Source organism: Cryptomeria japonica, chromosome 7 (assembly GCF_030272615.1).
Source record: "Cryptomeria japonica chromosome 7, Sugi_1.0, whole genome shotgun sequence".
NCBI classification, from domain to species: Eukaryota; Viridiplantae; Streptophyta; class Pinopsida; order Cupressales; family Cupressaceae; genus Cryptomeria; species Cryptomeria japonica.
Window position 1 is genome coordinate 458644684 of NC_081411.1, and position 72089 is coordinate 458716772.

The window sequence follows — 72089 nt, forward strand, 5'->3', positions numbered from 1 at the left end:
AGTATTTTGTTTAGGGGGATATATTTAGCTCAGGGGGAGAATGCTCAAGATGGAACCGACAGATAGAAACCATGATCATTTTTCATATTAGTGTTGCCATCAATGCTAAAGGGGGAGATTCTTGGCAATTGAAACTCAATTGGTTGGTTTCAATATGTTTTCATTGATGGCAACATGTTCTAGCTTCATATTTTGGTTTAGTAATGTACTGATAGACACTTCACCGACACCGACAGGCTGGAAGGATTTCTTTAGTTACTAGTAATATAGGCCGACATGGTTTATACCCAAGTTATTGGTATTGGAGGCCGTCATCATTTGGGAAGCTAGCATCGACAATTGTTTTTGATATTCATGTATTTATGTTATTGAGCCTACATATATATTCCTATTGTAATAATCACTGTAAGCAGACATAAGGCATGATGACTTGTAAAGGGTATATAGGTCAATTGATTAGATCATTTTGTATATATGAAAGGATATGAATATTTAAGAATGTAATGTAGATGCAAAATATATGAGATAAATCATGTATGTGAGGATATTTATGTAAGAGGGTATTTTAGTAAGGGTTTATGGTTTCAAACCAGAATAGGCAGAGCTTAACCGAAACTGTATTTAGGCATAGAATATGCTATCATTGTTGTAATACCCTAAAAATGGTCATCTAAACCATGGGCCCCTAATCTCGACAACATCACCAAGGTCCTAACCAAAGGCAATTAAATCAATCTTGAGCACATTATTAATTCTTCAAATCATCAAATATCACATGGCAAATCAGCTACTCAATATTAATTAAATATTTATTTAATTAATCAAATCATTTCCAATAATATCATTTTGATCAACTATCCCACTTTAATTTATTAAATACCCTTGCATATTTAATTAATTAATAAATTTGCCATTCAATCATGCAAAAAGGATTAATTTATTACAAAAGATGAATTAATTTATTACAAAGAGTTGAATCGAAAATAAAACAAAAAAGGAATTGAATTGAGAGAGAAATCAAACTTGAGATATTATTTCTTTTTCTAAATTTAGAACTTGAAATCAGAAAAGCAATTTAATTGAATTATTGAATTATTCTCTAAAATTGGAACTCAAAGCTTTTCATAAAAAGAAGTTCAGTTGCATTGAAAAGACCTTTTTCTTGAATAAATTAAAGAATTATCAATTTTTATCATATATGCATGGAATTAATTTATTATTATTTTCCAGTGCAACTTGGACTTCTAATTTGAATGCATTTCAATTAAACTATAATTGGAATCTATCTCAAGGTTAACTGAACATGATTTCTCAATTATTTCAATTAATCCTAAATTAAGCTTTTTCTCTTGTGATTCTCTATAAATTCAGTCTTTAGCTCTCATTCCAATTCGTCCCAGAGATTTTTGAGAACGCACTTGGAGATTATTATCATGCTAATTTTGCTCTGGAGTCATTGAAGATTATTGTTCTTTTTAGATTATTTGCATCCATTTTACATCCATTATTGCTTGCATCCATTGTTGCTTGAATTGATTATTTGCTTGAATTATTCATCCATCTTGCATCCATACAGCTTAATATCATATAGATTAAATCCTTCATCTTGGTGTAGTCTAGTCACTGGTATTGCTTATAAAAATCTGAGAACAATCTTATACTCGCATCTTTTAGAAGGTAATTAGTTGCTTTGCTATGGTTTATTACTTATTGATTATTGATTACTAACCATGAATATAATGACTTAATTGAAGTGTTGTGCTTGTAGCTACAAGTTCACTTTTTCACACACACATCTCTAGTGCCCACCGTGGGGCCCCAAGGCTACACTTTTTCGGCCTCCAAGATTGACCACTTTTTTTGTTATTTTCCAGATTTCAGATTTTTTCGGTTTTTTTTCGTCCGTACATCTCGTACGACAATTTTTAGAGGCTGAAACGACAAACTGTAGGTGTCACACGAATTGAAAATATTCTATCGTACGAGCAGATCCTGTGTCGTACGAGCAGAAATCCTCTATCGTACGAGCAGAGATCATCAACAATCTTCTTTCGTACAATACTGCATCCTGTCTCGTACGAGTCAAGTGTCTATCATACAATTTTGTATTTTCTGGTAAAAGAGGTAAATTTCATAATTTTTTCATTTCTGATTGATTATTCTGACGACTGACCCTAACTGTTTATCTATCTATCTCAGAGTTTTTCACAGCCTAACCATTTTTTTGTAGAACGCTTGTCAAAGAATATGCTTGTCGCACAAAGACAATATGACTATTGATTCGTTGTCTTTGCAGGTTGCCTAAGGAGAATCGACTAAACATCGTGTATTCTTTAAATTCATTTTTAGGAACCTAACTTGCTATCTGGTTAAAGAACAAATTTGTCTTTTGTGTTTTAGAAAAATCTGAGAGGTAGGAGAGTATGCTCTTGTCTTTTTCTAGACAATCAGAAATCCAGACCCTTGAAGCTTTTTCTTTGTTTGAGATTTGTATATCTTTAGCAGGCTTGCCCTCCCGAGGGGTTGAAAAACTCTTAAAGCCGTTACGACCGGTGTGAGGGGAACGACCTAAGTGGGAATGACTAGATGCCAAGTACTCCAACCCACTATAAAATAAACATGATTTGATGAAAATCAAGTCAATGATAGTGCTCGGGAATAGCTCTTCTCCGTACCTTCAGGTATATTAAACCTTGGTTTTCAAGGCTAGGAGACCTCTTAATTGAGTTTATACCTTGACGCGCCAAACGGATCCCTAACTAAATCCAATTTAAAATTAGAAGCTACTTGGTTCATCTCCAAAAGAGGGATAATCTTTGTGCAAAAGAGATAGTAACTCTCCCAAGATACTTGTCATTTCGTGCCCCCATTAGCATTTGGACTCAGATAATATGGCGTTGAGAATCCATTGTGTGAGACTCATCGACCGTATTCTGATTAGCTATTGGGTGTGTACCTGAGTCTACAAGCAAAGGTTTTCTTTCCTCACCAAATTCCTTAGGGTTTGCATGCTGTGATTGGAGTCACTATACATACTACTTGTTTTCTGTGTTTTCATCCTTGAAACAAAAAAAAACTGAAATACCAAAAATTGGTGAAGACCAGAAACAACTTAGTAAGTCAAAACTCTGTCCATGTCAGAAACTAGTCCATCCTAAGTCAAAACTCTGTCCCTGTCAGAAACTAGTCCATCCTAAGTCGAAACTCTGTCCATGTCAGAAACTAGTCCATCCTAAGTCAAAACTCTGTCCCTGTCAGAAACTAGTCCATCCTAAGTCGAAACTCTATCCGTGTCAGAAACTAGTCCATCCTAAGTCGAAACTCTGTCCGTGTCAGAAACTAGTCCATCCTAAGTCAAAACTCTATTCGTGTCAGAAACTAGTCCATCCTAAGTCGAAACTCTATCTGTGTCAGAAACTAGTCCATCCTAAGTCAGAACTCTGTCCGTGTCAGAAACTAGTCCATTTTAAGTCGGAAATATGTCCATGTCAGAAACTAGTTTATCTTGGTCAAAAATCAATCCATCTCAGAATTAGTCATACTCAATTATCATACTCAGCAACCAGAAAAACTCAAAATTTCTAGGCTCTGTCCTGTGAACAGTCATATGAGTCTGATAATCCATCATGCTGCACCAAATCCTATGTCATGTGAGTCTACTGATTTGTCATCCTATACCAGATTATCTGTCATACGAGTCTGAGTCATTTTTCGTCCTGCAGTGTATCTTGTCTCGTATGAGACAAAATTGTCTTCAGTCTTTTGTCATCCTGCACATGCCCATTTGTCGTACGGTACGAGGTAGCAACTCGTACAAAATAGAACTATTGTCATCCTGTAGCTGCTAAATTGTCATCTGGTCTAGAAAATCGTATCGTACGAGTCTTTGGTTTGTCAGAAAAGAATAGTCAAACTTGCCTAAAAATAGCTTACAACAAACATAATATTGGTTATCATTTTCCTAAGCATAAATAGATCAAGACACTGTACCTCTACCATTTACATTGCACGATTTGGTCGATCACCTTTTAGCTAGTTCAATCAACTACCTATCAAATTTTTAGTCACTTAGATAACATCTTATATAGGATAGATCATTCCTGAAACCAGACTGAATCTTACACTATGCTTAGAATCAACTTAGATAACGTCTTAGACAGGATAGATCATTCTTGAAATTAGACTAAATCTCAGTTGTTTCTCCTAAACAATACTCTAAACAGAACAACTAGCTCTAAAATTGATCTTGACCTCTACATCACAAATAACTCTAGGTCACACAAATCCATAAAGATGCCTATTCAAACTAGGAGTTCTCATAAGAAACAAGCCAAAGGCAAAGAACAAACCTTCACCTATCAAGATAATCCATTCTACATTAAGGATCCACTCACTGACATGCCATCGTCATCAGGCAAACCAATTTTTGATGAACCTAAATCTCCCACCATACATGAGACAGAATACAATGATGGAAACAAAAACGACCGTAATATTCCCAAAAATCATAACGACTCCTCATCATCAAGTGAGACTGATGAAGACACTGAACCTCTAGAAAAAGAAATCCTTGACTGTCAGATAGACAAAGACTTTAGAAAAATGATGAAAACTATCATGACCCGAGAGAAGGAAGACTATTTCTTAGAACTAGCAAAACAAGGTGCCAAACTTCCTATTGGATATGATGTCCAGACACTTGTTACTAAAAGGGAAGACTCACCTATACTCATGGTACACAAATAGTTACTAGCTTTGCGGATGGAGGTCACAGAACTAAAGAATAAGGACAAGTCTCCAAAACAATATTCTATAGAAATAATATGTCCCTTTCCATTTGACAAGAATCTACACATGCCTCCATTTCCTTCATGAGTAGAAATTCCAAAATTTGACAAATATGATGGTACCTCAGATCCTCAAGATCATATTAAGGAATTTAGTGCTGCTTGTATGGAGTTCAATGATCAAACATACCTCATGCATCTCTTCCCAAGGAGTTTAGGGGGTCAAGCAATGGAATGGTTCTCAAGTCTACCCAAAGGAATAAAAACATTTGAAGAACTAATCCAGCTATTTTTACAACAATACTCATACAACATTCGACATCCTATGACTATGATCAATCTTTGTAATACTCAACAGAAAACAGGGGAACCTCTTCTTACTTTTCTCCAATGCTGGAGAAAGATGTTCTCTAGGTACCCATGACCTATTCCAAACTCTGAGAAAATGGATATATTTGTCAATAACTTGGTCCCTGAACTGAAATATAGTGTACAAATGCAAGTACACCCATCATTTAAAAAAATGGTAGATAATGCCATTCGAATGGAAGATGTGCTCATAAATAAGGGAGATATCACACCTTGGAAAGAAACACAAATAGGATCTAGCTCTAAAGAGAAAAACAAGTATTGGAAATTTGCCAAAGACAACAACAAGAATTTTGTTAATGATGGAGTAGTAGACACTATCAAAACCAACTCAAAATCCACAATATTCAACTTGGCTAGTGGTACACAAGTACTTAAAGCTGCTGAAATTGCAGCAGAGAATCCGCCAAAGAAAACAAAGGAATGGTTCAAAGAAAAGCCTTGGCTTTCCAAACCTAAGCATGATTTTACTCCTCTTGAAGAATCATATGAATCCACTTTCAAAACTCTATTGGCAAACAACTTGATAACACTACCAAATAACTCCAGACCATATGATCTAGATGTCAAACCAAGATGGTGGAGAGAAAATGAATACTATGACTTCCATTGGAATAAGGGTCATAACATAAACAATTGCATGAAGCTAAAACATGAGATTCAAGATCTCATAGACGTTGGTAAAGTTGTTGTTGGGAATCATCCAACCAATGCTGATCATAAAGCATTTAAGGACCCTTTGCCTGCTTACAAACAAGGTGATTCCTCAAAGACCAAAGGAGGTGCCAAGGTAAATTATACTTATGCCAGCCAAGACAACGTTATCAACATGATTGAGCCTTCACACTCAGAATATTGCAATGTGATTATAGTTCAAAATAAACCAAATGAATCATGATATGAAAGAGCTCTGACCCGATCTCAAAAGAAAGTTACCCTCCAAGGAGCTAGTTCTTCCAACTCGGCTCAAGAAACATCAAATCCAATAGCCTTGCCAAACAAACAAAAGGAATTAACCTTGGACAAATTTAAAAGGTTAACATCATCATCATCCTCTGGATACAGCGCAATTGAATAGTTAAAAAGGACAAATGCTCAAATTTCAATTTTTGAATTGCTACAACTCTCATCTGCTCAATGGGAAATTCTAGACAAAGCATTGCTCACTACCAACGTTCCAAAAGATTTAGATATTGATCGGTTTCAGTCTATGGTGGTTCATCTGACTTCACCTCACTATTTGAACTTCTCTGAAGAAGATGAAAATTCATTAAATCATCCACATAACCATCCATTTCATATTGAAGCTATGATCCACAAACACAAAGTCAAATGTGTTTTGATAGATGGAGGCGCGGGGTTGAATATCTGTACTTATCATCTACTTACACAACTAGGATTCTCTAAAAATGTCATTGATCCAGGCAAGAAAATAACAATTAAAGCCTATGATGGGGAAGAGAGGACCTCCAAAGGTCTGGTATCATTACCAATCAGAGTGGGACCAGTAGAGAGAGAAGTCCTTTTCCATGTTCTTGATATTCCTTTGTCATACAATATTTTACTGGGCAGGTCGTGGATTCATGAAATGAAGGCAGTACCATCAATGTATCACCAATGCTTAAAGTTTCCCTATAACGGAGCTGAAGTCAGTATTCCTGCTGATACAAATGTCATCTGTAATGCATTGACAAAAGGTGCAGATACTTTTGTGCCTCATAATAGGGCAGCCTCTCCAAATGAAGATCCAGAAACATTGATGAAAGACTTAGAAAAGAGATTGAAGATTACAGATACCGGTGTATATGGTGAAAATGGATAACAATAATAACAATATTGAAAGGCTAAATGAATTCAACCACCAAACCCTAGCCTAACAATGAACAAAGATCCACCATAACATATGAAGATTACCTAAGACAATGCAAATAACTCAAAATCACAAAGATTATACCATCACATGTCCAATAGGGTTTTGATCTCCATTCTTCCTATCTCCATTGATCTTGCTTGATATATTTGCTCTCAGATTTTAATATGCACAAGAGCTCAACAAAGAACGGAATGTGGTTGCAAGTAGGATCGTAGTGTAGTCAATTGATCAAGTAGTTAGGGTTTGACAATGAAGAAAGCATCTCCTTAAATAGAAGACACAATAAGAAATGTAGGGTTAAGATTGAGAGGTGTAAAAAGAGAGGTCGGCTAGGATTAGATGGTAGGTAATGGAAATACCAAAATAATGAAAGAGGTAGGTAGTGTATGAATTAAGAGATGAATGACATGTGTCATGTGTAGAAAAAGCTAATGAATTAATTAAATAAATAAAGATTTATTTAATTAATAGAAGAAGTAGGACAATTAAATAAATAAAATATTTATTTAATTTAGGAAAGGGATAATTTAAATAAATAAATGTATTTATTTAAATGAGAAATAAGGCTAGAAGAGGATAAATGAATTAATTAAATAAATAAAGATTTATTTAATTAATAGAAGAATTAGGCTTAGATAATTAAATAAATAAAATATTTATTTAATTAGACATGACAATTTTGAGTGTCTACATTTTGCCCCTCTTTGAGACAATGCGGCTTGTCACGTTGTTTCAAAGAAGATAAGATGAACTGATACAGAGTTGCCCCAGAATGGGAATGATATGCCCCCTCGAGAGATTGAATGAAAATGTCTGAAAAGATTGCAGACAATCTCTCGATAAGAAAGATGGGATAGAATGGGTTGACCGAATAGAGTGACAAAGTCACGGGATGAGAAAGATTGACTCGGGAAATGAAGACGAGGGCTAGGCTAGGCTATAAGATAGACCACGGGCAAAAGACATCCTCATTGTCATCCACACCCTTAGAAGATCACAGTGCAGAGCGAGAAAAGAGCAGCAGCAGTCAGCAGCGATGGCTTTCATTCATAGATTAGACCGTGTTCGTCAATTCCAGCGACCAGCAGATGCAGGAGAGCCGGTAAGTACCCGAGAACCTCCTCGTACTTTCACGCATTTCAAGTTTTGTCATTAATGCATGCTAAGTAGCAATAAATGCGCTAGGAATAGGGTAGTTAAAAAAATGCAAAAACGCGCAACCGCATCTGTGTCAGTGCCAAGCGCGTCTGTGTCGGACAGGTGCGTCTGTGTCGGGTCCAGGCACGTCTGTGCCTGGAACCGCGTTTATGCTGAATGCGAACGCGTTTGAGAAATGTAGAGGCGTCTGTGCCCTGTAGGGGCGTTTATGTCATGTAGGGACATCTGTGTTCCCTGGCCGCGTTTGTGAATGGTATAGGCATGTTTGTGTTCAGAAAATGCGTCTGTGTTGCAGAAGCACGTTTGTGCAGTCTATAAGCGCGTTTAGGAGTTTAAAGCGCGTTTGTGTGTCAAAATGCATAGGTTGAGTCTTCTAGGTCAAATCGGCAGTTCTGTGATGAACATACGCTGTCGATTGGATAAGCTGCTGAGAGGATACACTCAAGCAGGTCCTCTAGGAAGATTAGGATAGATCAAGGCACTTTGTGATGAACAGGGAGCACCAAGATAGGCAGCACTTTGTGATGAACAGGGAGTGCGAATGTGAGTAACACTTTGTGATGAACAGGGAATGTCACACACGTAGTACTTTGTGATGAACAGGGAGCACTACTAGGATAGATAGCAACACTTTGTGATGAACAGTGAGTGTCACTAGGATAGGTAAGCGTATGCATTTATATAGCAAGTAGCATTTTGTGATAAACAGTGAATGCCACGATAACTGACCTGATTGATTGGTTGACTGCAGGAGTATTTGCCTATGTTGGAGTCACGGGAGAGATTCCCATCGACTCAGAGGTTGCGACCAGAGTTGTCGATTCAGAACATGATTTCTATTGAGGAGATGGGTCTCACACATGTGCTATATGTGCTCGAGTTTCGGGCAAACATGGGTTTGCTGACTGCACTGGCGGAGAGATGGCACTCCGAGACTTGCACGTTTCACTTGCCTATGGGTGAGATGACAGTGACGCATGAGGACGTCTACAGGATTCTGCATATTCCGATCGATGGAGAGTTGATTCCATATGATCGAGATGGTGACAGGGAGGCACTGAGACGAGTATTCCAGGATCCCGGGTTGGAGATGCGAGCAGGTCACGTGGCATGGGATACCATGACCGCTACAGGTTTAGCTTTACCAGCTGTTATCGGAGGAGTCATCAGTGGTTATTTGTGTCCGGACAGAGCCAAACGGGGATTGGCAGTTGGCTGGGGAGGGGCATTGGAGACGCTGATGATAGAGCACACCAGATATGCATGGGGGCCATGTGTCTTGGCACATTTGTACTATGAGCTACATCAGTTTGTGTACCACGAATCAGTGGGCTTGGGCTGCGGAGTGACTCTCCTACAGGTGTGGGCATATGAGCACCTTTCCATCACACAGCCTATTCACTTCAGGGGCAGAGGGCATGGACGGAGTTTCATGCATTTGTACGATATGATTACATCACAGCCTCGGATTGGTCGACTGGAGCATTGGAGGCGCGTCATAGATGACATTGACATGGTTATCTGGAGGCCGTACCTGGGGTGCGAGGAGTGGGATGACGACGCATTGGAGCTACCCTATGCATTCAGGAGTAGGTATCTGATTGGGTGGATGCCCTATATTCTAGAGAGGCAGCTTGTTGACAGGGTATGCAGACAGTTTGGCAGGATTCAGTGGATGCCACGAGGCTCGGGCATGTATGCCCCGAGGCTCAGGCATGTATGCCCGTACAGTCAGAGATCAGGTACAGTTCGGGCCGCTGTTATCATATGATCAGGCCGTGACATAGCTAGCAGAGATGATGCCATTACCATGGGACATGTGGCCGGAGGTAGAGGATGCAGGGATGGACGCAGAGTACTCTGCGTATTGGGCAGAGCATCCCTTTCTGAGATTGACAGATCCGGGAGAGCTGTTGGAGGGAGAGGTGGGAGGGGATGATGATGATGATGGTGGAGGAGATGGAGGCAGGGGCCGACGGAGGTGGAGGGGAGTGGTGGGGGAGAGGCGAGTAGCACCTCAGAGGGAGGGAGGACAGGAGAGAGCAGCTCAGGTGGTGAGGGGTCAAGGTGGATTGCCCCTACATGTACCAGCAGCACAGGGTCCTAGAGCACAGGGACCGAGATAGGTACAAGGACAGGGACAGGTACAGGTACAGGCACCTGCAGAGGAGGAGCCACAGGCAGAGGCTGAGGGTGGAGATCCTGAGGAGGATGAGCTGCTAGGGCTGAGAGAGATCTGCCAGGGCCAGGCAGACAAGATTGCAGATTTGGAGCGGGAGAGGGATCGCCTCAGGATCAGGCTCAGGGACACAGAGCGGGAGAGAGACCAGGCCATCCAGAGATATACTGAGGCCGAGACAGCTCTGAGGGCAGGGAGGCGGGCAGCAGAGGATGCAAGGGCAGGCTATGCATATGTGCTGCGAGCCGGAGAGGAGATCGCCTACTGGAGGGATCTGTACTATGGTGTCGTGCCAGCGGATCAGCGGGCGAGGAGCTTCCATAGATCGTCGCGCACAGCGACGGCTACGGGAGGGAGTCGTAGGAGGCAGGCATCCAGCGGTGGGGTCATGGGACCTCCATCACCACCACCAGATAAGCAGGGGGATCTTGGAGCGGGACCATCTAGAGCTCAGACTCCGTCGAGGCCAGGCGGCTCCAAGGGAGGGAGTTCATCATAGCCATAGAGGGCTCCCCTTTGTATCAGTATATGTACCATTTTTGTATTGTAGACACCTGCGGGTGATTTTGTAGCCATATGATTCTTTTGACATCATTGTATCATGACACTTTTGATTATATATATGAGAGATGATCCATTTTTGTGGCAGCTATATGCATGTGTACCTTATGTGATGAAATGTTCTTATGTGATACATGTTTTATGATATGGATGCTTATATGATGCAATGCAATATATTTTTGTTCTTTTATGTTGTATATGTAATGCATGATGTAAATGTGAATGTATGTAATGCAAATGAATATGATAATGCAAATGATAAATTGTGCTAACATGTGTTGTATGTAGGATGTGATGCAATTGTGATATCTATATGTATGTATGAAATGCTTATATGTGGTAATGTAGGTGCAACTACATGAAATGCAAATGTTTTTGGTGTGTCATTATACTCAGTCATGTGATAGCAGGCTACGCGGACTCGAGAAGGACAATGGAAGTCAATCAAGAAAGGGGGATGGAAGACAGAAGATATGAAAGTGAAAGAGCTTCTTGTGCATTATCATCATTGAGCTTATTATGGCAAGTAGGTTATGACAATCGAGGCATATGTTCGACCTAGAAAGTCATTGTACCTGTTTGCATGGAGATAAGACAGTCACAAACAAGGAATGCCCCAGTTCATACTAGACTCACAATGTCCTCATATCCTTGGACAAGTCATAGCATTACTAAGAGACAATCCACAGACAGCAAGAGAAAATGGGTGACGATACCCCATCCTCGCCTTTCTAGTCAAAGACATCCTGGAGATAGAATCTCTAGTCAAAGACATCCTGGAAAAGCTAAAAGACATGTCACCAAAAGATAAAATCAAAAGAAAACCAAGACTCGACACCAACATCCACTGTAGTCCTCAAGTTTAGTGTCTCTTGTCACTTGTATAAGTCTTATTTGATTGTGGTCACAATGTTTACTTTCACAAAAAGGATAGATAGCACTGAACCATATGTTGTCTGAGTCTGTTGAAAGATTTGATTTTGTTGAGGCCCATTGTTGCTGCTGTGTCTCATCTGAAACTGACTGAATCCATGAAACTGATACTTTATTGTGGAGAAGACGAAACTTTATTGCGGATCTGGCGATGCAGATGTTGCTTTATTGCGGATTGTGCGCGGATAGACTGAAGGAATCTGGAAGAAACTGTACTCCTTGAAACACGTGATGTTCTCAGTTCCACACCCATTACTAGACGTAGGATTGGCCATAGTCACAGATAGGATCTGATTTATTATGAATGGAAAGGGAGTGAAAAGGGAGGTTTATGGATGGCTAACCAATCTTAGGTAGATCAATAACAAGCCATGATGGGAATGGTTAAGTTTATTGTGAATGAATAGGTTGTGAGTGTGTGCAAAATGAAAGGATGAAAGAGAATCCTGAAGGATGGAGGAGCAAAGTCTCTACGCATGGCGCTGGTGACCCAGTTTTCACCATGGTACTTGCCCAGGGCGCCACCGAAGTGGTTTTCACCATTGGATGAAATTATTTCTCTTTACTTTTTTTTGGATTTTTCAATTTTTTTGTGTCACAAGGTGCCTGTTTGCCAGGTTTTCACCAAGTAATGATTTTTTTTGTTTTATAATTTTTTTTGTATTTTTGAATTAGGATGTTCCGAAGAGCTTATGTGTAGAACCTGCAAAGGTGCATGCTGTTGATAAGATCCTCCAAAGGTTCACCTTCTGTAGTTGAGAGCTGATATGCCCCAGATCCCTATACCGCTGTAATGATGTAAGGACCAAGCCAGTTTGGTTCGAACTTGCCCTTCTTATCTCTGTCTTGCTGATTCTTGGGGTTCTCTCTGAGTACTAAGTCACCTACCTCAAATGTGCGAGGCTTAACTTTGTGATTGTAACTGCGACTCATTCGTTGTTGGTAAGCCTTGAGATGATTAAAAGCAGCATGCCTTCGTTCCTCCAGCAGTTCTAGTTCTTGCAAGCGAGAGACCCTGTAGTCTTCATCATTGATTATGTTTCTCAAGGAGACCCGTAGAGAAGGTAGCTCGACCTTAATAGGCAACATGGCTTCAGCACCGTAGACAAGTGAGTAGGGTGTAGCTCCTGTAGGTGTGCGGACACTTGTGCGGTAGGCCCAGAGTGCAGGATTGAGTTGGATATGCCAGTTACGGCCAGCGTCGTCGACTGTCTTTTTAAGGATTTTGAGAATTGTTTTATTAGACGCCTCAGCTTGGCCATTACCTTGGGGGTAATATGGTGTGGAGAAACGGTGAGAGATATGGAAGCGGTCATAGAGTTCACGAACATCCTGATTTTTGAAAGGATGCCCGTTATCAGTAATAATGGAAGTAGGAATCCCATACCGGCAAATGATGTAGTTCAGGATGAAGGTAGTGATTTGTTTCCCAGTAACTTGTGTGAGAGGCACGGCTTCAATCCACTTTATAAAATACTCTGTGGCTGTGATAATGAATTTATGTCCATTGGAAGAAGGAGGGTGAATCTTGCCTATAAGATCGAGTCCCCACTGACAAAAGGGCCAAGGAGATGCAAGTGGTTGTAGTTCCTGCGCTGGTGCATGTATGAGGTCTCCATGAATTTGACACTGCTTACACTTCTTGACAAACTGATATGCATCTTTTTCCATAGTAGGCCAGTAGTATCCAGTCCTGATGAGTTTCTTGGCCAAGGTAGGACCACTAGTATGCGGACCACATATCCCTTCATGCACTTCTCGTAACGCAATCTGAGCTTCGTCACTCTCTAAACATCTAAGAAGGGTGCCATCTAGACCTCGTCGGTATAGGATATCTGCTAAAATGATGTATCGAGAGGATTGGCGAATGAAAGTGCGGCGTTGATTGTTCGATAGATCGGGAGGTAAGATATTGTCGCGAAGGTATGTGAATATGGAACCATATAACTGGGATTCAGGACCAACAACACATATCATTTCCGTAGGAGTGATCTCATATGACGGAATCAGCAGGTTGTCTACCAGGAACTCATAGCAGGTCTCATTTTGCGGCAGATCAATGAGCGAAGCAATTGTAGCCATGGCATCAGCAGCACGATTTTGTTCTCTTGGTATCTGCTCAAACTCTATCTTTGCAAAGTGCTGTTTCAGATCATCTACCAGTTGTTTGTAAGGCATTAGCTTTTCATCTTTTGTTTGATAATCATCAGTTGCTTGACGGATGACAAGTTGAGAATCCCCAAAAACACGAAGTTCTTGGATCTTCCATTGAACTGCAATTCTTAACCCAGTTGTTAATGCCTCGTATTCCGCTATATTGTTGGTGCAAGGAAATGATAAGCGGTATGACTTTGGTATAGAATCGCCTTGGGGAGTTATAAAGAGTATACCTGCTCCTGCCCCATGCTGTGTGTATGAGCCGTCAAAATATAATTGCCATGACTTTGACGGTGATATTGTTAGAATGGACTCATCTGGAAATTCTGACTGTAGAGGAGCATCATCTATCATGGGAGCATCTGCCAGTTGATCTGCAATTGCTTGTCCTTTTATAGCTTTTCTGTCCACGTATTCAATGTTGAATTCACTCAAAATCATTACCCACTTGGCCAGCCGCCCAGTAAGTGTAGCTTTGTTGAGAAGATATTTTAGTGGATCGATTCTGGCAATCAACTTAGTTTTGTGAGTGAGCATATAATGTCGTAATTTTTGTGAAGCAAAGACCACAGCGAGACATGCACGCTCGATTGGTGTGTAGTTTAGCTCATATCCCACCAATGTGCGACTGATATAGTAGACTGCTTTTTCCTTGCCGTCAGGTATTTGCTGTGCTAGGAGTGCCCCCAGTGCTGTCGAAGTAGCTAATATGTAAAGTAGCAATGGTTGATCTGGAATTGGTGGCATCAAAACTGGCGGGTTCAATAGATAATCTTTGAGCGTTTGAAAAGCTTGTTGACAGTTCTCATCCCATTTGAACTTGATGTTTTTGTGTAGCAGGTGCTAGAAAGCGTTACACTTATCTGCAAGTTGTGCTATGAATCTTCGTATGGACTGGAGTCTCCCTTGTAAAGATCAAAGTTGACTGATATTCTTGGGTGGCGGCATGTCCAAGATAGCCTTGACCTTCACTGGATCAGCTTCTATTCCTCTTTTAGACACAATGAATCCTAGGAGCTTCCCGGAGGTTACTCCAAAGACACATTTCTTTGGGTTTAATCTTACCTTGTATTTTTCTAGCCGATCAAAGACTACTGAAAGGATGTCCAAGTGTGTGTCTTTGTCTATTGATTTTCCCAAAAGATCATCAACATAATCTTCCACGGTTATGTGCATGAGATCATGAAAGATAGTGGTCATCGCTCGTTGATAAGTGGCGCCTGCATTTTTCAGCCCAAAGGGCATGACATTCCAACAGAAGGTTCCCCATGGACAAGTGAATGATGTTTTATGTTGATCTTTAGGTGCAATCCTGATTTGATTATATCCAGAAAATCCGTCCATTAAAGATAACATTTCATGACCTGCTGTGAGATCAACGATCAAGTCAATGTTTGGTAATGGGAAATCGTCCTTTGGACAAGCCTTGTTGATATCTCTGAAGTCTGTACATATTCGGATGCTGCGATCCGGTTTGCTAATAGGTACTAAATTGGAAATCCATTCGGGATAATCAATTGGGCGTATGAATCCGACATCCAATAATTTCTCTAGCTCTGCCTTGACTAGCAATGCCACTTGTGGATGCATTTTCCTTAATTTCTGCTTTACTGGTTTTGCCCCCGGTTTGACTGTTAAATGATGCATCACCAAATCCGAGTCCAGTCCAGGCATATCAGCATAAGACCATGCGAAGTTGATTTGTCGTTCCTTGAGGAAGCTTATGAATTTTGCTCTCTCGGCCTCTGTCAATGATTGAGCCAAAAATATGTTGTGTGGAACCTCTTCTGTACCAATATTTGTCTTTATAGTCTCCTCTACCAACATGGATGATTTTTCCTCATATGATGCTGGGAGAATGTCGAGCCTTCCATCTACGGGTGCCTCAGAGAGGTTTTCACCCTCAGATACGTCCTTTCTTTTTACTTTTTTGGAGTCAAATAGCGCCACAGTGTGGTTTTCGCCATAAGACCCTTGTTTTGTTTTTATTTTCACATTTTTGTGACTAGAAGGCCCGACACCCTCACCAAAGTATGCTATGTTGTTGAGCTCTATGGCATATCCTGCTTTGTGGTCTCCAGGGGGAAGATCATCTCGAATGCCAAGGTAGTCGATAATAGCTTCGTCATTTTGAAATGTATCAAATTGTGCCGGTCCTTCATGATCCCAGTCAATGAGTTGGGGGTGAACAAGGGGAAGATCATTAGTGTTTTCAGAGTTTGCTGGATGAAGAGTGAAGATGTGGTTATATTCAGGTATGTCAAGGTAATCGCCGAGGTCATCGATGGCACTCTCCTCATCAGTTTCGATCGTGAGCGAATCCAAATTGTCATCACTAGTAGAGCCTTCTGGGACAGGTGTCCTCATCCTATGTGATTTTGACCTAGGACCTTGAAACGAAGCTTGTGCGGGATCCTTATGGGTTGGTTCTTGACCAACTCTGAACTTTTTGTAAAATTCCTCCTCCTCTGTGGGTTCATCTGGCTCTCTGAATGTTTCAGTGAGCTCATAGTCACTGAAGGATTTGTCTGAACCCCATTCCCACTCATTGGAGTCTGTGGAATAGTAATCCTCTTGTTGAACTTCGACAGCTTTAATTCGCCATACCTCTTTTGTTCTTTTATTATGTAGTCTGGGATTCAGAAAACCAAGCCCCTTGGAACATTCCCTTCTTGTAGTTAGCTCAGGTTGTAAGGGCTCCATGACACCTTCTTTGCGTAGTCCGAGAGGGCTTTTTCCATCATACCCAAATCTTTGCAAAATTTTGAAGCCTTTGCCATAGTTCTCACAGGGTATAATAATCTGATCATGTGTGTCCTCTTCAACGTCCTTATAGAGCATTTTATATAAATTTTCTTCTTCTAGTTCACCCCATTTTTGAAAGATGGTAGGATCCCATTGGAGTATCATGATAGAGATTTGCTTGTTAGGATGTGGCCTCCCATATTCCTTGGGAGAGGTCATGACTTGTCGTAAAAACATTGTTTGATTCAAAGTGTATTCTCCCATGCCTTTGTCTTGAAACTTGGCTCTAAGTTCACCCTGTTTGGATGTCGAGGGCTTTAATGACTCAGGATCAATATATGCTGAAGAAGGAGTAGCCTCACGATTACTGGGGATGATAGTCTCAGTATGTGATCTCAAGTTATTACAATATATGAATGGATTTGGATCACCATTGACCGTTACCTCGACTCCATTGTGAGGAAACTTAATGCACTGATGGTATGTTGATGGGACTGCCCTCATTTCATGAATCCACAGACGTCCTAGCAATATGTTATATGTGAGATCTAGATCTAGGACTTGACAAACCACATCCTTTGTAACTGGCCCTATTCTTAGCGGTAAGGTGACTGTGCCCTTGGACGAGCGCTCTTCATCATCATAAGCCTTGATGGTGATTTGGTTTGTAGCATTCACAGCCTTGTCAGAATATCCCAATTGTCTTATGGTGCTTAATGTACAAATATTAAGACCTGCTCCTCCATCTATCAGGACTCGCTTTATTCGATGTTTATGTATGAAGGCTTCAATATGTAATGGTGCATTATGTGGCTGACTTACGGAGGCGTCATCGGCTTTTGTAAATGTGAGGGAGTGTGGAATGGATAGGTATCCCACCATGGCTTGAAACTGGTCCACGTTCAGATCAGTAGGGACGGCAGTATCTCTCAAGATTTTGTCAAGGATAGCTTTATGTGCAGGAGATATACGTAAGAGCTCAAGAATAGAGATAAGTGCAGGTGTCTTCCCTAGTTGTTCTACAAGGTCGTACTCAGGCTTGATTGATGAAAGATTGGTATTCTTAGTGGAGGCACCTGGCAATGTGATCTTATCTCGATGGGTTGTAACATGACATTCAGAGGTAGATTCAGACGAAGATCCCACACCTTTTAGGACAATTTTGGGTCTCTGAGAAGGATTCTCAGGATTTTTGTTTTTGATAGTAATGGTAGAGATATGATTGTCCATTGAGATGTGATTGATAGTAGAATCATAATTGTAAGGTGCTGTAGTGTAATTGGCTTGATCATCTGTGACTTTGCCTTTTCCTTTGTCATGTTTTGGGAATGGTTCCTTAAACATCTCATGCTCTTGATTAGATGAATGTCCCTCAATCTCTATATCTCCTCTGTCAATGAGATCTTGCACAATGTTTTTCAATCGATGGCAATTACCTGTCTTGTGACCCTTGCTCTTATGAAACTCACAAAATTCATCATCATTCCACCAATTTGGTTTGACCTTTGGTTCATATGGAGGAAAATCTGGAACTGTGATCACTTTGTTTGCTACAAGCTTTTTGAATGCTGATTCAAGTGGTTCCCCCAATGGAGTGTACTTCCTTCGTGGTCTAGAAGTTGTTTGAGTGTTCACCTGATTGTTGGTAGAACTTGATCCAGAAAAGATGAACTTTGGTCTCACTGTATTGGCATCAACAACGCCATCATTAACTGTGTTCTTATTCTTGTTCCAAAATTTTGGTTTGTCCTTTCCTTTGAAGTCCTCTTTGTTTTCTTTGAATAGTTTGATAACTCCTTGTTCAATTAAGACCTTTTCTGTTGCTAGGCCCTTTTCAATGACATCCTTGAATGTAGACAAACAAGCTTTTCTGAGATCATAGCCAATAGCCTTGTTAACATTTTGTGTGAACATCTCCACCATTTGTTTTTGCGGGATTTCACAAGAGCATCTGCTAGCTAAGTTTCTCCATCTCTGTAAAAATGTTGCGAAAGATTCTCCTTCCTTTTGTTTAGTATTGCACAAGGTAGTAACTGAGACATCTGTTTCTATGTTGTAGGAGAAATGCTGAATGAATGCCTCTGCTAAGTCGCCCCATGACTTAATACCAGGAGGTAATTGAGAAAACCATTCCATAGCTTGATCTCCTAAGCTCTGTGGGAACAACCTCATTAAGTATGTTTCTTCTGCCACTACCTCAATGCAAGCTGTGAAAAATTGTCTTATGTGTGCCTTGGGGTCTCCTCTCCCTCTATATTTGTCAAATTTTGGCATTACAAAGTGTGGAGGAAATGGAGGCATTGGAATGCTCTTATCGAAGGGATAAGGACATATATCTCTCATAGTGTATGTAGGTTTTGGTGTACTCATGTCCTCCATTTTCTTTTGTAGATCTCTAATTTGTTGCTCCAAATTATTCTTGGGAGGAGATTGATTTCTTGTAGCATACCCCATGTTTGAAATGCCCATTTGAGGAGGAGCTTGTTGCATGTATGGAAGATACTGATCGTAGACATGTCCATATGGAGGTCTATATTGTTGCGACATATATGGAGCATTTGGCATAACTTCATGTTGAGGGACTCCATATCTGTTTTGTGCATATATATCATATTCAATAGGCCTTTCATTTTCCATTGTGTTGCCCCCAATTTTGACATGAGGTCTCCTTGTGTCAACATTTTGAGGATGTCCTTGAGTATCCACTTGTTTTGATTGATTCATACCTTGAGCATGTGATTGAGCATAAGGCCTCCATGATGGTCCTTGAGTGTAAGTATCATATGTTTGAGCTTGTGTATGTGGGATCTCTAGTTTTTGAAGCAAAACTGATGGTGACTCAGGCATCATATTCGGTCCTCTATTTCCTCCACTATTTGGTCTCCTTTGATCCATGTTGAGTTGAGTTTGTTGTGAGGGTCGACTTTCCATAAGTTGAGATAAGTCAAAATCATGCGGTATTTTAGCTCCACTTTGTGCCATCATGTTTAAAAAGTATTGACGATCTCTCCTCATTATCTCTTCAACCAATCTATTGAATTGAGGATCCATTATGGATTCTTGTATGTCTGCTAATAGTATTGAAGAGTTGTCCACCGTGTCATTGTGTGTAGCATTGTTGTTTATAGTGTTTGTGCTTTCCACATTTGGATTATGTCTATAAACATTCATGTCTGGTAATGTAGTGTGCTCAGGATTGTAGAATAGATCATTGTCATACTCATAAGAACTCATATTTACGGATTCTTGAGCTTCTTTAGCTATTCTCCTAGATTTTTGAAGGCGGGTTTCAACCATGAACTAGGTGTTAGACCAAGATGTGAGAAACTAGATGAAGAATGACAAGAGTATGGAAGACCAAGAGTTGTATGAAGTGTAAGTGAATCTTGAGGTGTACTTGCAATGTCCAAAGTGTAAGACCAAGTATGTAAGTAGTAGAGTAGGTGTGACTTCCAAAGAGAGGATAGTTTCTCTTGATGAGGTAAGCTGACCTTGACTCTAAGTAAGACCAAATGAGACCCAAAGGTAAGAAACCTTGATGAGGGACCACTTAGCAAAGTGTAGTTGTATGTAGTGTGTTGAAAAAGTATGATGAGGACAAGCAAGTGACCTTTTGACTCAAGTTTAGACAATTGTGAATGTAATGAGAGATGTAAAGCAATGATGGACTGTGTGAGACCCAAAGACAGGTTGAATGCTAGATGAAACCTGAAGAGACAACCTAAGAAGCTCAAGTATGCCGAAACTGATTTTCTTTGTTTGCTTGACTGTTAAAGTTTTCAAATCCTGACACAGACGCCTCTGTATACTACACAGACGCAGTTCCAATACACAGACGCTTCTCTGTTTGACACAGATGCTGATAAAAACATAGACGCTATTCTGTACTTCAAAGACGTGCTTATCTGACGCAGACGTGGTTTGAACAGACACAGACACATTTCTGTAACCTTAGTGCAATTTTTCCTATCTGTGAAGTTGTTTTGTTGTGACCAAATCTGATTTTTCGACTGTTTTTCGTGACAAGAGGACACAATGTTAATGACTCAATGTTTGCAAACTGTTTAGAATCCAAAAGTGTGTTGTTTGATGTAAAAAGTTTTTGCATACACTTGAAGACACAAAAGACACAATGTTTTGCTGTTTTGTCTTGAATGTTTGAGTGTTTAGCATAAGACAAGCACAAATCTTAGGGCTGGCCAAGACAATAGTTGTTGATCCCACATAGGGTTTTACCCCCGAGGCTACGCTATTCAGAGCGGATACTTAGATGCTTGACCTCACTGGCTCCACCCTCGGCACTCACTTCTCGGGTCAGCCAAGCATCAGTCCCCATGAAAACTCCCCATGGCGAACTTTGTATCTCTACTAAGAACCGTATGTGTGTGGGCCGCTACCAGAGGTCCGACCTCCTGCCTCAACAACTAGAAGGATTTGGGCATCTAAAACAAAGAGGTGCTAGTAAGGGCATCCGCTCGTGTGGCCATACATGCGGCACTTTCAGCTTTGTAAATACAAAAGGCTCCCAGCCGGTAGGGGTTACGCCCTACAAATGATCAAACGGGTTTATGGGGAGACATAGTGTCGGTATGAACTAATCAGCACACGTTATCCATAGTTTTCACCATGAATACATTTGATTATAGTGGTTTGGATGAGGTGGGTTTTCCTCGCTACCACTTGGGTCGTTCTCTTCTCACTAGTAGTCCTAATGACCACATGGGAAGACAGGCCCTCTAAAGATTAAACAAAAAGAGCCTATTGCTCAAGACACAAAAGACAATGATTCAATTTTAGTGCACCAATGGAAGTGTTTGCTAAGCTATGAAAACAAGGCACACAACAAAATTACAAAACCCTAGCAAAGGTCCTGCAACAAAATTGTTAGTAGTTTGGGTTGTTTCAAATGATAACCCCTTCCTGCAAGCACACAAGTTAGGTAAATTTTAGAAAACCCAAAAGACTTTGTGAAAAGGAGCCTTCAACAAAAACGTATTTGCCTCCAAAGCAAGCTACACAAACCAGGTTAGCTAGATCTGCAAGAGTTAGCCGAAAACAAACTAGATCTGAAACCCTAAGTACAAAATCCGAAAACCCGAATTAAAGAAAAATTGAAAAATTGCAAAACAGAATGCACAGATGCCTTTATACCAGACACAGACGCGTCTGTACGCCACAGACGTGGTTCTGTAGTTCACAGACGCGCTCAGAGATCATAGACGCTGTTGAATGACTCAGACGCGATATGATGCATCGCAGACGCGGTTATGAATCACAGACGCACCTTTTGGAAACCTGCAAAATAAAAACTGACAGAAACACAGACGTGATTCCCGATATCGCAAACACCTCTGAAACACAAAAAACGCAATCCGAACACTCGCAGATGCGGAAAAACCTAAAATATCGTCGAAATTGTCCGATCTGCAACTTCAAAAATGCGAAATCTGCAACAAAATTGTTAAATGCAAAGGGACAAGGGTCCCACCGGGCGTGCCAAAATGTATATGGTGAAAATGGATAACAATAATAACAATATTGAAAGGCTAAATGAATTCAACCACCAAACCCTAGCCTAACAATGAACAAAGATCCACCATAACATATGAAGATTACCTAAGACAATGCAAATAACTCAAAATCACAAAGATTATACCATCACATGTCCAATAGGGTTTTGATCTCCATTCTTCCTATCTCCATTGATCTTGCTTGATATATTTGCTCTCAGATTTTAATATGCACAAGAGCTCAACAAAGAACGGAATGTGGTTGCAAGTAGGATCGTAGTGTAGTCAATTGATCAAGTAGTTAGGGTTTGACAATGAAGAAAGCATCTCCTTAAATAGAAGACACAATAAGAAATGTAGGGTTAAGATTGAGAGGTGTAAAAAGAGAGGTCGGCTAGGATTAGAGGGTAGGTAAAGGAAATACCAAAATAATGAAAGAGGCAGGTAGTGTATGAATTAAGAGATGAATGACATGTGTCATGTGTAGAAAAAGCTAATGAATTAATTAAATAAATAAAGATTTATTTAATTAATAGAAGAAGTAGGACAATTAAATAAATAAAATATTTATTTAATTTAGGAAAGGGATAATTTAAATAAATAAATGTATTTATTTAAATGAGAAATAAGGCTAGAAGAGGATAAATGAATTAATTAAATAAATAAAGATTTATTTAATTAATAGAAGAATTAGGCTTAGATAATTAAATAAATAAAATATTTATTTAATTAGACATGACAATTTTGAGTGTCTACAACCGGCATGGATGGATACAAGATAGAACCAGTACTATCATTAGTTTCTCTCCCTCCATCACCAAAATAGTTGGGCAAGCCATCAGAGGCTATGAGAACACAAACTTTGGCTCCGAATACCATATATGATGGTCTCTTTGTATAGTCTTCTACCTCCTTGGCAAATGAAATAGAAGAGGATGTTGTGCTTAACTGGCTCTTTAAGAAAGATAGTCAAAATGAGGAGGTATGACACTGTGAGATTTCCTCAAACCAATATGATCGTGGTTACAAAATGATTCAACGCATGGGGTACTCAGGTACTGGTCCATTGGGCAAACAAAAAGAAGGTATTACTGAACCAATTTAGCTACAAACCAAATCCACACATGATAAGGCTAGATTGGGAACAATCCTGAAAAAGACATTAGAACAAAAACATGTTTCTAAGTCTAAGTGCTTGAAAAAGATATCTCCTTTAACATTACATGAAGCAAACACTAAACAAACAAAAGTCAAGTGTAGAAAAGAGAAAGAGGAATCAAGAGTTAAGAAAGAAGAAATAGTCAGTGCTCAAGCTTTGATGGTATCAGCTACGATAATACAAGAAGTTGAGGTTCCTGAGGATATAAGAGATGAAATGGTAAGAATCAGATAATTATTTGCAGCATTAAAAGTTCCAGTCACATATACTAGTAGGCAACAAGTAGATGATTCAGAGATTGATTCAAACGAGTATGAATGGGGTCCTGACTATCTTTTAGACACAACCACTACAGAAACTCTAGAAGAATCTGGTGGTGTCATAGATGATACTCAAGAGCTGATGTGCATAAAACTAGAGAAAGAAATACAAGAAATTAGATAAAAGAGGCAAGTGAATTATGAACAAGGATTGAAAGAAGGAAGAATACCAGAAAGCTTCTCATCTATGTGCCCTTATCCTAAAACAGAACAAATCAGTTATAGCACTACACAGGAAGAGTTAGAAGCTATAGAACAAGAACCAATAATCAGTCCAGAAGAAGCTAAATGGAGTAGATGACAACAAATCACAGAAATAATGAGATCATGTCAACAGGTGTGTTAGATACAAATGACAAATGAACCACAACATGAAGGAACTTGTAACATTAAAGATGATAGTATTGATACCATACATATGCTTACTAAATCACCTGAAAGAGACTTGGAAACTTCATCTGATGACTCTGATGACTCTGATAATAGTCCTGTTCATGATGATATCCACTCAGCCTCAAATTCTGAATCATTTGATACAAACAATGAAAAGCTGCCTACTAGTCTTATTGCTATTAAACCACGATATGACGTCTAGTCCAACATAGTAAACGATGTTACAAGTATGTCTATTGGATTAGATCTATTAAATACTAATGTGAATTTTAATAATCATGATCTAACTTTTCCTGGTCTCAAGACACTTATGCAAGGTATCATTCTGGAACTTGACTTTTCGATCCGCAGCTGTGATAACAATACCGTGAACACTCCTGAATCTATCCAAAATTTGTCCTTAGTACATCTCGAATTGATTGACTATACTTTACAGAACTAACCCATGGATATACCTACTTTTGCCAATGACTATACATTATCCTATTATCTCAATGCAGTCAAACCTATAAACTCTTCCACCAGTGAACAGAGTGAAAATATGACTGAAGTGGATATCAAGTATCTTAGTCGCAAAAACAAGAAAAAGAAAAATAAAAGATCTGATGGCAAAAATCATATTGTGGCGATGTCAGAATCTAAAAAAGAGAAAATAAAGGACGTACCTAAAAGTGAAAACCTCTTTGAGGTACCTGAAGGTGAGATACTTGGTATATTGCCCAGTCATTTCCAGGGTGGTCTTCCATATTGATTGAGCCAACTCAGCCAGTGAATATTGGGGATCAAGAGACACCACAAATCATTCACGTAGCTCAATCACTATCAACAGAAGAATTGAAGGAGTTCACTCAGCTATTCTCAGAAAAGAAAATAAACTTTACATGGACATACTTTGATATGCCAGGCTTGGATCCTGATCTCATTATGCACCATCTCTCAATCACGCCAAGAGTAAAATCAGTTAAAAAAAAACTCCGTAAGATGCACCCGCATGTAGCGTTATTTGTCAAAGCTGAACTAGAGAAACTGCTCAAAGATGGATTTATCAGAGCAATAGATTATGCTGAATGGATTTCCAACATAGTGCCCGTGTCGAAGGTAGATAAATCTATCAGAGTTTGTACAGATTTTAGAGATCTCAACAAAGCATGTCCAAAAGATGACTTTCCATTGCCAAATATTGATATGATAGTCGATATGACAACTGGGTATGAGATGTACTCACTAATGGATGGATTTTCCAGCTACAATCAGATTAAAATCACTCCTGGAGATCAAGAAAAGACAACTTTTACCTGTGCATGGGGAACCTTTTGCTGGAATATCATGCCATTTGGGTTAAAGAATGCAGGGGTGACCTATCAAAGAGCAGTTACAACTATGTTTCATGACATGATGCATAAGAATATGGAAGATTATGTTGATGACACCTTAGTGAAGACTATGAAAAGATCAACGCATATTCAAGAGTTAGGTCCTATACTTGACAGAATGGAAAAATTCAAGCTTCAATTAAATCCAAAGAAGTGTGCATTTGGAGTGACATATGGTAAACTACTTGCCTACATCATTTCAAAGAAGGGAATCAAGGTTGATCCTGAGAAGGTCCAAGCTATAATGGAAATGCTGCCTCCAAAGAACATTAGTCAAATGAGAAGTCTACAGGGACGTCTCCAATCCATTAGAAGATTCATTTCTCAGCTAGCAGACAAGGCTCAACCTTTTACAAAAGTATTGAGAAAAGGAATAATATACAACTAGGATCAGCAGTGTGAACAACATCTTCAGTAGATAAAAGAGTACCTGTCTAATCCACCAATATTAATGCCACCTATTTAGGGTAAGCCAATAATCTTATAAATATTAGCAACTGATCCATCATTGGGGGCACTTCTGGCGCAACAAGATGACAACAAAAAGGAAAGAGCTATTTATTACATCAGTAGGACATTGGTGTCTTATGAAATGAGCTACAATATAATAGAAAAAGCATGCTTGGCATTAGTCTTTGCATCACAGAAACTGAGGCACTATATGCTAGCACATTCAGTCAAGTTGGTGGCCAAAATCGATCCACTCAAGTATCTTCTTAATAAAGCAACACTCAGCGGAAGATTGGTGAAATGGGTTATGATCCTTACAGAGTTTGACATTGAATATGTGGAATGCAAAGCCATAAAAGGATAGGTAATTGCTGATCAACTTGCTAAAGCTCCACTTGAGGATACTCAACCACTACACATCAAGTTCCCAAATGAATCAATAATGCATCTTACTCAACAACCCTGGAAGATGTTCTTTGATGGTTCCTTTACTCAAAATGGTTCAGGTGCTGGCATACTATTCATTACTCCTCAGAAGTATTCAATCCCAAAGTCTTATAAGATTATATTCCCTTGCACAAACAACATTGCAGAATATGAAGCTTTGGTGAATGGGATAAAACTAGCCATTGAATGGAAGGTTGCTGAATTACATATCTATGGAGATTCTTGGCTGGTTATCAATTAGATCAATGATACATATGAGACTCGAGATGAGAAATTGATGCCTTACAAGAGGATGGTGGAGGATCTCAAGAAGTACTTTGCTTTTGTATCATTCCAATAGATTCCTAGATCAGTGAATAGAGTAGCAGATGCTATGGCCACCTTGGCATCTATACCTGAGTTACAGGAGTCCAATTTTTGCTTTGATTTCTTGGTGGAAGAGTTATATTACCCCTCTTATGATTCTCCTGAGACCCAAATAGTCTGTTCTATTATTGGACATGACTCATCCCAATCCCTAAAAACCTTACTCGTAACAAGAAAAGAAACCTAACTCAAAACACTTCGCAGTATGTTATCATAGCTAACGATTTATTTAGACGAGGTTTAGACAGTACATTGCTTAGATGTCTAGAAACTGAAGAATCTAAACATGCATTATCGGAAGTCCATGAAAGTATTTGTGGATCTCATTTGAATGGTTTTACTTTAGCTTGGAAACTATTATGAGCTAGCTACTACTGGCCAGATATGGAAAAAGATGCCATAAAATTTACTAAGACTTGTGAGAAATGTCAGCTTCATGGAAATCTCATACATGCCCCAACAAGGGACCTCATACCATTTATAACACACTGGCCTTTTCAGCAATGGGCCTTTGATCTCATTGGTCAGATATATCCTGCATCATCCAACTGACATAAATTCATCATAACTACCACTGAGTACTTCACCAAGTGGGTAGAGATAGTTCCGCTCATCAAAGCAACTAGTAAACAAGTCGCCTTGTTCATCCTAAACTATATCATTTGCAGGTATGGGATACCTTCATCCATCGTGACTGATAATGGAGGACAATTCAAGAATAAAGATTTGGATGAGCTTTGTGATAAATTCAAAATAAAGCAAAACTAGTCATCAGTATATTACCCTCAAGGTAATGGACAAGCTGAGGCATCTAACAAAAACCTACTGACTATCTTGCACAAAATAGTGAACAAATCTGGGAAGGATTGGCATCTGCAGCTCAATCCTGCACTATGGGCTTACAGAACAAGTATTAGAACACCTACTGGGGCTATAGCTTTCTCTTTGGTGTATGGGTCCAAAGAAGTATTACCTATTGAAGTAGAAATACCATCTCTAAGAGTTTCGTTCCAAGGTCTTGTTACTGATGAAGATCATAGAATATCTAGATTGCAAGAACTCGAATTGTTGGGTGAGCATCGGCAAGTGGCATTTGATCATCTCAAAGTGTATTAGAAGAGAATGTCCAGAGGATATAACAAGAAGGTTCGACAAAGAGAATTTCAAGTTGGTGATGTAATTCTGAGAGAAAATCCAAAGAATCAATAGTTTCGTGACAATAAAGGAAAGTTTGAACCCAACTGGCTGGGTCCCTACATTGTTACTGTAGTATACAGCTCTGGTGCCTATCAACTCTCAAACTTGGAAGGAGAACAGCTTCGTGAACCGATTAACACCATCCACTTGAAGAAATTCTTCACTTAGCACTCTCTACTCCAGCAAACATGTACAGCTGAAAAAGTCCTTAAAAAAATCCTAAAAATCAGAAAAAGTCCTGAAGAAATTAAAAAAAAAGAAAAAACAAATATATAAAGAGAGAAATTGCCCTGGTGAAAATCTGGTAAATAGGCACCTTGGTAAAAAAAAAATGAATCTCTGCCAAGCACGTGAAAACTTGGCAAAAAGGCACCTCTTGTACTCAAGCGCTCCATCTATCAATGCAACGTTGGCATTTCCCACTTTCTTGCATCTTTTGCTTTCGCTTGTACATATTTTCAGTCACTTTTGTGACATCCTAGTTTGTTGGTACCCTCATGACTTGAAACTGATCAACGTTCTAGTCTTAGGTTACTCGACAAAGCACATTACATATCCTAAGCAGTGTCAACCAAGTCATTCTTTCGTTAGTGAAACCTGGTCGTCCACTCCGAGTCAGTCACCTGTCTCCTAACTACCAAAGAGTTTATCACTGAGTTCACAAGCAAAACAACATAACGGAAAACAATCACTAAATATTTTGAGCTATGATTGAAAATTTTCTTTGTATGTTGTCTTTTATATTGGTTTTTGATTATTGTCCCTCTGAGTAACTCGAGGAAGTTTATTGTGACTAAGAGGAGCAAGGATTGGGGGCATAATATTTTCTTTGATTTCTGCTTGTAGGAATGATCCTAATAATCTGGAAACATATAAATTAGCTGGGTGTCTGTGATAAGAGCTTTCACATCAAGGTGAAATCGCCTCACATACCTCGACTCCACTTATTTGTATGCTACAGGGAGATCCATATCATTTCTTTGTTTGTTTTGAGGGAATTTCTTTATGATGCAATTCGGGTCCCTGTGAAATCTGTCCAAGGATATGAACGAAAAAAGGGTCATTGCAGACAAGATAATTAATATTGCACATTGAAAAAGAAAAGAACTCTAACCTGCCTGTTGTGTTCATTATGCTCAGTGATGAATCTTAAGTATTTTAAATCCAGTGACTAGGTTTAGGTTACATTTTGCATATCATTTTGCATATCATTTCATATTTTTGTGAATCTAGAGTGATTTCGGGATGATAATAATTTCTTTATCTTCTAAAGGAGAGTTGAATGCATCATCATTTCTTACGCTAAGTGGTATTTTTATCATCATTTCTCTGATTGAGTACTTGTGTTTTGAGATGTTTAGCTTCATACATAACATTTCATATAGCTTCATACATTTCATTATTACTCATTTGCATTATCATTTATTTGCATATCAAAGAAACAAAAATATACATTCATAATCATTTGCATTACATACTTTTATATGGAAAAGAAATGCATACATATAGAATAAAGCATATAAGAGACATCTCATAAGCGAATCAACACAAGTACGATGAAGTCGAATCAGATCTCGTATATATATAATGTCAAGTATAGGAGTACAAAATGATGTCCAATGACATATACAAACTCCCATCGGAGCAAGAATTGTATAGGATACAAAAAATGGGTGTGTCTACAAAAAAATATCTGAGCTACAAAAAAATAAATCATCTAGCTGGTGCCCTCTCCCTCATCGCCTAGTGGAGGAGTAGGAGCCTGATGCTCGGGATCCTATTGAGGTGCTCGTGCCCCCTCTGATTGGGCCATATACTGTGAATAGGGTTGCACCTGCTGTACAACAGGAACTACGACACTATATGTCGCCACATAATATGCTGCCCTACTGCTCTGGAGAAGAACCTCCTATCGTAGAGACTCTACCTCTACTCTTGACTCCACTCTCAATGCTTTGATCTAGCGATCACGCTCGGCCCTCACCTCGACTAGCTGTCGGTCTCACTCCACCAGCTGAGTCTGAGCCACTATCAACTATGACTGCAGCTCTGTAAGACATGCTCTCATCGAACATCCCATGTCAGCCCCCTGCTCTCTCATAGGCTCTCCACCACCATCTCCACCTATGGCTCCACTCTGCTCATCCCACCACTGTCGGACCTTCCTCAGAGCTACTCGCTCCTCCTCTCCACCACCCAACCTCATGCCTACTCTCCCAAGGGATCCACCCTCACCCCTCTGTTGTCCAACATCATCTGGCACCCAGCTGCTGCTAGCACCAAGATCACCACCAGTCCATCATGGAGCCTCTGATCTCTGTGCCTATCCCTGCCTATGGCCCTACCTATGGCCCTGCCTCTGGCCCTGTCCTTGTGCTAGTGCGGGGGCATCATCCTCCACATCCTCAATATGAGGAGCCTTCTCTCCTGGATCTATAAATTGAGGGAATAGATGCTGTTGAAAGTAATCCCTATACTAGGGCAATACCCCCACATCTGCTACATCCTCCAGGTAATCCCATCTCAAGCGATGTAAACCTGTCAGCTCCTGCATAGCCAAAACATATGACAACCGTGGAGACCATCCCTACCTCTCCTCATCAGCATAGAGAGCATACACTATATACTCCAGTGAGATCCCCTAAGGCCGACCATACTACCTCATCATTCATGAAATGACGAATCGCTCCACAATAGTCTATGATCTTCCAATCAGTGGGCATGTCACAAAAAGGTCCCTGTGAACCCTCCGCCAGTGATCCCACAACTCCAATCCTCTGTATGGTCTCTAGACAACTACTATAAGGTCGTCGAGCTGTCGTCGCCTAAAATCTGTCTTGCCTAGATGGGGCTACATAATATATCTGGCATACCTATAAATAATCGGTTGCCCTGGCTCTCTACTGTCATCTACAATCAACTGACAAATAGGAAGGTGCTCCCAAGCCCACACCTGTAAAATGTATACACCCGCGGCCATGCTCCACCCATCTCTGTAAACAATCTCATGCATCTCCTGATACATGTGGGCCAACAAATAAGAGCCCCAGCCAAGTCTCTGAGGGGTCTCTATCAACCTCTCTAACATCCAGCCACACCTGCAATGGAAACCCTACTGCCCTCTGTCCAGCATCAAGAAGCAACCAATGAACCCTGCTAGAACACATGCCAAGGGATACTCCTCACTGTACCTACTCATAAGTATGTCCCAACTCATGGAACAAGTTAAAATGTCAGGATCCCTGAATACATTCCTAAGTGCATGTAGTCCAGGTAACAACGCGGTATCATAATCCACCTTATCCCCTACAAAAGGGATACGAAGGATCCTGTAGACATCCTCGGAAGTGATAGTCAACTCCCCAACTAGAAAATGAAATGTATTCTACTCTGAATGAAAATGATCAACTAATGTTGTGAGCATCTCGTGATTCACATGGATATCAGGTAATCGCAATAGATGAGTCAAGCCACATAAATCAACATGAGCCTGCTCAACCTTAGATAGATGACGAACTAATGCCATCATAGGTGGATATACACATCTGAAGAGCACAGGAGGTAATTGAACCTGCAAAAACCCAACAATGATCATCAAAAAACATTTCCAAATGAGCCTACAAGAGAAGTTAAACATCACATAAATACCAATAAGTCAAATCCAAAACCAAAATTTCATGTTTACACTTTCAAAAATGATCACTATCTTTCGAACGAAAAAACATAGTCAAGCAGCATCTCGTATGAGTCAGGAATGGCTCTTGTACAAGAAAATAGCCTCAAATGATAATTTAATAGACTTAGCACGACAAAATGGTCTTTTAACAGACCTGTCATACGACACGAGGGTGGACCCCGTACAACAAAACTAGTAGGCTCAAATGAAAAAATATTTTTTACCAGTTTCTCGTATGAGACAGGATCCTGTCTTGCATGATAAACTGAGACACCTGACCCAAAACCTGTGAAAAACTTCAAAAAAGCATAAAAAAATTCAAAATTGGAAACATAAAGAGGCTTAAGATCGATCACTTACCGCTGGCTCATAGTTTCGGGGTTGATTATGTCTTCTCTGGTGCTCAAATCGATGCTGACGAGTAGGGACCACCATTTTTCTTCGCAGAAGGCTTTTTGAATTTTCAAACTTGGAGGGTTAAAATGATTTGAAAATGACACTTTCGTCCCATATATAGCCTAAAACCTAATTTTTCAACTTGCTCCGATTGTCAAGAAAATTGTACCCTTAGCTAGTTTGCCTGCTCTGATTCCATTTTCGGGATCGAAATCAAAATTTGAGATCATTTTGCTAGTCAATTTCACAATTTTGACCACTTAGCGCTCTTTGCATCAAATGCTCATTCTTTCTTCAAATTGCGCTCAAATTTCAACGTTGAATCTTAATTCAAAATTTGTTCTACACATCAACATTTCAATCAACTCTATGCTCAATTTCTTATCAATCAACGCCGAAATTTTCAAAAAATCCTCAGTATCAATTTGTGCTCAAATAACTTACTTTCGCCACCAATTGCCTATAATCAATCCCTCATTGTCTTTTGATTTCTCTCTCGAGGGGGCATACTCACAACCTTATGACTTCACATCTCACAAGTCAAGGAAATTTTTTAAATCTTCATCAAAAGTCGAGCAAAATCTTTTCAATTAAAGAAAATCAATTCTTATTGCTAAGGGGCATCTTAGCTTCATCGCTTCACATCAAGTTGATATCTCTCGATCATCTGAATCGAATCAATCACTAGGGGCATATCAGTTTCATCGCTTCAAATCAAGCTGATATTTGTCTTTCATCTAAATTAATCTCTTAACATTAATCAGTTTCATCACTTCAAATCAAGCTGATTATTCATTTAAACTCAATCATAAGTTTTAAGACTATCTTTGATCACACTAAATCTAAGCAGGTGTTCAGTATTCATTTCTTGATAAAGCTGAACAGTTCATTCTTCACTCATCATGTCTTGATCAATCAAGTTCAAGATCAATTTTTATCATCACTCACTGTATCTAAGATCAATCAAGTTCTAGATCAGTAAGATCCGCTTCTTGATCAATCAAGTTCAAGTTCGGTATCTTTGTTTTCTACCGTTCCTTAGTTCAATCAAGTTCAGGATCGGCATCACTTTAATCAGACTTCATTCAGCTTTCTCGCTTCGAATCAAGCTAAACACCTTGCTTTTCATCTAGTTTGTGATCAATCAAGTTCAGAACTGGCATCTCCTAGACATCACACATTCTTTGAACCAATGCGTTGCTCGCACATTAATTCAAAGAGGGGCAAATGTAATACCATAAAAATGGTCATCTAAACCATGGGCCCCTAATCTCGACAACATCACCAAGGTCCTAACCAAAGGCAATTAAATCAATCTTGAGCACATTATTAATTCTTCAAATCATCAGATATCACATGGCAAATCAACTACTCAATATTAATTAAATATTTATTTAATTAATCAAATCATTTCCAATAATATCATTTTGATCAATTATCCCACTTTAATTTATTAAATATCCTTGCATATTTAATTAATTAATAAATTTTCCATTCAATCATGCAAAAAGGATTAATTTATTACAAAAGATGAATTAATTTATTACAAAGAGTTGAATCGAAAATAAAACAAAAAAAGAATTGAATTGAGAGAGAAATCAAACTTGAGATATTATTTCTTTTTCTAAATTTAGAACTTGAAATCAGAAAAGCAATTTAATTGAATTATTGAATTATTCTCTAAAATTGGAACTCAAAGCTTTTCAGAAAAAGAAGTTCAGTTCCATTGAAAAGACCTTTTTCTTGAATAAATTAAAGAATTATCTATTTTTATCATATATGCATGGAATTAATTTATTATTATTTTCCAATGCAACTTGGACTTCTAATTTGAATGCATTTCAATTAAACTATAATTGGAATCTATCTCAAGGTTAACTGAACATGATTTCTCAATTATTTCAATTAATCCTAAATTGAGCTTTTTCTCTTGTGATTCTCTATAAATTCAGTCTTCAGCTCTCATTCCAATTCACCCCAGAGATTTTTGAGAACACGCTTGGAGATTATTATCATGCTAATCTCACTCTGGAGTCATTGAAGATTATTGTGCTTTTTAGATTATTTGCACCCATTTTACATCCATTATTGCTTGCATCCATTGTTGCTTGAATTGATTATTTGCTTGAATTATTCATCCATCTTGCATCCATATAGCTTAATATCATATAGATTAAATCCTTCGTCTTGGTGTAGTCTAGTCACTGGTATTGCTTATAAAAATATGAGAGCAATCTTATACTCGCATCTTTTAGAAGGCAATTAGTCACTTTGCTATGGTTTATTACTTATTGATTATTGATTACTAACCATGCATATAATGACTTAATTGAAGTGTTGTGCTTGCAGCTACAGGTTCACTTTTGGTGGTCCACATTAATCATTGTGCAATTTATTCAAGATTTAATTGGTCCGGTGGTATTCTTTGTGTTATGCGACTTTCTAGCCAACCCGATGAGTGTTGCATGTTGTAGATGATCTTAGTGAGACATTCAGTGTTGTTTCATGTTCAAGGGTTTGATTTGGGTTCATGCTATGTCCTTGCTGACATTATATTGGTCTGCATATTGATTTATCTACCGTGCGATGTAATTTTGTAATTAGCTCTTATGTGTTGAGCTGACCTTGAGGTTAAGGTTGGTGATTTGTATAAATACATGTAATATTCATTTGTGAGACACATCTTCATGTGCAAATATTGTTTTGATCCTTCAGTAGCAGAGAAGATAAGCGAAGAAGTGTGAAAGAGTGTGAAAAAGTGTGAAGAGAAGAGTTTGAGTATGTGTACTTAACCAGAACTATAATCAGGCATTTGGAGATGCTATTCTTTTAGTTCATGTAGTCCAGATTGTTTTTTGATCTTTGTAAAGTAGTGAGCGTTCCTAGGGTTGTAGCCCTTTTGTTGTTTTTGAGCAGTGAGATCTAGGTAATGTGCCTAAATGCATGTGCATTCCCCATTGTAATATTTATACATACTACTACAAAGTATCATCATATTATGGGTAGGTTCCCACCATGGTTTTTCTCTTGACCAGGTTTTCCATGTAAAAAAATCCATGTGTTATGTGTGTTGTTGATGTGGTTTTTATCTTTGTTCTTGTTTTTCTTGATCAAATTTGAAGTTAAGGTTAATTTTCTTATGTTTGGTAAAAATTGATTCACCCACCTCTCATTTTTCTTGCATTCATGTTGCCAATAGAGATGATTCAGAACTCTCTACGAAAAATACCAAAATTAGAAAAGACCGTGGCACCCCCTCTTGGTCCTCTGAAATTTCCGATCGTCTAAAAGAGTTTTTTTGTCTCTGTGTCTGAAGCTTATCCCAATAGTTATAATTTCACACTTGTTTCCTACACACAAAAGGAAAGGAAAATGTGTTGGGGATAGGGGCTTTCCTTTAGGTCAAACCCCGATTTTGGAATTAACCAAGTGGTTGAAATAATGTAATTGAAATGACTAAAAATAGAAATCCTTCTCTTTAAGGGAAAGTTGAATTGACTGAAAAATGAAATTCTTAAACCTTCTTGAGAATTTTTTCTTTCCTCCACATGTAATTAGGACTTCATGAATTAGGATGATGATCTCCTCTTCAATTCTTAAAATCTTGACTCTATTGCTTCTCCAAAGCTTGAAGGAAGACTAAAAATGCTCAATTGTTCTTGAATGATTGAATGTATGATCTCGTAAATGCTCAAAGCTTGCTCATGAATGTAATTGTTGATAAAATGAGGGGAAATTGTTGGATATGGTTGGTCATTGCTGCTGCTAGGATATGTTGTTGTCAATGATGTCAACATATTCCTATGATTTGTTTTGGTGATTTCCTTTTGGGAAGATCTTATGATCCGGTTTGTAGTGTTGTTTTACTGATCACTATTTTGCAGAGTTTGGTATATCCTCTGGTATATTCTGGTGTGATCAGATCTTGTGTTGAGACTTTATAATATTGCTTGGGATGGTCTTCAATATCAATATATTAGATGGTTCATGATTTGGTGTCCAGCAAGTTATCTTTCTTCATGACAGTTTTTGATTGGTTGTGTTCTTGTGCTTTCAGACGTTGATCAATGAAGATTTGATAAGTGGTGTTGGTGCAGCTATTCTTGATTATTCTAATGTGTTTTCTAGTGTTTCCTATTTTGTCCTATTTGTTTTGGTGATCTAGATTGATCATTGTGCAAGTTTTTGGTGGTTTCTATCAACCGGTGATGTTCTTCGTGTTATGCGGTTTTCCTGGTGGTGTAACATGTTGTGGTTGATCTTGGCATGATTTCCAGTGGACATGGGCATTTGGGAATTTTATTTAGGTCCATGATTATGCTATGTAAATCATTATATTGGTTTGGTGGTTGGTCTTTATATTGGGTGATATAATTTTTTAATTAAAGGTTGAGAGTTTAGCCGAACTTGTTGTCAAGGTTGATGACTTGTATATATATATGATATATTCATGTAATCTAGGTTTCAATGGTGTGTCTGCATTATTAGAGAGAGGTTTATGTGTGAACAAGTGATTTATCCCTCGGTCTTGAGTTTGAGGTGAGATTGGTGTTGTAGGGTAGACATATGTGCTTAACCAAAACTGTAATCAGGCATTTGGGGATGCTATTCTTTCAGTTCATTTCTTTCAGATTGTAGTCCAAATATTGTTGTAAGTTAGTGAGACTTCCCTAAGGATTGTAATCTTCCAGGCCATTATATTTTAGCAATGAGATCTAGGTAGTGTGCCTGAATGCATGTGCATTCCCCATTGTAATATTTACACTTAGTACTACAGAGTATCATCTTACTATGAGTAGGTTCCCATCATGATTTTTCCCTTAATCAAGTTTTCCACGTGAAAAACTTGGTGTTGTGTGTTGTGTTGTTAATTTGCATATTTATTTTATTTTTGTAGTTTATCAGATATGTTCTTTGTGATTAAGTTTGGTATTCCAATGAAGATTGATTCACCCCCCCTCTCAGTCTTCCTTCTTGATTGTTGCTAACAAAAATCCTCTTATATACTTGCCTCAAGAGAAAATGAAATAATTATCCAACATGAGCCGACATGGAGGGGATTTTCCTGCTCAAATTTGAGATAGTCAAGGGGATCCAAAATAGGTCCCCATTTGGGAGGACCAGGGTGCCACACCCTGGTCTTGCCCTATTTTGGGGTAGGATCAAGGTGGCAATAAGGTACATCTTTGAGCTAGATAATATTTATGATATGTATGAGCATAATCAAGTCTATGATCAGGCCAAGGGGCACAAACACTAAGGTGAAGACCCAAATGTGATAGAAAATTGCAAGGGGTGCAATTTTAGGATTCTACACATACATCCATCATATAGATAAAATACATCATCATATAGAAAGTAAGTGCATAACCATGTAAATAAAGGCATCCATAATGTAAATCTGGGCATCTATCACATCATATAAGCATATAGGCATCTCCTCAAGTATTGACTGTATCTCATCTAACAAAAAATAATCAATGTCCAATATATAATGATAACATAAAGTATGAAAAATACATCATGAAAATGAATGGCTTGAATCATCAAGGGTCTCATAAAAGTGTACACTAAAATCAAATATGAGGCATTTGCATCAAGTGGGGTAATGAGCTGAACTCTCCCTAAAATTTGTGGGTCTGTAAACACCTATGCATGGTGCAACACCACTCAAAGGATCTACTCCTCATGTGTTTGGATCTCTTCTAGGGCTTGTAACAACTAAACTTTGTGTACCTTACTGAGATCCCCCATGCCTGGAACTCTGCACATATGACTCTACTTGTCTCTTCGGGGGCACAACCTAGAAGTAGAGACCCTTATAGTACTTAGCCCATCCTAAATGATATGTTAGATCCCTCATGGTATCCTACATAAGTCCTTGGGCTTCTGTCTACTATGGGCTCTACACCATCTCCTCAATATGACCGTATCCTTGAATAGTGACATCCCTCTTAGCTATCAGTGCAACAATTTGAGCCTGCATCTGTGAAACCTACCTCTATGACCACTACACTAAATTCTCTAAGCCTCTGATCTATGCCTCCTGCTAGTGGGATGACACTGTAATTTGTATCTATCTAGGCTGCTATGGTGCCTCCTGACTTTCCTATTGTTGAATTTCTACCTAGGATGCTTGTTGCACCTGCCCTCTCTATCCCCCAAACTTCCTTCATCTGACCACTTGGGTTTCCTAGTCACTAGGCAACTCTCTAAAAGGCCTAGAGCTACTAGCTCCTGCTATTCTTGTTGCTTCAACTAAGATGCCACCATCACCACCATTGCCATCGCCACCACCTTCTCCACCCTAGCTCTATCTCCACCACCCTATCCACCCACATTTGCACTCCTCCTCCATCTAATCAATCACTATGGTATTCTATCCTCATCATCATCAAATGTTGGTACAAGCTCATCAGAACATGATAATCAAGGGAAAGAGTGAGCAACAAAGTACTGTAAATAATCGATGGTTATCCATGTATCAATAGTCCTTGGCAAATAATCCCAATCATGTGCCCCAAGTGATAGGTACTCTGCATAAGCTACATCACATGAAATGGTAGGACCCCAATCAGCCACATCTTGTCATCTTTGTACATAATGATGTACCTTGTGGAGGTCCATGTACTTGATCATAATGCCTCAACACTCGGGTAATAATAAAGTGCTCAATAACATATGTAGTGGATCTAATAAGGTACCAAGAAGTAAACACATAAGGAATCTTGAGCCCATCCTTCGGCCATGGCTCGCAATATTGGTATGACCTGCAGATAACTATATCTAAGTCATCAAATTCATGTCACCAACACTAAGGTTTTCCCAACTTTAACTAGACAACAACTCTTGTATGTACATAGATGTAGGGTCTCCCAACTAGATAATCCTTGTCTACCAAAGGGTATGTGATGGATATGTGTTCTCATGCCCATATTTATAATAATATAACACTGGCTGACAAACTTGTAGCTCCAAGATACAAAACCCTATGAAGATCATGGTATAGGTGAGAAAGAATACAAGAACCTGAGGAGAACTATGTGCTTTGTATAATCGTCTACTCTAGAAACTGACCCCAGCCAACTGACAATCCCTTTGACTTGTGGTCAAGACAAATCAATTCTCCAACAAATCCGGCAAGAACTAAAGGAAGTGGAGGATATGACAAGTCAAATATCTCCTACCAAGGGATGTTGTATCCATAAATATGGTCATTATAATTATCCTCCTCAAGGCATTTGTACCACCCTTGTCGGCCAAATCATAGAAAATAATATCTCCAACAATAGGAATGCGTAGAATCTTATAGATGTCCTCAGGAATCATTGTCATCTCGGTGATAGGATCGTGGAAGGTATTATGCTCACTATACCATCTCTCAGCCAAAGCAAACAACAAACCCTGGTTAATCATATGTTGAGGCATATCAATCAATGATGATAATTCACAGGTATCAATAATGTTCATCTCTAGTTGTGTAAGGTGCGGTATCAACTGCCAGGTCTTTGAGAATCTATTTCTAGACTAGAGAACACCTAGGTCTGCTTATAAGAACATCATATCACAGTATCAGTTGTGCTATGCTCAAATTCATCATTGCTAAATAGGAAATAAGGAAAATCACAAATCCCTTAATTATCTAAGCAATTCGAACACAAACCAATGAAATAGATGTAAAATAGACTAAAATTAAATAATATAAAATTCCCTATTGTGCATCATGGCTTCCATTGTTCTTCTCCTCTTTGTGGTATAGTGACTCTCAGATATCGCGTTGGCAACCTGCAAATGACACAAAGATTCAAAGTTCGTGATTGTTGAAAATGGATATTGAATGCTCAATTTATAGATAATTGGAGAGGATTTATTGAAAGGTAGAACAGATTGATCAAGAGGTGGAACTCAGGTGAGCTCACATATTGATTGATAGTTGAACTGTTGATTTGGAGGTGAAACATAATAGATTGAATAGATTAAATGAGTTAACTAATTGAGAAAAAGCTAACCGAAGGAAGAAAAAGAATGATTGGAGGATAATTAATTGATGACAAAGAAAGCTTCATTTAGAAAAAGCTAACTTGAAGATGAAAATAGAGATTGGAGAGAAAAATGATTTAATTAATTAATTGATTGAATTAATTAATTTAGCATGTGCTTGCACTTTGACTTAGATTTTCAATTTAGTCTTTGCATGACATTTATTCAAATAATTGAATTTATTTTAAATTCAATTTAGTATTTGAATATATTTAGAACTTGACTTTGATTTTCAATTTGATTTTTGAAATCATGTACATGTGATAGAATTTAGAATAAATAGAAGAATTGGAAGAATCAGTTAGTTAATTAAATAATTTAAAGAAACTATTTAATTATTTAGAAATGGACTTTAATTAAATAATAAAGATTATTTAAATTAAAGGAATTAAATCATAATTACTTAAATAATAAATATTTAATTAATATTTAAAAGAGGGTTAATGATTAATTGAATAGAAATAGAAGTAGAAAAAGAATTTATTTAAATAATAAAAATTATTTAAATTGGGGAATTAATCAGAATTAATTAAATAATAAATATTTAATTAAAATAGTTAAAATGATTAAATGATGAAAGAATAAGAAATAGAATAATTAGTAAGATGATGAGGAAATATGAAATGAGAAGAATAAGATTAATTAAGTTAATTAAATAATTAAATAATTATTTAATCAATTAGAAGAATAATTAGTACATGATCAATGAGACATTTTTAGGCATCTACATCAGTAATCAATTTACCAATCTATATATCAATCAAATTATCAACCTAATCAACTTAGTTGAGATTCAATCAATCTTGTTGTTTTATCATCAACTCTCATTCATCATGAGGTCATTTTCATCTATCCTATTGATCTATTAACATCATCAATCAATCTTTTTGTTTTATCATTTTCATCATCTTGATACCAAAATACAAAACCAACTATACAGAACACTAAAAAAAATGAAAATGCAAATCTGCATAAACAAAGAGCTAAATCATAGACTCATAGTGCTAAAATAACCAAAAAAGCTAAAATTTAGACTTGAACCACTAAATCATAGACTCATAATGCTAAAACAACTTAAAATGCTAAAAGATAGACCAAAAGCACTGAAACCTAGACTCAGAGCGCTAAAATCATGACAAGCGCTAAAAATCTAACCTAGCATGGTAGGATACTAACTGAAAGTACTAAATCAACATACACAAACCCTAAATGCTAGGTGACTGACCTAAAATGATAAATTATAAACCTAAAACACTAAAGTGATAAAAATCCATGGAAAAATCCCAAAACATGCTAAAAATTCAAAAAAAAAATTGTACAAGAAGGGTTTTTCAATCTACATACTAGAGGACCGTACTCAGGAGGTCACTGAAATTGCCTAATGTGCTCAAATTGATGATTTCTCTAGGGGATCACCATTTTACTTCAGAGCTCCAGATTCCAAATTATCAAAAGTGCAAATGAGTTAAGTGGTGAAATGATTTTCATTTTTACCTTCAAAAGGTGGTTAGAAGGTTAATTAAGTGAGATGTATTTTTCCCATATTTTTAAGAAAATCAATTAAATCAAATTGCAAGGCACATTATTCAATTTTTATTAGGGGATGAATCGAAAAATACAAAAAATAAAAAAAAATCTTCAAAAATTCCAAAAAACATAAAAATTTCAAAAATTTCCAACAATTCCTAAAAATAAAATAAAAAATCTCGGATTTGTCTCCCACGAGGGCATTAATTCATTATCGCATGATTATCAAACTCTGGGGCAAAAAATCAACATTTGTATTAGTATCCGAAATGTCTGGGGAATCGAGTTAATTTTTCTTTGAATCAATATGTTGCCACACATCGCTTCAAGGAGGGGCAAAATGTATACTACTAAAATCAGTCTAGAGATAATTTAGTAAATATGCAGTTATTTAATTAATCAGCATTGTTAATTGATTAAATACAAAGTGATTTAATTAATTAGCCTTTTATTATTCTACTTGTAAATAAATCTAAGGGTTTATTTATATAGTTCATCTCAATAATCCCTTGAATTAATCTAAATTAATTAACCCTATCCATCATAATTTGTTTCTTCTATTTCATAATTAAATAAACAAATTTAATTATTTGTTGACTTTAATTATCCCCCATCCTTTAATTTATTTTTGAATCAAATAAGCACATGGCTCCTAATCATAACCACTTATCCTAGCCATATTCTAACCCAACCCATCCTACCTAATCTTGGGTTTAACTAACACTATTCCTCCTAACCTAACCTTCTATCCTTTAGCCAAGGTTATCCTAACCTCTTGTGGGTTGTTTACCCTCTCTTGAGGATACATGACACCTTTACCACTTGTCCCTCTTCCCCTTGACACTTTCCCTCTTGTTGGCATTTGTTGAGAAGTCCTTAACACTTGTCCCTCTAGGGATGAAAAGTGTCCCGCCTCTCCAACTTCTTCATTTTCAACCCTTGATATCTCCAGATCAGATCTAAACCATTGACTCCTACCACCTCAGCCTTGACCTTGGAAAATCTATAAAAAACATCTCATTTGCATTCAAAAGGGTTTCTCCTCATGCATTTAGCTTCTTCATGCTAGTTTAATTCTATACTTCATCATTTGAGCAATTAGCAATTATCATAGCAAATTAGCATAGCATTTTAGCATCATACCACATCAATCATGCATTTAGCATAATATCATGTACCTACTCATATTCTAGGTAGTCATTTTCTTGATCTTTCTACTACTGAGAGCCACATCAAAAGATCTACAAGATCCTTAGAATTAGAGGAAAATAGTACATCACAAGGAGGGCTGAGTTTGTATTGTTTATCTCTACTTTTCTTTCCACTTTATTATTATCTCATTTATGTGTTGTTTAGAATAGTTTGATAATTAGCATTTTATTTTATAAATATATTTTCCATTATACATAAGAAAACCATACATGTAGAAATATCAAGCATCACATGTTCATATCATGCATTGTCTAATAACCTCACGAGAATGTGTCATATAGTACATAATCAATATGTCATTCATCATCATCCATCTCATAATCATGTATATATGCATAAACCATCACATATTAGTAACCATTGCATCACAATATAAAAAAAGTGCATTGCATAATAAATAAGCATGATAACATCATAAATCAGTTAAAAAATCATGAAACATCATATATAGCATCTTCATGCATTCCATCTCATAAAATCATCTAGACAAGTAAATAACTGCATAATTCCATCATATAAATAAATACATCCATCATGTAAGTGAAGAAATGCATACATCATATAAGTGTTGATTAACAGATTTATCACCTCTCTTTCTTCTCACAATTTTTCTTCCACTTGCATTTGCACTTGTAGGTGAAATCCACAAAATCCCATTTGAAGGTGAAAGAAGAAAAATGGAGGTCAATGGAGGAGACATGTGCATTTGTGATGGTTTTCTCCTTTGATGTTTTTCTTTCCGTTCTTGTATTGAATGTATTAGGATTGGATTTCGTTAGTAATTAGGTTTGTGGTTTCCTAATGTTTATGATTTTGATGCTTTCCCCTATTTTTCTAGTTACATTTTCTAGTGAACCCAACATAAACTAACTAAATTTGTTTCCTCTTGAGTATTTTTGAGGTGTTTACAGGTTGAATTTGAAGAAAATAGACCTTTATGGGCTATTTCAGGCCTTTTGTGCCCATGCACCAAGTTTTCACACTTGTGGGAAGAGTTCTTGCACCCGTGCAGGGACTTCTTGTGCCTGTGCAATGAGTTCTTGCACCTATGTGAAGATTTCTAGTGCCTATGCAAGACTTTCTTGTTCCTGTGAAAGCTTTTGTTGTGCCTGTGCAGGACTTTTTTGCGCTTGTGCAGATCTTTGTCTTATTTAATAATTAGGAGATAAATTCTTCATTTTCTCACTCTTGAGTGATTTGCAGGGGTAAAATAGGTTTGATTAAAAGAAAACATGGCTTAAAATGAACCCAACTAGCTCTAATTAAGATTGGTTGAAGAACAACAATCATACACATCTCTTTGTTTATGAAAATAAGACTTAAAAAGAACAAAAATATTTCATTTTGGGCTTTTAAAATGAACACAAACTCTGAAATTTGCTTCAATTTCATCATCCTTAGTCTAATTAGGGTTATTTAATCTTGGATGAACTCACATAGCCTAATTAGTAAGGTAAATGAACAACAAATTTTCACTTTTGAGTCATTAGGGTTTTAGGGTCCAAAAGTCTTGTATTTTGGTTTCGAGCATTGCAAAATTGTGCATTTGTTGATTTAAGACTTGCATTGGATATTTTGGACATAAATCCATCATGGGTCTTTGTAAATTGATCAAAATAATTGCAATCATAGTCAATTTTGAAGTCAATTAGGTCAAATTTCATCAAAATTATGGTTTTCATGCATGTTATGGATTCAATTTTACAATATTTACTCTTTGTGTGATTGATTCTCACTGTTTTGCAAGTACCTTGTACTCTTGTGCATGTGTTCCAACTTCTTATGCCTGTGTGCCAACTTCTTGTGCCTATGTGCCAACTTTTTGCACCTATGTGCCAACTTCTTATGCTTGTGTGCCAACTTTTTGTGCTTGCGGAAGGATAGAGTCTGAGGTATGAATATTCAATTTCACCTAAAAATCATGTCAATTTCACTATGTTTTCAGTTCTTTGGGTTTCTGTTCTACTGATTATCTATGCAGCAACTTGGTGAATGTTGATGAAGACCTAAGAACAAACTACTAACACATTTGGTGTAGGACGCGGTCAAAGAGCATTATCCAAAAATAGAGTATTTGCATTTTTTAGATTAGTGCACATTTTGATTTCTAAAGGTTAATGAACAAGTGCTTGCTATTTTTTCATTTATATGCTTTGCATGTGTTAACCTTTAGAGGATCTACCTCTCGAGAAGCCTATAAGGTCGGGTGAGAGTGAATGACCCAAGTGGTACTAGGCTAAATCCAAGCCCTTCGAAACAACTATAAAAAATGTGTTTGTGAGGAAATTTGCAAGCGATGAGTGTTACATGTTGTCATAACTTTATGTCTTCCTTAGTGTTCGTGTGGTACATAAAAACATATAGAGTGTAACCTTAGTAGGTTGGGAGGCCTCCTTTAGCAGAATGGAAAACACTTCTGATTATGACCACCTGAATAGATGCCTTCACTACAACCCTTTGTTCTTAGAGACCAAAAACCTTCTATTTAGTGGTGTAGGAGGTCGGACCTCTAAATTTGTCTCCTACTTTCGTAGCTCAGAGTAGAGATAGCAGTTCCTTAGGAAGTGATGATCTAAGGAATTCAAAACTTGGTATGTCCAAAGAAGTGAGTGTTGTGAAGGGGAGCTAGTTCTACCAAGTTCATAGGCTATCCACTACGAGTAGGCGCAACTGAGAGTAGTCTCAAGTGGAAATCTATCAGATATTGTCCTTTCCAGCCTTAGGATTTTTTGTTGAAGGTGCATGATTTTATTTTGTCAAAGTCAAACAAACATCTTATCTTTCCTTCTTGTTCAAAGTGAATCATAAACAAAGGACATAATCAACCTTACAAACATTGGCAAAAACAATTTTTCAAAAGCATGTCATAATCAACTTTGGTTTTCAAAACAAACAAGTGTCCAAACAAAGTTCAAACAAAGTCAAACTTGGTCCTAAATATTTCAAAGTATTCATCCAAAATTTGAAAAGGGTTTCATAAACATGGTTTTTCAAAACATTGGATATCCTTGTTTCAAAATTTATGTCACCTAGGGTTAGCTCTTGCATGGTTCAAACATAGGTCTTAGGACATTCACATTGCTTTTTATATTTAGTCCATTCCATTGTCATAGTTCCTTTTCACTTATGTTTAGAGTCATTTTTCTAGGTCCTCATTGCATTATCATTATCCCAAATTAGGTCTCATGCCCACAAAGGTGATAAATGTAACCACAATTGAACCAGTCTCAAAACACCATTTACTAACTGATTCTTTCCTTATTTTACAAGGTGGCAGCTACCTTCATAAGATTTTCAATAAATAATGAACCATTCATAATTGCCTTTAACTAGAAAGCAAGCTAAGGAAATTATTTTAAACAAAAAGCTTTAGAAAGGAATACATGCAACATGAATCATATCTTTTTTAATTTTGCAATCTTTAAATAAACCAAAAATCACCATAGAAGCATCATTCATAGATAACACTTTTGCAGTAATAGAAATAAATAATCAATTACTTCCAATATAGATCATTCATTGATAAGTCATTCAACACAAAAAAGGAGTCCATACACAACAAATCAAAGATCATGGATATCTAAAACCACCAGTGTGTCGGAATGATCTGATATTGGGAGAAAACTAAGAGGGGGGGAAGGGTGAATCAATTTTCTCACAAGTACAATAGTTAATGTAAATTATAAGATTAATACCAAAGCACAACATAGTGAAAGATAAAGCATGAAAGCACAGTACACATGGCACCAATATTTTGACATGGAAAACCTAGTAAAGGGAAAACCACGATGGGAAACCCTACCCACAATCATATAATACTTTTGTAGCAGTATGTGAAATAATTACAGTGGGGATTGCACTTGCAATTATTCCAACCACCTAGAGCTCACTACTCATCACAAAAGAGAAGTCTCACTGACTTACAAAACATTGGACTACAATCTGAAGAAAATGAATTGTGAAAGTAGCACCCACTTATACTTGATATAGTTCCGATTAAGCACAGATGTCTGCCCTACAATACCAAATCCTTTTGATCCCTTCCCTAAAAGATATTACTTTATTCACACATAAATCTTTCTCTCATAATGCAGGCACATCGATCCCAAAAACCAACCCAATTACATGAATAAGTTACCTATAAATACAGATCATCAACCTTACAGAGAAGGTCGGCTAAACCCTAAACCCCAAAACCCATAATTACAAAAATTACATCATGGTATCACCGAAACAATATTATAATTTACATTACATAGCATGGACTAATTCAAATATCCAAATAATTATATCTATCAAAAATTCTGCTAGCACCAAAATCCAACACGTTTCACCAACCGGTAGAAACCCTCAATGCAATAACACATAAAGTCTAACCAGATCCAAATAGGACCACCATAATAGAACAACAACTAGTTCAAAGTCACCAAACACTTAGGAAATGGTCAAGAAGCACCTTCAAAATGATAAAAACCAATTCCATAAGCCAAACCAAAATCATCTAACCAAAACATCAAATATCGCTAACCGGTACCAAGAAATATCAACTGGGAACATAAGTGATAGTTATCGGAGTACCAAATCATGAACCAATAGAATATGGAAAGCATATAACCATCTTGAATAAGAATCCAAAATTAAATCCAAGGATTTGATCATACTGGATCAGAATCAAAGCTAAAACCAAGATAAACACCAAGTCTAACTAGGATAGGTCCAACAGGGATAGCAGAACTTGTTGGCATGATTGGCATAACTGATGATGTAGATGGATTTCATATGGTGAATTTTTTTATGTGTTGTTATGTTTTATTTTGAATTATTGCATGGTTAATGACCACTTAATGTGCAAACTTGATAAATCAGTTTAGCAAATGATTATCAGCAGATATTGATACTAGTAAATGCCTTTGTTGTTGTTTATTGTTTGATTTGGTGAAATTTTTATAAGGTTGAGTTTTGGATTTGAATTTTTTGTTAATACTGATTCACCCACCCTCTTAGAATTAAAGGGATTCTCTAAGATTAACATAACTATATCCAACCAGGATACAATGTTGACATTAATAACACTTAACCAAATACAACATATTCCAACAATCTCCCCCTTTGGCATTGATGACAACATTGAATGTGAAAAACATCCAAGTGCCAAGGAATGCCAATAATCTCCCAAAAGCTGATATGAAATGTATCTCCCATATGAGCACCATCTCTCCCAAAGAATTGATTGTTTTTCACATGAATACCATCTCTCCCCCTTTGACATCAAGGACAAAGGATGGATACCAAACCAAAAATATTGAACCAAACAGCTAACTACTCCCCCTGAGTAGTAGCATCATCTCATCAACCCAGATAAAAAAAATATGTTTGATAAGCTCACTGGATTGATGGATTCCTACATCTCTAAGTCTCTTCTAGAGGGTTGCTAACCCCCAATTGATCTCTGAGATATTCAAAAGTATCTTTAGGCAATGGTTTTGTTAGAATATCGGCAATTTGCACCTTAGTAGGCACACAAACCAATCTGACTTCCTTTGCTTAAACCTTTTCCTTCAAGAAATTATACCTTATAGAAATATGTTTTGATTTGGAATGAAATACCAGATTCTTTAAAATATCAATAGCAATAGTATTATCATAGTTAATAACAATAGGCTCATCATATCTTACCCTTATATCTTTCAACATCTATTTCATCCATAAAATCTGAGTACAATTGGTTGCAACAATGACATATTCCTCTTCAACTGTAGATAATGAAGTACATGACTGTTTCTTACTAAGCCATGAAACAAACTTCTTTCCAAGAAAGAATGCACCACCTATAGTTCTCTTCCGGTCATTCACATTTCCTACCCAATCAGAGTTTGCATAGGCACATAGTCTGAAATCATCATTATTTGGATACCATAACCCAAGGTTTGTTGTACATGCCAAATATTCAGATATCCTCTTCATAGAAATATCATGAGTTCCTCTAGGATCTGACTGAAATATAGAAGCAATACAAACAACATTCATTATATTAGGTCTATTCAGAGTTAAGTACAATAATCCACCAATTATTGATTTGTATCTACTTGGATTCACTTTATGAGATTCATCATCCTTTGACAATTTGCAACTGGTTATCATAGGAGTACCAACAAGTTTATAGTTCTCAAGTCCAAATTTCTTAAGCAATTCATTCACATACTTAGTTTGATGAATTAAAATACCTTTATCAGTCTGGGTAATCTGCAACCCTAAGAAGAATTTCATCTCACCAAGCATAGACATTTCAAATTCATTCTTCATATCATCAGTAAATTTTATGCATAGACTTTCTTCTCCTCCAAAAATGATATCATTTCTAAAGACTTCAATAATCAGTATGTCATCATGATCAATTTTATAATATATAGGTTACTGTCAGCATTACCTTTGCTAAAAATGAGTTTAGAAAGATATCTATCCAATCTAGCATACCATGCTCTAGGGGCCTATTTTAATCCATATAAAGTTGCCTTCAATCCATGTCCTTGTCTTATGATAAAGAAAATACATCAGGTTGCTCAATATAGACTTCCTTCTCAAGATCTCCATTCAAAAATGCACATTTGACATCCATCTGATATACTTTGTAGTTCTTGTGTGCAACATAGGCAAGAAATAGTCTTATCGCTTCAATTCTAACAACCAAAGGATAAGTCTCACCATAATAAACTCCTTCTTCCTATGAATAACCTTTACAAGCCAATCTAGCCTTGTTTCTTATAACTTGTCCTTCCTCATTTAATTTGTTCTTGAAAATCCATTTAGTTTCAATAATATTCTTATCTTTAGGTTTGGGGACTAGTTCCCATGTCTTATTCTTTTCTATCTGATCTAATTCTTCTTCCATTGCTTTCATCCAATTTTCATCTTTACTTGCTTCAATAAATGATTTTGGTTCAATTTGAAAAATTAAACATAGCTCTTTAGTAGCTAATCTTCTTCTATTCATCACTGTTGGTAGTGGGCCAACGTCCCTCATATGGATTCGCGACATGGTTTAACAACCTCCCGTGGATTCTACAAGTCTAGTGGTTGTATCGGGCATTGACAGGTCGATCTTTTGGTGCAACGGCAACCACACTTGTAACAAGTGGTATTAGAGCTTGGTCACAGGTTCGAATCACCATGACAAGTGATGCTGGGAGGGAATTGTTGGTAGTGGGCCATCATCCCTTGCATGGATTCACAACATGGTTTAACAGCCTCCTATGGATTCTATAAGTCTAGTGGTTGTATCGGGCATTGACAGGTCGATTGTTTTGTGCAACGGAAACCACACTTGTAACAATCACACCTTTCCTTTTATCTCCAATGATATGATCTTTAGAGTGATTTAGTTTCACATACTTGGGAGTCTTTGAATTTTCTTTATTTAATGACTCTTTTTGTTGTTCAATAGTCACTGTTGAATTTCTTGATGTTGCTGGAGTCATTGATTCTATGCTCTGAATTCTTGCATTACTAGTTCTGGTCTATTAAATTCACTTTCAATCCATAATCATATGATATGATCTGATTATTTCCTTTCTCATCCACTATAACATTTATGCTCTCCATTATCCTATTCAATCTTTTGTTTTAACATCTATATGCTTTTCTCTTAGTAGAATAACCCAAAAATATTCCTTCATCACTTCTAGGATCAAATTTTCCTAATGCATCATCTCTTCTATTGTAGCATTTATTTCCAAAAATTCTAAAATATCTAACATTAGGTGTATGATCAAACCATAATTCATAAGGAATCTGACCAATATCACATATTATGTGTACTCTGTTGAAAGAGTATACCATGGTACTGACAGCTTCCATCCAATAGATATCATGAAATTTAGCTTCAGTCATCATTGTCCTTGCCGCATCCAATATGGTTCTATTTTTCTTGTCCACCAACCCATTCTATTGTGGAGTTCTACATATAGAAATTTGTCTTCTGATTCCATTATTTTTACAAAAGTTGTTGAACTCACCGGATGTAAACTCACTGCCTTGATGTGATCTTAAGCACTTTATCTTCAGTCTCGTCTTGGTCTCAACCATAGCTTTGAAGATTTTTAATTTCTCAAGAGCTTTTGATTTTTCTTTAAAAAATGCAACCCACATCATTCTATAATAGTCATCAATAAGTAATATAAAATATCTATCACCTTCAAAACTTTTATTCCTTGCAGGTCCACATAGATCAATATGAATAAGATCAAGAATTTCATTAGATTTATCATGTATGCTTCTGAAAGAAGTTCTGACTTGCTTACCCATTTGGCATTCTCTACATATCGAATTATGAGGTTTAACAATCTTGGGCAAATCTCTAACATCCCATGTTGAACTGATCTTCACTATGCAATCAAAATTTACATGACATGTCATCTTATTCCATAACTAGCTTTCATCAGTCTGAGCAATCAAACAAGCCTTCTCACCAGAGTTGAAATGAAAAATATTTCCTTTGGTCTGGGTTCCGAAATAAATTTCCAATCCAAATCTATTGATGATCTTACATTTTCCATCCTTGAATTGCAAATGAAGTCCTCTATCCACCATTTGACCTACACTTAAAAGATTATGCTTTAAGCCTTCAACATAATAAAGATTATCAATATTAGTCTTACCATCCAATGATATTGTTGCTTTTCCTTTGATCTTACATGCCTTGTTGTCTCCAAATTTGACTATTCCTCCATCAAATTCTTGTAGTGTTAGAAATTTTCTCTTGTCACTAGTCATGTGATGTGAGAAGCCACTATCTATAACCCATTCATCCTTTTCTTCAATTTTAGCAGCTAAAGCTTGCGTGTGTGAAAAGTGGATAAGGTATTTGCAAGCTATAAGACACAACACTTCAATTAAGTCAATGCATGCATGGTTAGATAGATATAATCATGAATATAAAAACCATAACAAATCGACCTATTGCCTTCTAAAAGATGTGAGTATATACTTGCTCACAGATTTGTCTAGACAATACCAGTGACTAGACTACACCAAGATGAAGGATTTAATCTATATGAGCACAAGATTAAGCTAAATGGATGCAAGATTAAGCTAAATGGATGCAAGATTAAGCTAGATAGATGACTATTAAGCTAGACGAATGAATATTAAGATAGATGAATTCAAGAAATCATAATTAAACTAAATATGCAAAAAGATAAACTAAGATGCAATAATCTCAAAGCATAATATCTTCAATGACTTCGAAGCAAAAACTACACAATAACAATAAATCTCCAGGGTGTCTTGAATGAGAGATGAAGGCTGAATTTATAGAGACTCAAAAGAGAGACCAATGGTCAAGATCCATTAACAATGAGCGGTTGAGATTCCTTTAGAAAAAGCACAATCCAGGTTAATTGAAATAGTTGAGAGATCAGATTAAGTTAATCTTGAGATAGATTCCAATTATATCTTGATTGAAAGCATTCAGATGTTAATTGAAATAGTTGAGAGATCAGATTAAGTTAATCTTGAGATAGATTCCAATTATAGCTTGATTGAAAGCATTCAGATTATAAGTTTGAGTTTTCATTGGAGATAAAAATTAGTTGATTCCATGCACTTGAGATAAAAATAGTTGATTCCATGCACTTGAGATAAAAATAGTTGATTCCATGCACATTTCTTTAATTAGCTCAAGATTTTTATTTAGAAAAAGCCATTTCAATGTAACTGAACCTCTTTCCTCAAGAAAGCTTTGAGTTCTAATTTTAGAGAAAATGATTAATTCAATTTAATTGTTTTTATGAAATTCCTCAAGTTATCTCAATTTTAGAAAAAGAAATATCTTAATTTTGATTTCTTCTCTCAATTTAATTATTTTCTTTTGTTTTCAATTTAACTCTTTCTTTTGCAGATTAATTCCTCTTTTTGTGAGTAATCTCTTTTTGTAAATTAATTCCTCTTTTTGTGATTTAAATGAAAAAATTATTTATTAATTAAATATGCTAGGATATTTAATTAAATAATTAGGATAATTGATTAAAATGATTTACTTGGAATGATTAATTAATTAAATAAATATTTAATTAATATAGAGTGATTTATTTGCCATGTAACAATAATGATTGAAGAATTAATTAATTAGCTGCTCAAGGTTGATTTAATTTCCTTTAGTTAGGACCTTGGTGATGTTGTCGAGATTAGGGGTCGTGGTTTAGGTGACCATTTTTAGGGTATTATATTTGCCCCTCTTTGAATTCATGTGCAAGCAACGGGTAAGTGCACCAAGTTGTGGTACCAAAAAAGTGCCACTTTTACTTTTTCATAAAAATGCATCATTGGTATGAAAAGGTTGTCCAAACCTATGGGTTGGTATTATCCGAAGAAACCATTTGGCGAGCGCCAAATATGGCACTCGCCAAATGCAAAATTTTGAATTTTCACATTTGGCGCATGCCAAATTTGGTGTTCGCCAAATGTAAAAATTTGAATTTTCAAATTTTGTGCTTGCCAAATGTGAAAACTCATTTTTTTGCATTTGGCAAGTGCCAAATTTGGCATGGGCCAAATGTTCTTCATTGTCCAATGTGAATGTTTTGTGAGTGTGTAGATTTTTAAATCATGGCACAATTTAAATCCACCCCCGAAGGAGAATATATACATGAAATATAACATTTAAGTATAGCTCTATAGGACTTATAATGTAGATTCTAGTTTTTAGAGGACCATATAAAATTTTAGACAATCAAATTTCAGTAATTGGCATGTCAAATTTCAATAATCAACATGCTCCCATTAGCATTTTTTAGCTATTTATCTCACTCTCTTTATCTTCCCCAAAATCTAGACCTATCTCTCTCCCTCTCTTGTCTCTCTCACTTCTTTAACCTTGACTCTCTCCATCTCTCTTCTCTCTCACTCCCTTATTGTTTCTCTCCCCTCCCACTCCTTTCTCTTGGTCACTACCTATCCCTTTTATCCTCTCTCCCCATATCTAGGGTTGTCCCTCCCTCACTATTCACCTCACTGTCTCTCCCTCCCTAAATTATTACCCACCTTTCTCTCCCTCTCTAGGTTTCTCACTTATCTAATTGTCCACCCTCTAGGTCTCTCCCTCCCTCTCCACCTTTCTCTCACTTATCCTGTTGGCAAATGCACACTCCAATGAGACATTGTAGGTGATTGAAGGTTTTTTCATTGATGGTAACCTTACAATCCCATGACACCAGAAAGGCAATCCACCAAAACTAGCAAAGTTAGATTCTACATTGGCACACAGACCACCGGCACCGGTAGTGAAAGGAAGCATACCGGCACAGAAGCCGATAGGAATTTTGTTGTTAATATATTTTGTTTATTATTGAAAAATCATTGTAAGCCGACTTGAAAAGTTGTAAAATGACTCTTATATAAGAGAGATCATTGTAGAACATTTTGGAATGGATAGAGGAATGTAATTAGGCGAAATAAGGCAGACCTATTATGAGAATTATAGGTTAAGGGTTTATGTAAGAAGTAGAGCTATAAACCAGTACTGGATCTGGCATTATAGATGCTATTTTGAAGCAGTACAAGACACTAGATTTATATAATCCATTTTGTAAGTCAGTGAGACTTCCCATTTTATATTTGAGTAGTGAGCTCTACGCACTTGGCCTTCCTGCATGTGCAGGCCCCTCTTGTAGCAGTAATATTCTCTTATTGGCCAGTAAGTGAATATTGTGGGTCACAAATCCCACCGAGGTTTTTCCCACATCGGGTTTCCTTGCTAAAATATTGTGTTATGGTGTGTTTTTCATGTGGTTTCTTTTGTCTCTATTTATTGCATTACTTTCTGTTTACCGGTACACAGTATTAATATGCTCTACATGTTTTAAGTTAAGAAAATCTTATTACCGGTTAGATATTGATTCACCCCCCCCTTAGTATCTATGGGAATCCTAATATATCCTTACCTCTATATATTTATGAACTCTCTCCCTCTCTCCTCTCTCTCTCCAAACCTATCTATCTCCTCATTCTCTAGGTCTCACACTCCCTCTATGTCTACCTCTCTATCCATCTCCTCTTGCTCATCTCTTTGTTCTTCTATCTCTTTTATTCTCCCTCCCTCCCCTCTCTAGGTCTCTACCTTCCTTTCTTCCTCTCTCCCTCTCTATCTCCCCCTCCCACTCTCTCATCTTCTCTCTTCCTCTCTTATTATCTATCTTCATTGTCTAGGTCATTACCTATCCATCCCACCCTCTCTCCCCTCTCTAGGTTTCTCCCTCCCTTCCTCTCCACCTATCTACCTCTACATATAGGTCTCGTTACCCACCTCTCTTTATCCCCCTTTATCTATCTCACTCCTCTCTACCCATCTAGGTCTCTCACCTATCTATATACCCCCTCTATAGTTTTCTATGTCCCTCTCTACCTCTCTCTCCCTCCTCCTTAACCCTATCCCTTTATGAACTCCCTCCTTTTCTCTTCCTCCCCTAACCTCTTTATCTCCTCCTTCCATAGGGCTCTCACTCCCTCCATGTCTACCTCTCCATCCATCCCCTCTTACTACTCTCTTTGTTCTTCTATCTCTTCTCTTCTCCCTCCCTCCCCTCTCTAGGTCTCTCCCTTCATTTCTTCCCCTTTCCCTCTCTACCCCCCCATCCATACATACCCCCATATATATCTCACTCCCCCATTTTTGTATTCTCTCTTCCTCTTTTCTTCTCTCTCTCTACATTCTAGGTCATTAAATCTCTCTCACCTCTCTAGGTTTACCACTTCCTTCTTCTCCACCTATCTACCTCTACATCATGTCTCATTACTCACCTCTCTCTCCCCCCCTCTATCTATCTCATTCCTCTCTCTTGTCATCTAGGTCTCTCATATCTCTTTCCCAATATAGTTCTCTCACCTATCTATTTTTCCCTTCTCTAGTTCTCTCCCTCTCTCTTCCCCTATATCTTCCTCCCCCTTTACCCCTATTTATTTTTGAACTCTCTCCTCCTCTTCTCTCTTTCCCGCCACCTATCCATTGTCTCCTTCCCTAGGTCTTGTAGTCCCTCCATGTCTACCTCTCTCTCAATCCCCTCATACTCTTCTCTCTCTTTATTCTTTCATCTCTCCTCTTATCCCTCCCTCCCATTTATAGGCATCTCCATTATTTTCTTCCCCTCTCCCTCTCTATCTCCCTCTCCCTCCTTATCCCCATCTCTCTCTCCCTTCCCTACTAATTCTTATTCACTCTTTACTGTCTACATCATTAGCTTTCCATCACAACCTCACTACCCCTCTCTAGGTTTATTCCTCATTCCCTCTCCACCTCTCTACATCTCCATCCATATCTCATTACCAACCTCTCTCTATCCCCCTCCATCTATCTCAACCCTCTCTCTCTCACCCTCTCTAGGTCTCTCATGCCTCTCTCCCCCTCTAGGTATCTTATATCTCTATATAACCCATATAGGTATGTGCAGGAGCACAGTGGGCCATATGACCCCTTAGGAAACCATTACTATCTATCTTAGGACACCATATGACCTCTTAGGACAACATATGTTGTCATTACAAGTCATATGGTGTCCTAAGGGGTCATATGCTGTCACTATGAGTCATATAGTGTCCTAGGGGTCATATGGTGTTCTATGACCCCTTAGGATACCATATGATCTCTTAGAACACTATATGAGCCTTAACAACACCATATGGTGTCCTAATGGGTCATATGGTTTCCTAAGGGGTCATTTGGTGTTTTATGACCCCTAAGGACATCATATGACCTGTTAGGACACTATATGACCCCTAATGACACCATATGACCCCTAACGACACCATATAGTGTCCTAAGGGGTCATATGGTGTTCTTGATGAATACTAAGAGGGTGGGGGGTGAATTAGTATGCCAAAAATTACTGCACTAAAACACTTACATAGTCTAAAGATAAACTAATAAAGCAGTCTAATAGTTAGACCGGTTACCACACATGCAAACCAAAATGCAAATAAAGCATTCACCCACAAAAGCAATACAACCATAACACAATATATTTGACGTGGAAACCCAATTGGGAAAAACCATGGTGAGATGGAACTCACAAGTCACTATCTACAGAATAGAAACCAGACCGATTAAGGTCAAACTGGTTAAGGTCTTACAATGTTCTTCACCAAAACAGATCCTATTAGGAATCTCAATCTCTGTTAGGAGATAAGTCAAATTAAAGACTACCTGGTTAGAGGATTTTAGATTCACATGTGTGAACCACCTTGTTAGAGGATTTTGCAAAGGCTTTGAGGCCTACCCGGTTAAGGGCTACAGACTTGTCAAAGATGTGAGTAATCAACAAGTATTTGATCTATCTAATAGCACAAACTGCTTGGTTAGATCCAGTATTGCTCACAGCTAATGCATTCCAGCATTACTTCAGTCTTGTCTCTCTCTCTCTCACAATTACAACTTGATCTTCTCAGACAAGATCATTCTCAATCTTCCACCTTAAACCCTATCTTGACATTAACCCTTTTTGCAACAACTTAAAACCCTAGACATGATGTCCTTTTAAAGGAATCTGATTTCATGTCAGTCCAATAGGATTACATTACAATTTCCTAGGTTCAATGAATCTAGACATACTCAGTAACACGACACAAAAAGCACCGTCAATGTGTTGGCACCGTCAAGCAATCGATGGATTGGTAACTCATCACAAAATGTTGGTTGGTAACTCATCACAGAGTATTACTGGTTCATACAAAAATACCAGTTGCCAGTTTGACAAAAATGAAGACTAGTAAGAATGTGTTGTGCTACTTTGTTCCCTCATACCGCTTGAGATCTAGGAACCGCTTGGGGTCGACATGCCGCTTCAGACCGGGAAACACATTCTGCAAAATCACCACTAGTCTAAAGACTAGTATACCACATCCCAGTTGGAACAAATACCAGTTAAGTATGAGCTCATACATATAAAGGGGATCTCAATACAATTGTGTCCATCAATGAAAATCACAACATAAACAACAAAAATGCCAACAATCTCCCCCTTTGGCATTGATGGCAACACTTAGGAAAATAAAATTTTGACATCTAAGTGTTTTACAACAAAAACTTGCCATTAACAAAATTGCTCCCCCTAAGCATATACACTATCCTTTAATCAACATAGTGTATAGCAATTTTGCATACAGAGCATAATCATCAGATCATATAACATATATCATAGCATATATCAAAATTTCAAAACAGATACTTCTCCCCCTGATATACTTCTCCCCCATATGATAGAAGATTAAAATTTTAAAACCAAAAACTAGATATACTTCTCCCCTTTGCCAACAATGACAAAGTACCGCTAAAAACCCCTGTTTCCATATATATATAAAAGAGTTTATGACAATAATGAATAATACTTGTCAAAAACCTATTTATAGTCCTGCAAAAATTGTTTAATGGATAAGGACCAGGACTCAAGTAGGGAGGTTGCCACTTCCTTCTTTGTCTGCATCTGGGATACCTGTTCCTCCATGGCATCTATTGTGCTCAGTTCCCATGTGACTGTCAGGGCATCCAAGTTTAGATAACACTTCTAAAAAATTTGTAGTCATGGAAGTAATACGAGTTGAAGCTCTTGCAAATCCCTAGATCATGTGCAGATCTCTTGCTCCATCTTGGCTGACTAGACCTGGAACTGGTGAACGGTTTGCCCATATGCTGCAAAGGAATCATAAGGAGTCTTGAATGTGCCCAAGTATGACTGTAAGTCTGTTTGAAGCTATTTCTTCTTGGCTAGCACATCATCACAGAACATATGAGGTTGACAGATTTTGTTGAGTAGCAAGTTTCCCTCATCCAAGGCATTCCTTATGTCCTTTTGGTCTTTTAGTAGTTCAGTTCTAAGCTCATTCACCTTCTTCACTAGAGTGACATTAAGAGCCTTTTGGTGCTCTTTCTTTACATTGGCCTCTATTGCTTCTTCTAGACTCTACACCTGATCATCCACTATAGTACATAGAAGTTTGAGTTGGGCTAGTGATGATTCAGTGTCAGGAAGATTAGTACCAGGGATTAAACTGTTAAGTGTGCCTACAGCCACTTGAATAATATCTTGTTCTCTTTTCTTTCGAATGCCTTCAAGGTGCTCTTGGGCAGCCTTGATGCTCTACATAAGCTCAGACTCACTTGCAGATTGGAGATCAATGGGGCTCGAGATAGCAGCCAGTTTGGCTTGGCTACCGGTTGCCTTAGGAGTCTCCATTTGTGTGTTCTTCATCTCTTCAATTGTCTTGTCTGCTTCTTCCTTCTTTTTCCTCTCCTTCTCTTCCTTCTCTTTCTCTTCTCTCTTTTTCTTCTCTTCCTCTTCCATCTTCTTCTTGTCTTCTTCTTCCTTCTACTTCTTCTTTGCTTCTACTTCTTCTTTGCTTCTACATTCTTCTTTGCTTCTTCTTCCTTCTTCTTCTGTGCTTCCTCTTCCTTCTTGTTTTGTTCTTCCTCTTCCTTCTTCTTCTTCTCTTCCACTTCCTTCTTCTTCTATTCTTCCTCTTCCTTCTTCTTATCTTCCACTTCCTTCTTCTTCTTCTCTTCCTCTTCCTTCTTTTTCTTCTCCTCTTCTTCCTTCTTTCTCTTTTCTTCCTTATCCTCTTCTTCTTTCTTTTTCCTGTCATCTTCTTGCTTCTTCTTTTCTTCATCTTTTCGTTTCTCCTCTTCCTCTTTTCTCTTCTCTTCCTCTTTCTTTTGTTTCTCATCTTCATCCTTCTTCTTTTTCTCTTCATGTTCCTTTGCCGCTTGCTATGTGTCCTCAGCTTGTTCACCACCCTGATCGGCCTGTTGCCCTTGTTCAGTTCCCTCAGAAGGTATGTCCTGAGTGACATCATCTACATCCAGGGCATCGACATCGATGGTGTCGATTGGTTCTTCAACCAGGTTTCCTTCCTCATCAAAGACCTCATCCAGTTTGGAAATAACCAGTTCCTTTTTTGCTTGGAGGTTGGCCATTCATGCTTTGTGAGAGCTGATAGCATGAGCCATATGCTAATGTGTATCTTTTTCAACATCATCAAGTCTCCCCTCCAACAACCAAAGTCTCCTTCTCCTTGTGAAGAAGAGACCTTTATTTTGATCCAGGGCATCAAATAATTCTGAATTTGAGAGTTCAGGGAAGTACTGTGCAAAGAATTTCTCCCTAATCTCCTGTTCCTTTTCAATTGCAATGCGCCATTTATTATCTAATGCTTTAAATAATGAATCCGGTGTCTAAGATTTAATCTCTAATGGTGACCAGTCATTTTTACATAAATAAAGAATGATTTCCTATAGTACTTCATCTTTTTCCTCACTATTAAATTCATCATAATAGTCTATTAAATCATGAAGTATCTTTCTCCTAATATTTTTTACTGTTCTTTGATAATGTGTCAAAGGTTTGTAAGAGGAGATGTCTATATTTACTAGTGTGGATGTTGCCGATTCATTCTTCTTCATTTTCTTTGTCTGTCTTTCCTTCTTTGGATGTTCATCAGACTCAGTTTCTTCGGAGTCCAATTCATTTGCCTTAGTCTTCCTCTTTCTTTCAAAGACTTTTGTCGGTGTTACCTTCGGTTTCTTCTTTGCCGGTGACCGCTTGGTCACTCTTGGAGTTGCAGTGGTAGCCAGTGCCGATGCTGCAGGCACTACCTTAGCTTTCTTAGCTGCTAGTTCTTTTCCCTTCTTCACCAATGGTTCTTCAACCAGTGCAATCCTCTCCAAGTAGGTTCTAGTCCTCTTAGCCTTTGGATCAAGAGGTGAGGCAATAAGGGTTGAGGCATACCCTTCCAGCATGTCAAACATAACTTCATAGCCCATTGGCTCTACCTCCTCCATTCTAGGCTCAATAGCCTCCATTAGGCATTTGTCCACCTGAATAGTGAAATAGATGTCATCTTCGTATTTCTTCACTATGTCACCTGAGATTCTTACCCTCTGACTCATCTTTCTTCTGAACTCATCAAAATATTTGCTCAGTACCTCAAGGTAGCCGGTTCCAATGGCTTGCACGCTTTCCTTTATCTACTTGGTTACCGATTGGTTAGGGGACCACTGGACATCTCCTACACCAGGAAAGTAGCCTTGGAAATAGAAAAACAACCCTACCAGCAGTTGTCCAAACTTAAACTTCAGTGAGTTGTCCTTCTTGATTGCCTTAAGATTTAGCAGGAGTTGCCTCTGCATGCTGGTGCATAAGTCAAAAGATGCATCCTCTTTTATCATTTGGTAAGCGACATTTACCGCTGCAGTGGATACAGAATTAATCCTGCTAGCTAAAAACGTTCTGTATCCTATCACCATGCAAGCGTATTTCACCAGATCATCCTTGATAGGATTGACTGTCATACCCCATGAATCACTTGTTGAACCAGTGAGCTTGGTCATTTCTGTTTTACTCACTTTTCTCAGGGCTGGCACTTCCCTTGTGTTGTAGAAACTGGTGACTGCATGAATTGCCTGAGGCATGATATCATGCGTCCTCTCCAGGTACATCTTTTCACCATGGACTCTACTCAAAATAATTCTGATATGATCCTCTATGAAATCTTCTAGAAAATATACTGCGTTGTGGAATTTCTTCTTCTCTATGACACTAAATTCCGGTTTGATATTTTTGTCCTTGCCACAAAATAGACCTAACTGAGTGTGAATGGCTAAAGACCCTAGGTCTTCTATTTTGCAATCAATATAATTAGAAATTCCTTCTTCGACTATGACTCCAGCTGGAACTTGTGATAAAGCATTATACTTGGACTTCCTCTGAATGAAACTTTCTGACTCAATGGATGTACTTGAACTGGTATGAGATGCGGAAGCCATTGAAGAGTATTTCAAGAACACGAAAAATACCTTTCAAACGCAAATTTAGGGCTTCTTGATTCTGCTTCACTTCACTCTCCATCGGATGCCAAATCACTGCTTTGTGTTCTCCACTACCGCTTGCAAACTGGATTTGAATTTCTTTCAAGGTTATTCAATTTCTTGAAATCAAAGCTCAAATCGCCTTTTCTTCGCTCTGCACTTGAAAACTTTTCTTCGCTCTAAAACAGATAGTGAGAAATGATTTGAAAAATACATTTATACATGTCTCTCACCTACCATCATTAATGCTCCTCTATTAGGGCATAAACCCTAATTTTCCTTTTTACCGTTTCTAGTCTTCTGCCAAGTGACAGGTATCGCATACCGGTTAAGGTTTTTTACCGGTGTCAACCGGGGGTTCGAAAGCATTTCGCCGTTTGCTCCCCCTAAGCCTTTAAGGCTTAGTTTGCTAGTTCTGATATTTCCACAATAGGTGCAGAAACTAGTTCCTCTTCTGACATTATTGGTTTCTTCTTCCATGTTTTCTTCATGTCTCCTTGAACTTTTTCAACATCTATTTCTTCTTCCTAAGTGACCCGTATATCATCAGATATACTTTTTCTGCTTCTGCAGAATCTTGCAATGTGACCTGGTTTGTTGCAGTGATAGCAAACAAGTCCAGGTGCTCTCTAAGGTCCATTGTACATGTTTCCATTCTTCCTTCTACATGTTGCAGCAGAGTGACCATGACCATGACAGATCATACAACTTTCTCTCCATCTAGTTGCCGCTTGATGACCACTGCTTCTTGACTGATGATTGAAGACATTAAACCAGTTGTGGTTCCGGTTCATACAAGCTTCAGGACCAGTTCCTTGGGTCCTCTAAGGAAATCTTCTAGTTTTATTCATTACAAACATTCATTCAAATGCTCTATGCCCAAGCTTGTTGCATGCATAACAATGACCATTGAATCTATTGGATCTAGGTACATTGTTGATAAAATAAGGAAAATTATTGTAGGCTTTGCTCCTACATACATTGGCAGTGTGTCCTTCTTTAAGATAGTTAAAGCAAACAGGTTTGAATTTTTGCTTACCTTTTCCTTTGAGTGTTGGTTGCTTCTCTGATGCTTTAGCATTTGTTCCTAAGGATTCTCCTTCCTCATGTCTAGAAAAACCAGGACCATTGGTATTCTTTGCCGGTCTAGATGACTCAAGCTTTTTCTCTAGCTTGACAGTACTTTTGCCAAACTTAGCAAGTATTTCCTTTGACTAAAAGAGTTCTTTGGAAATAGCAGTGTTTGTCTCCATTAGACTTGCATTTTCTGAGATGGCTATGTTTAGTTCTCCTTGCACATCTTCCTTTTCCATTCTGCTCTCATGAAGGCAAGCAGTCAGTGCACTAATCTCTTGTTTCAACTTGGAGATCTCATGATCTCTGTCCTTTACCAGATCTTCAGCTTTCCTCCGGTTCTCAAGCTCTTGACTAAACCGAATAGTCAGTCCTTCCAACTCCTTTCTCAGATTGGAGTTTGAATCATTCAGCTTATTTACTTCAGCAATCATGGCTTCCATGTTAGCTCCATCTTCAGAACTACTTTCAAATAGTTCCATTAGCCTCTCTGCATGTTCTCTCCTTTTTGCTTGAGATGCCTTGTATTTGACCATAAGATCATCATAGGCTTGCTCAAACTTAGTGAGCTATTGAGTAAGTTCCCTCAAGGTGTATTCCCCCATATCTCTTTCCAAGTGGTTAAACTTATAGAAAGGTAGGCTCTGATACCAATTGATGAATACTAAGAGGGGGGGGTGAATTAGTATGCCAAAAATTACTGCACTAAAACACTTACACAGTCTAAAGATAAACCAGTAAAGCAGTCTAACAGTCAGACCGGTTACCACACATGCAAACCAAAATGCAAATAAAGCATTCACCCACAAAAGAAATACAACCATAACGCAAGATATTTGACGTGGAAACCCAACTGGGAAAAACCACGGTGAGATGGAACTCACAAGTCACTATCTGCAAAATAGAAACCAGACCAGTTAAGGTCAAACCAGTTAAGGTCTTACAATGTTCTTCACAAGAATAGATCTTGTTAGGAATCTCAATCTCTGTTAGGAGATAATTCCGATTAAAGACTACCTTGTTAGAGGATTTTAGATTCACATGTGTGAACCACTTTGTTAGAGGATTTTACAAAGGCTTTGAGGCCTACCCAGTTAAGGGCTACAGACTTGTCAAAGATGTGAGTAATCAACAAGTGTTTGATCTATCTAATAGCACAAACTACTTGGTGAGATCCAATATTGCTCATAGCTAATGCATTCCAACATTACTTCAGTCTTCTCTCTCTCTCTCACACAATTACAACTTGATCTTCTCAGACAAGATCATTCTCAATCTTCCACCTTAAACCCTAGCTCAAAATTAACCCTTTTTGCAAAACCTTAAAACCCTAGACATGATGTCCTTTTAAAGGAATTTGATTTCATGTCGGTCCAATAGGATTACATTACAATTTCCTAGGTTCAATGAATCTAGACATACTTAGTAACACAACACAAAAAGCACTGTCAATGTGTCGGCACCGTCAAGCAATCGGTGGATTGGTAACTCATCACAAAATTTTGGTTGGAAACTCATCACAGAGTATTACCAGTTCATACAAAAATACCGGTTACCGGTTTGACAAAAATGAAGACTAGTAAGAATGTGTTGTGCCGCTTTGCTCCCTTGTACCGCTTGAGATCTACGAACCGCTTGGGGTCGACATGCCGCTTCAGACTGGGAAACACATTCTGCAAAATCACCACTAGTCTAAAGACTAGTATACCACATCTTGGTTGGAACAAATACTGGTTGAGCATGAGCTCATACATATAAAGGGGATCTCAATACAAGTGTGTCCATCAATGACAATCACAACATAAACATCAAAAATGCCAACAAATGACCCCTTATGACACTATATGACCTATAACGACACCATATGGTGTCATTAGGGGTCATATGGTGCCTACAGGGTCACGTGGTGTCGTCAGGGGTCATATGATGTCCTAAGGGGTCATATGGTGCCTTAATGGGTCATAGAATACCATATGACCCCTTAGGACACCATATGTTCCCTAATGACGCCATATGACCCCTTAGGACACTATATGGCCTCTAACAACACGATATTGTGTCTTGAGGGGTCATATGGTGTCACAAGTGGTCATTTCATGTACTAGGATGTTAAAAGGGGTCATATGGTGTCCTAGGGGGTCATAGAACACCATATAACCCCTCAGGACACCATATGACCTCTTAAGACACCATATGGTGTTGTTAGGGGTTATATGGTGTCCTAAGGGGTCATATGGTATTCTATGACCCATTTAGGATGCCATATGACCCCTTAGGACACCATATGACCTATAACGACACCATATGGTATCATTAGGGGCCATATGGTGTCGTTACAGGTCATATGGTGTTATAAGGGGTCATATGGTGTCATAATGGATCATATGGTGTTTATGACCCCTTAGGACACCATATGACCCCTAAGACCACAATATGGTCTCCTGAGGGGTCATATGGTGTCGTTAGGGGTCATATTATGTCCTAAGGGGTCATATGGTGTTCTAGACCCCTTAGGACACCATATGACCCCTAACAACACCATATGGTGTCCTAAGGGGTCATATGGTGTCCTTAGGGGTAATATGGTGTTCTATGGCCCCTTGAGACACCATATGAACCCTTAGGACATGTAATATGGTGTCCTAAGGGGTCATATAGTGTCCTAAGAGGTCATATGGTATTCTATGACCCCTTAGGACACCATATAACCCCTAACATCACCATATGGTTTCCTAAGGGGTCACATGATTTCCTAAGGGGTCATATGGTGTCCTAAGGGGTTATATGGTATTCTATGCCCCATTAGGAGACCATATGACATCATAAACCATATAATTCCTAATGACACCATATAGTTTCCTAAGAGGTCATATGGTGTTCTATGACCCCTTGGGACACCATATGACCCCTAATGACAGTATATTGTGTCTTAAGGGGTCATATGGTGTTCTATGACCCCTTGGGAAGCCATATGAGCCCTCAAGACACCATATGACCCCATACGACACAATATGACCCCTCATGACACAATATGGTGTCCTAAGGGGTCATAGAACACCATATGACTCCTTAGGACACCATATGACCCCTTAGGACACCATTTGGTGTCGTTAGGGGTCATATGGTGTCCTAAGGGGTCATACAACACCATATGACCCCTTAGGACACCATATAACCCCTAACAACACCATATGACCCCTTAGGACACCATATAATATTCTTAGAGGTCATATGGTGTCCTAAGGGGCCAGATAGTGTCCTAAGGGGTCATAGAACATCATATAACCCCTTAGGACACCTTATGATCCCTTAGGACACCATATGACCCATAACAACACAATATGGTGTTGTTAGGGGTCATATGGTATCCTAATGGGTCATATAATACCATATGACCCCTTAGGACACCATATGCCCCTAACGACACCATATAACATGTGCTAAGGGGTCATATGGTGTCTTAAGTGGTCATAAAACACCATATGACCCCTTAGGACACCATATGGTGTCCTAAGGGGTCATAGAACACCATATGACCCCTTAAGACACAATATGACCCCTAATGACACCATATGACCCCTAACAACACCATATGATCCCTCAAGACACCATATGGTGGTCTTACGGGTCGTATGGTGTCCTAAGGGGTCATATGGCATCCTAATGGGTCATATAATAGCATATGACCACTTAGGACACCATATGACCCCTAATGACACCTTATGACCCCTTAGGACACCATATGACCCCTAACGACACCATATGGTGTCCTAAAGGGGTCATATGGTGTGTTGAGGGGTCATATGGTGTTTTATGACCCCCTAGGACACCATATGACCCATTTTAATATCCTAGTACATGACATGACCATTTGTGACACCATATGACCCCTCAAGACACAATATGGTGTTAGGGGTCATATAGTGTCCTAAGGGGTCATATGGTGTCCTAAGGGGTCATATGGTGTTGTTAGGAATCATATGGTGTCCTAAGGGGTCATATGATATTCTATGACCCATTAGGACACCATATGATCCCTTATGACACCATATGACCCCTAACGACACCATATGGTGTCATTAGGGGTCATATGGTGTCCTAAGGGGTCATATGGCATCCTTAGTAGTCATATGGTGTTTTGTGACCCCTTAGGACACCATATGACCCCTAAGAACACCATATGGTGTCCTAAGGGGTCAGTTGATGTCATTAGGGGTCATATGGTGTTCTATGACCCCTTAGGACACCATATGACCCTGTAGGACACCATATGGTGTTGTGAGGGATCATATGGTGTTGTATGGGGTCATATGGTGTCCTAAGGGGACATAGAACACCATATGACCCCTTAGGATACCATAAGGTGTTTTTAGGGGTCATATGGTGTCCCGAGGGCTCATATGGTGTCCCAAGGGGTCATAGAACACTATATGTTGTCATTAGGGGTCATATGGTGTCCTAAGGGGTCATAGGACATCATATGACCCCTTAGGACACCATATGTTGTTTTTAGGGATTATATGGTGTTGTATGGGGTCATATGGTGTCCTAAGGGGTCACAGAACACCATATGACCCCTTAGGACACCATATGACCCCTTAGGAAATCACATGACTCCTTAGGACACCATATGGTGATGTTAGGGGTCATATGGTGTCTTAAGGGCTCATAGAACACCATATGACCCCATAAGACACCATATGATGGGGTCATATGGTGTCCTAAGGGTTTATATAACACCATATGACCCCATGGGACACCATATAACCTCTAACGACACCATATGACCCCTTAGGACACCATATGGTATCATTAGGGGTCATATGGTGTCATGTACAGTCATGTGGTGTCCTAAGTAGTCATAAAACACCATATGACCCCTTAGGACATCATATGACCCCTTAGGAAACCATATGACCCCTTTGGACACCATATGGTGTTGTTAGTGGTTATAAAACACCATATGACTCTCTCATATATCTTCCTTACTCTCTTATTGTCTCTCTATTCTCAAGGTCACCATCTCTCTCTATTTTTAAGGGGTCATATGGTGTCATATGACCCCTTAGGAAATGATATGATCCCCCAGGACACCATATGGTGTCATTATGGGTCATATGGTGTCCTAAGTTGTAATTAGGTGCCTTATGACCCTTTAGGACACCATATGACCCCTTAGGTATCATTAGGGGTCATATTGTGTCCTAAGGGGTTATATGGTGTCCTATGAACCCCTAGGACACCATATGATCCCGTAGGTGTTGTTAGGGATCATATTGTGTCCTAAGGGGTCATAGGGTGTCCTTTGACCCCTTAGGACACCATATGGAGTTGTTATGGGTCATATGGTGTCCTAAGGAGTCATATGGTGTCAGATGAAGGACACCATATGGTGTCCTTATGGGTCGTATGGTGTGCTAAGGGGTCATATGGTGGTGTATGACCCCTTAGGACACCATATTGTGTTGTTATGGGCTATATGGTGTTTTAAGGGGTCATTAGAGGTCATATTGTGTCCTATGAACCTTTAGGACACCATATGACCCCTTAGGATACAATATGGTGTCGTTATGGTTCGTATGGTGTCTTGAGGGGTCATATGGTGTCTGATGACCCCTTAGGGCACCATATGACCCCTTAGGATACAATGTGGTGTCGTTATGGGTCATATGGTGTCTGATGACCCCTTAGGGCACCATATGACCCCTTAGGATACAATGTGGTGTCGTTATGGGTCATATGGTGTCCTAAGGGGTCATATGGTATAGGACACCATATGAGCCCTCATATGGTGTTGTTATGGGTTGTATGGTGTCCTAAAGGGTCATATGGTGTTCTATTATCCCTTAGGACACCATATGGTGTCATTATGGGTCTTATGGTGTGCTAAGGGGTCATATGGTGTTATATGAACTATTAGGACACCATATGACCCCTTAGGACACCATATGGTGTCATTATAGGTCATATAGTGTTATAAGGGGTCATATGGTGTCATATAACCCCCTAAGGGGTTGTTAGGGGTCATATTTTGTCATAAGGAGTCTTATTGTGTCCTATGACCCCTTAGGACACCAGATGACCCCTTACGACACAATATGGTGTTGTTATGCATCGTATTGTCCTAAGGGGTCATATGGTGTCCTATGACCCCATAAGACACCATATGACTCCTTAGGTGTCATTAGGGATCATATTGTGTACTAATGGGTCATATGGTATCCTATGACTCCTTAGCACACCATATGGTGTCGTTATGGGTTGTACGGTGTCCTAAGGGGTCATATGGTGTCCTATGATCCCTTAGGACACCATGTGACCCCTTAGGACACCTTATAGTGTAGTTCTAGGTTATATGGTGTCCTAAGGGGTCATATGGTGTTCTATGACCCCTTAGGACACCATATAACCCCTTACGTGTCCTTAGGGATCATATTGTGTCCTAAGGGGTCATATGGTGTCCTATGACCCCTTAGGACACTATATGACCCCTTAGGTGTTGTTAGGGGTCATATTGTGTTATAAAGGGTCATATGGTTCCCTATGACACCTTAGGACACCATATGACCCCTTAGCACACCATATAGTGTCAATATGGGTCATATGATGTCCTCAGGGGTCATCTGGTGTCCTATGATCCCTTAGGACACCATATGGTATTGTTATGGGTCGTATGGTGTCCTAAGGGATCATGTGGTGTCCTATGACACCTTATGACACCATATGGTATCGTTATGGGTTGTATTATGTCCTAAGAGGTCATATGGTGTCCTATGACCCCTTAGGACACCACATGACCCCTTAAATGTTGTTAAGGGTCATATGATGTCCTAAGGGGTCATATGGTGTCATATGACCCCTTAGGACACCATATGACCCCTTAGGTGTCATTAGGGGTCATATTGTGTCCTAAGGGGTCATATGGTGTCCTATGACCATTTAGGACACCATATGACCCCTAAGGACATCATATGGTGTCGTTATGGGTTGTATTGTGTCCTAAGGGGTCATATGGTGTGCCCTTAGGGTACCATATGACTCCTTAGGTGTTTTTAGGGGCCATATGGTGTGCCTTAGGGCACCATATGACTCCTTAGGTGTTTTCAAGGGTCATATGGTGTCTTGTGACCCCTTAGGACACCACTTGGTGTTTTTATGGGTCGTATGTTAAGGAGGATGGAGAGAGAGAGATAGAGAGGGAAAGAGAGAACTATAGAGGGGACATATAGATAGGTGAGAGACCTAGATTTTGAGAGAGGAGTGAGATAGATAGAGGGGGATAAAGAGAGGTGGGAAACAAGACCTATATGAAAAGGTAGATAGGTGGAGAGGAAGGGAGGGAGAAACCTAGAGAGGGGAGAGAGGGTGGGTTGGAGAGTTAATGAACTAGATAGTGAAGATATAGAATAAAAGAGGAAGAGAGATAATGAGATAGTGGGGGAAGGAGATATAAATGGAGAGGGGAAGAAAGGAAGGGAGAGAGAAGAGAATAGATAGAAGAACAAAGAGATGAGTAAGAGGGGATGGATGGAGAGGTAGAAATGGAGGGAATGAGAGACTTAGAGAATGAGGAGATGTATCTAGGTTTGGAGAGAGAGAAGAGAGGGAGAGTGTTCATAAATAGATAGGGGCAAGGGAAAGGGAGAGAAAGGTGGAGAGGGAGGGAGAGAACTAGAGAGTGGAAAATTAGATAAGTGAGAAACCTAGAGGGGGAGAGAGAGGTGGGTAATAATATAGGGAGGGAAGGAGAGCCCTAGATATGGGGAGAGAGAGGATTGAACGGATCAGCAGTGAACAAGAGAAATGAGTGGGAGAGGAGAGAAATAATAAAAGAGCGAGAGAGAAGAGAGAGGAAGGGAGTCAAGGATATAAATTAGGGTACAAGGAAGGGATGAAAGGTAGAGAGGGTGGGATATACCTAGAGAGGGGAGAGAGAAGTAAGAGAGACAAGAGAGGGAGAGAGATAGGTGTAGAGTTTAGGGAAGATAAAGATAGTGAGATACAGATCTAAAGAATGCTAATAGGAGCATATTGATTACTGAAATTTGACTAAGTATGAAAGTCAATATGATCCTCTAAAAACAAGAATCTACATTATAACTCCTATAGAGTTGAAACCACTCTCAAACATCTTGCCAATATATACAAGAAATATAACTTAAAGTGACTTATACTTAAATATTATATTTCATGTATAATATTCCCCTCTCATGATGGGTATAACTTGTGCCCAAGTTGAAAAATTTGCATCACAAAACCTTCAAATTGGACAATGCAGGACATTTGGGCGCTCGCTAAATGAAAAAAGTTGACTTTTCTCATTTGGTGCATGCAAAATTTGGCATGTGCCAAATGGGAAAAGTCAATTTTTTTCATTTGGTGAGCGCCAAATAGGTCGAGCACCATATTTGGTGCTCGCCAAATGGTTTACATTGGAAACCACCCACCCTTTAGGTTGGATTGTACTTGGGCATCCAACCCAAAGGGTTGGATGACCATTTCAGTCCTGAGATGTGTTTTTAATAGAGGATTAGAAAATTTTCACATATTTTTGGTCATGCTCTCTATCAGGTTTGCACGTGTTTCAATAAAACTAAAAAAAACACCATAGAGACCTCGATCTCTCTTAGCTATCCAAGCATGTAATTATTTTCACATTTTGATTTCGTTAAGGCTTTCATCTATAATTTCTTTTGTTAGTGTGTTCATTTTTGGTCCAAAACCAACATGCACTATTTTGGGTATAGTTTTTTACATGTTCATCAGATTTTGAAGAAACTTACATTTTTAGAAACTAGACTCCATTATACACAATTTTAAAAAAAAAATATTTTTGATTAGTTATCAATGATTTAGGGGGGAGCACGCTCAAATTTCTATTTTTTAGGATGTGTCCACTTCAAAAATTAGTAAAAAATCATATACTCATTAAAAAATTAGCTGAAAAATCTGGCATAAACTGCAAGGTGTTAGCTAATTTCTCACTGAAGCGATTTTAAAAATTAAAAAAAAAAGTTAACATTTTAGGGGGGCCACAACATATGCTATGTTATGTTTTTTGCATAAAAACAGGACCACTTTTTGTGGCCCCCATTTTTTAAGCCCTTAATCTCCACCATTTTCAAAACAAATTAGTAGTTAGAAAGTAGACTTGAAGCACTCTGACTCTTGTTCTTGTTGCATCTTCAAATTTGGAGTCTAACTATCTTCAATTTGTCGTTGAAGTTCAAAATTTGTTGATTTCAGAAATAAGTGGCATCTTAAGACCTCCTTTTGGTACCACAACTTGGTGCACATACCCCAACACGTTGGTTCAAAGAATAGTTTATGTCAAATAAACATC